This window comes from Pristiophorus japonicus, chromosome 21 (genome assembly GCF_044704955.1).
Source record: "Pristiophorus japonicus isolate sPriJap1 chromosome 21, sPriJap1.hap1, whole genome shotgun sequence".
Lineage (NCBI taxonomy): Eukaryota > Metazoa > Chordata > Chondrichthyes > Pristiophoridae > Pristiophorus > Pristiophorus japonicus.
In genome coordinates this window covers 81,378,034-81,449,834 of record NC_091997.1, presented here as the reverse complement: position 1 = coordinate 81,449,834, position 71,801 = coordinate 81,378,034, and the positions used below count along the sequence as shown (strand labels likewise).

The 71,801-nt window shown below is 45.8% G+C and overlaps 3 protein-coding genes across 5 annotated transcripts in view; all 3 read right to left on the bottom strand.

The window, feature by feature from the left end:
- kti12 (KTI12 chromatin associated homolog) overlaps positions 1–1,360 on the bottom strand; it is a 30,999-nt gene extending 29,639 nt beyond the window's left edge. Inside the window, exon 1 of one of the 2 annotated variants that reach the window (XM_070865112.1) lies at positions 1,073–1,360. In XM_070865112.1, the coding sequence (XP_070721213.1) occupies positions 1,073–1,223 (151 nt within the window). In that variant the 5' untranslated portion in view covers positions 1,224–1,360. The remainder of the gene's footprint in view (positions 1–1,072) is intronic. The other variant, XM_070865111.1, reaches the window with a different exon arrangement.
- Positions 1,361–15,630: 14,270 nt separating this feature from the next.
- nmba (neuromedin Ba) lies at positions 15,631–18,824 on the bottom strand. Its single transcript, XM_070864195.1, has 3 exons — positions 18,543–18,824; positions 17,098–17,285; positions 15,631–15,867 (listed from the first exon to the last, which is right to left on the bottom strand). Exons 1-3 carry the CDS (start codon positions 18,706–18,708, stop codon positions 15,811–15,813), a joined length of 411 nt encoding a protein of 136 aa, XP_070720296.1. The 5' UTR covers positions 18,709–18,824; the 3' UTR covers positions 15,631–15,810.
- A 19,712-nt stretch (positions 18,825–38,536) lies between these two features.
- On the bottom strand, positions 38,537–56,753 carry sec11a (SEC11 homolog A, signal peptidase complex subunit). Of its 2 annotated transcripts, XM_070865109.1 has the most exons (6): positions 56,561–56,753; positions 52,541–52,650; positions 50,762–50,911; positions 48,911–49,030; positions 38,951–39,008; positions 38,537–38,872 (listed from the first exon to the last, which is right to left on the bottom strand). In XM_070865109.1, the coding sequence occupies exons 1-6, from the start codon at positions 56,609–56,611 to the stop codon at positions 38,822–38,824; spliced, it is 540 nt and encodes a 179-aa protein (XP_070721210.1). In that variant the 5' UTR covers positions 56,612–56,753; the 3' UTR covers positions 38,537–38,821. The 2 variants fall into 2 exon arrangements, with proteins under 2 accessions (XP_070721210.1, XP_070721211.1); XM_070865110.1 differs by lacking the exon at positions 50,762–50,911.
- Positions 56,754–71,801: the final 15,048 nt, after the last annotated feature.

The window sequence follows — 71,801 nt, the reverse complement described above, 5'->3', positions numbered from 1 at the left end:
CATCACCCTTGTCATTTAAAACAATAAATCTGGTCATTTATCTCATTACTGTTTGTGGAACCTTACTGTGGGACCCCAGTCCCCTAGTCCACTGCGCCCTTTAACCTCCACACTCGTCCCCCTTCATCTCCTCACTCACCTACCCCCAACCCACCCCCGTCCCACTCCCCGCACACCAACACATCCCCTTACTCAAATACCCCAGCCCATTCCCATTCCCCCTGCCTCACCATGTTATCCCAGCCCATCCCCTTACATCTCCCCACACCCTTACCCTCCCCCACAACCCACACCCTTACCTCTGCCCAATCCCACCCCTTACCCCTCCGCAATGCCCCAACCCACCCCCTTACCCCTCCCCAATGCCCCAACCCACCCCCTTACCCCTCCCCAATGCCCCAACCCACCCCCTTACCCCTCCCCAATGCCCCAACCCCTTACCCCAGCCCAATGCCATAACCCACCCTCTTACCCAACAGACCAACCCAGCTCCTTATCGCACCCAAACCCACTCCTTTAACGCCCTTACCTCCCCGAACCCCAACCCACCCCTTCTCACACCACAACCCACCCTTTACCCCTCCCTTTACCCCTCCCCCACCCACCCCTTGCCCCTGCTCACCCCCAACCCACCAACACCCCCACACCCAAACACATCCCCTTACCCCAGTATCCCAACCTATCCCGCACCCCTTCAGGGTCTTGAGCACATAAATGCAGGCCGACACTCCCAGTGCAGTGCTGAGGGAACGCTGCACTGTCGGAGATGAGACGTAAAACTGTCTGCTCTCTCAAGTGGATGTAAAAGATCCCACGGCACTATTTTGAAGAAGAGCAGGGGAGTTATCCTTGGTGCCCTGGCCAATATTCATCCCTCAAACAACATAACAGAAACAGATTATCTGGTGATTGTCACATTGCTGTTTGTGGGATCTTGATGTGCACACTTGGTCTGCCGCATTCCCCACATTACAACACTGACTACACTCCAAAAGTACTTCATTGGCTATGAAGCGCTTAGGGGACCTCGGGTGACGGTGAAAGGCGCTATATAAATGCAAGTCCCACTCACCCGCATACACCGAGTTGCGCTCCACCGCTAGGCCCGCGTCCCCGACCTCCAGCACCCTCCGGCCCGCCGTGCGCCGCACGTACTCGCCCAGCTCCGCCGCCCTGCGGCTCTTGCCGCTGCACGGGAGGCCGCACAGCACGACCAGCGGCATGGCGCGCACCCCGAGGCCCGAAACCGCGCGATGGGCGATCGGGGCCTGGACTCCCGCCTAATCCCAAACCGCCGCTCTCTCTGAAAGGGTGCAGCGCCGCCCTGACATTTGCTGTCGGCGCGTTAAAGGGGAGGTGCGGCCCGGCCCGCCCGCCGCAGCGCCCCCTCTCGGCCAGCTGCCGCCACACGCCGCAAATGCCAGGGACTAACGCTGCAAACCTTGGACACAGCAGATGCTGCAAAAACAGTCAGCCTCAGTGGGAAGAGCAGACATAGAAACATAGAAAATAAGTGCAGGAGTAGGCCATTCGGCCCTTCGAGCCGGCACCACCATTCAATAAGATCATGGCTGCTCATTCACCTCGGTACCCCTTTCCTGCTTTCTCTGCATACCCCTTGATTCCCTGTAGCCGTAAGGGCCACATCTAACTCCCTCTTGAATACATCCAATGAACTGGCATCAACAACTCTCTGCGGTAGGGAATTCCACAGGTTAACCACTCTCAGAGTCAAGAGGTTTCTCCTCATCTCAGTCCTAAATGGCTTACCCCTTATCCGTAGACTATGTCCCCTGGTTCTGGACTTCCCCAACATCGGGAACATTCTTCCTGCATCTAATTTATCAGGGCAGAATTTCCGATGTCCCCAGGCCCGTACGAAGTTTCTATGGACCCGGGAAGGCATCGGAAAAGCCGGTTTTCATGCGCGCAATGCGCACGCGCTGAAAAGCAACTTTCCTGATCTGTCAAGCTGGAGCTCGACCGATCCTCCGCAGATTGGAGCGAGGACATTTGTACGTGGAATTTTGGGCTATTTACCCATATCTTGCACGGCAAATGTCCTCAAAACTCTTGCGCCTGAAAAAGCAGGCGCGTAGCCTACTTTTACAAGCGTAAGAGTTTAAAAACATCGAAAAAACATGATTAAAATAACAATTTTAAAAATACATTTATGGTAAAACCCTGCTTACTCAGATAATGTTATTTTAAACCCTAATCCTAACTTTTTTTAAAAGTCGGGAATTTTTTTTCTTTAAAAATCATGTGTAACATTTTTAATTTCTATTAGTTTTTTGCGTGAGGTGTTTTTTTTATGATGTTTCATGTATTGTTGGTGAATTTTGGGGGTTTTCTCACTCGTAACTTCCAAAACTCCTATTACAATGAATGAGAAAATACTTACCTGTGATTGGGTGTCCAGGCACACGTGACTCCTGCGGACATCTTATCGTGCTCGCGCTGCGCATCGCAGGGAGAGGAGGCCTGTGGATTGGTATTTGTATTTTTTATTGATTTGCCAGTGGGAAGCCCTCCTCGGAATTTCTGGCCCGAAATCATTTCAAATATGCATGCGGATGCTGGAATCTGATATAAAAACAGAAAAGGCTGGAAAACCTCAGCATGTTTGGCAGCATCTGTGGAGAGAGAAACAGAGTTAACGGCTTCAGGTTCTGACGAAGGGTTGCCGACCAGAAATGTTAACTCTGTTTCTCTCCACAGACTCGCTGAGATTTTCCGCCTTTCCTATTTTTATTTCAGATTCCAGCCTCTGCATGCATATTTGAAATGATAAATCATCAGCTCTGCTTTATTATAAACCAATAATAGATAGTAACATAAGAATTAGGAGCAGGATTAGGCCGTACGGCCCCTCGAGCTTGCTCTGCCTTTCAGTAAGATCACGGCTGATCTTCCACCTGAAATCCACTTTCCTGCCCGATCCCCATATCCCTTGATTCCCTCGACGAAGGGTCATCAATGTTAACTCTGTTTCTCTCTCCACAGATGCTGCCTGACCCGCTGAGATTTCCAGCATTTGCTGTTTTTAGACAAGTTACCATTTTAGGTGAGAGGCCCTTCAGTTCATAATAACAACTTGTATTTAAATAGCGCCTTTAACGTAGTGAAACGTACCAAGGCACTTCGCAGGAGTGTAATGAGATAAAAAAATTTGGTCAAAGAGGTATGTTTTAAGGAGCATCAAGAAGGAAGGTAGAGAGGGGAGAGGTTTAGGCAGGGAGTTCCAGAGCTTAAGGCCCAGGCAACAGAAGGCACGGCCACCGATGGTTGAGCAATTATAATCAGGGATGATCAGGAGGGCAGAATTAGAGGAGCGCAGACATCTCAGGGGGGGGTTATGGAGCTGGAGGAGATTACAGAGATAGGGAGGGGTGAGGCCATGGAGGGATTTGAAAACACGGATGAGAGATTTGAAATTGAGGCGTTGCTTAACCAGAAGACAATGTAGGTCAGCGAGCACAGGGGGTGATGAGTGAGCGGGACTTGGTGCGAGTTAGGACACGGGCAGCCGAGTTTTGGATCACCTCTGGTTTAATTATTAGCATTTATACATTGCCTATCACATAACTAAACACCTCCAGGTGCTTTGGCGGAGGAAAAACGGACACTCAAGACCAGTGCAATGGGCTGAATGGCCTCCTTCTGCAATTCTATGAACGAGAGAAGTTAGGAAGGTGAAAGAAAGAAAGAACTTGCATTTATATAGCATCTTTCACGACCATCGGATATCCCAAAGCACTTTACAGCCGGTGAAGTACTTTTGAAGTGTAGTCACTGTTGTAATGTGGGAAACGCGGCAGCCAATTTGCGCACAGCAAGCTCCCACAAACAGCAATGTGATAATGACCAGATAATCTGTTTTTTTTGTTATGTTGGTTGAGGGATAACTATTGGCCAGGACACTGGGGATAACTCCCCTGCTCTTCTTCCAAATAGCACAATGGGATCTTTTACATCCACCTGAGAGAGCAGACAAGACCTCAGTTTAACGTCTCATCCAAAAGATGGCACCTCTGACAGTGCAGCACTCCCTCATTTCAGCCTAGATTTTTGTGCTCAAGTCCCTGGAGCAGGACCTGAACCCACAACCTTCTCATGCAGAGACAAGAGTGCTGCCCACTGAGCTACTGGCTGACACACAGCAAGCTTGCATTTATATAGCGCCTTTCACAACCATCGGATTTCCCAAAGTGCTTTACAGCCAATGAAGCCATACAAAGTGAACACTGACACTGTCAAAGAGTTAATATTTTGAAGAGGCTTTAATAGGAGGCGGGAGAGGTAGTGAGGTGAAAAAGTTTAGGGAGCAAATTTTAAAATGCAGGGATAAAAACAGAAAATGCTGGAAATACTCAGCAGGTCAGGCAGCATCTGTGGAGAGAGAAACAAAGAGTTAATATTTCACTCGATGACCTGTCGTCGGAACCTGAAACGTTATCTGTTTCTTGCTCCAAAGATGCTGCCTGAGCTGCTGTAAGTTTCCAGCATTTTCTGTTTTTAAGTCAGATTACCAGTGACCACAGTGTTTCTCTTTTGTTTTAACATGCATGGGTCTGGCAGCAGAAGCTTTTACCCAAAAATGGTGCAACACGATGCGAAGAGTTTAGCGAGAACTGACATGAGCAAATAAACTAGCAGAGGGTTGGAGCTGTGACGTAGGCTGGAGAAGATGGCAGAGGTTGGGTGAAACTAGTCCATGGGAGGATTTAACGATGAGAATATGGATTTTGAAGCTGATGTGTGTTATGTATTTAACCCCTTGCAACCTGTATCACACCACCACCAGAGGGCCTACCTGTTGGAGTCCCAAGGGATCCCAGAATCTCTTGGGAGCATGGTATATAAGTGGGCCACCCATGAGGTACCTGCACTCTGGAATCTTATTAAAGGAGCTAAGGTCACACTTGCTCCTTGCTCACAGTACTCAGTTTCATCCTTTATTATGAACGTATCAATGTGCTAGGGAACAAGGAGCCAATTGAGGTTCAACAAGGATAGAGGTGATGGATCAGGAAGACTTTGTGGGGCGTAGGATATGAGTTCTGGGTCAGTTGGAGTTTGCGTAGGGTGGGGCTGAGGAAACACGAGGAAAGAATTGGAGAAATCGGCCTCAAAGTGACAAAGCTGTGGATGAGTGAAAATGGAGGTGAGCAGGAGAGTAGGTAGGATTGTTCTGAAAATAGAAGTAACCCTGCCAGTGTACTCACTATGAGGTCTGAAACTTCGCTCAGGGTGCAACATAGCACAGAGGTGACCCGCCTGTAGCTTATCTAAGGAAGTAGCTGGGGAGGGAGATGGGACCAGTGCCTGAGGTGGGAAATTTCTGGTGGGAGGCAAACAGGATAGCTTTGGTCTTGCTGGTGTTGAGTTGGAGAAAGCCCTATTTGATGGCAGACAGGAATTTGGACAGCACAGCAACATGGAATCAAGGATGGAAGTTGAGATGATTATCATTGGCATATCATCTTTTTCTTCTCCTCCCTCTCCTCCTGTTCCTCCTCCTCTTCCGACTCATGTTCCTCCCCTCCTCCTCCTCCTTCTTCTTCTTCTGTCCCCCGGAGTCAAGGATGACTTGCCTCCACACACTAAAATGAGTTCTAAGGTGACTGATGAGACCAATGCGGGATCTACAGTCTCTGTCACAGGTGGGACAGACGGTGGTTGGAGGGACGGGTGGGTGGGGTGTTTGGGTTGTCGTGCGCTCCTTCCACTGTTCGTACTTGGCTTCCGCGTGCTCCTGGCAGAGAGACTCAAAGTGTTCGCCGCCTTCACGGATGCTCCTCCTCCACTTTGAGCCAGGGATGTCTTGGGCCGGGGATTCTCAAGAGTCGGTGGGGATGTTACATTTTTTTCAAGGAGGTTTCGAGGGTGTCCTGGACGTAGCTCATTATATTGGTATATATGCAGACACTGACCTCATGTTTGTGGATCGTGTCTCCAGGGGATTAGGAATAGGAGTGGCCCAAGGATGGAGCTGTGGGCATACTGGAGATGCATATTTGAGTACTGGGTTCACTCAGACTGGTAAGAATGGAACCCGGAGGACATGATACCACGGAGCTGGTGTTAGCACAAAGGAGAGGTAGTGGAGGAGAACGTAATGGTTAATGTCAGGGCAGGTTGCAGACAGGTCCAGGAGTGATGGCATACCATAGTTGCAATGACACAGAATATTGTTGGTGACTTTAAACCGGTCTGTCTCTGGGCTACGGTTGACATGAAGGGGTCGTCCATTTAAAACGGAGATGAGGAGAAATTTCTTCTCTCAGAGGGACGTGAATCTTTGGAAATCTCTACCCCAGGGAGCCGTGGAGGCTGGGTATTTGCATATATTTAAGGTGGAAATAGACAGATTTTTGAATGATAAGGGAGCTGGCGGGGAAGTGGAGTTGAGGCCAACATCAGATCAGCCATGATCTTATTGAATGGTGAAGCAGGCTCGAGGGGCCAAATGGCCGACTCCTGCTCAAATTGCTTATGTTCTTATGAGTGTACAGCAATGGGAGGAAGAAACTGTGTGGCGTTGACACAGATTTTCTAAATACTGCTCTATGCACAAGGAGAGCTGATGTTGTGTTAGTGTGGGGAAGAACTTTGTGACATTGGGCTGCAGTGACTGACGGAGACTATTATTGAGTCTATTTAAGTTGGTAAAGAATTCATATGCCTATATGCATGATTAATAGATTCCTGCAGTATAAAAAATGGGAAACGACTACTATTAAACTGATTTAATGATTTAAACCATGACTAAATACATAAAATATGGAACTGCTGAACAGATGTAGGTGACAGGCAGCCTGGCTTAGTGTTTCCTCTGAATCACAAGGATGTAGGTTCAAGTCCCACTCATGCATAGTATTAGTATTAGGCGGTCCCTCTTATTGAGCATGACTTGCTTCCACACCAAAGAGGGATGAGTTCACAGGTGTTTCAATGAGGGACCTGACATTCTAGGTCCTGAACTACACATTGAAGGATGGAAGATGCCTGTGCGTGGATTCCTCCAAAGGAGTTTCACTTCAAACATCCTAAGCGTTCAGTCACTCTCAATATGAGAAAAACTGGAGCAATGAAGAAAGGTGACGTATTTTCTGCTGAATTTCTGAAGATCTTCTTTCCCTCCCTGCTTCTATCCCATATTTTGGCTGTTGGCCTGGGGATCTACATTGGAAAAAGACTGACGACCTCATCATCCAGCACCTTCTGAGAGCCAGACTTGGATTTAAACATGACCTGTGAAATTGCATTTGAATTGGATGAAAAGAAACCCATCACAAGCACAAGACATCCCATCCCATTACATTTTCCCATTTGAAGGATATGCTTGGCCAGCCTTAGCACTAACTGGGCTCATCTCTGTTGCCCTCAACTTTGACTTGTGTAGCACGCAACAGCAGCCTAATCTGCTTTAGTTAATGGTTTGCTTAGGTGTGAAATAGATTCACCCCTCACCTCTGGAAAACACTCTCATTTGGGGAGCAGTCCCACTGCATCTTTTAGTGCTGCCATTTAGATTAGATTATAAAATTGCAAAATCTATGAGGTTAACACAAGGCACCAATGGAGATGGGCAAGGAAAGGATTGGCGCAAGGCAGCGTTGAAGCAGTAATGCTGTAGTGGGTGATTCAGTCTCCTGTTTTGAGATCTGCATTCTCTTAGGTAGCAGTTAAACACTTGAACTGATCAATTGACAGCAACACAAGCTGAAATATTGCATTGCTGTTTGGAACTATTCCAGATTTTGATTGTAGCGATTGGCATTACATTTCTCTTAATCTTTTTTTAAACATTATATTCTCTGACCTTAACCAAAAATCACAGCTTTCTTCCCATCCTCTGTCACATGCTTGGTGCTAGCTAGGAGGACAGCCGTGCAGCTTGGCTCTGACTACGCTTCTCGGGAGCAAAGTTCTTTGTCTTTGGTTTCTAATGCTTCACTGGAACAATTGCCGGAATTCTAAAGTTAGTGCCGAGTGGTTTTTTTTTACTAATTTTTACTTTTGACAATTGATTGCAGCTCTCTTGCTCCTCAAGTCAGCAGGCTTTCTGACCATCGTGTGTATTGCAGCTGAACTCCATCCTGCTCTCACCAGACATTTCCCAGCAGGGGTCATCAGGAAGGTCACGAACTGATTTCCTCCCTTCCCCGATCCCCTTGCTCATAACTGCTGAGGCCAGTTGCAGCATCCCAGCTAAGAGTTGGTAACTCGGCCCAGACTGATGATTGTCCCTGTAATGTATTTGCTTCATGGGTTCTTTGCTTAAGAATTCACAGCAACACATTGCTATCAAGAACTAGTTGGTTTATTTGCAAAAGGTTTAACAATCACACTACACATTACCAGTTCATCCACCAGGCTCACAACCACCTGCCTCATCGTGGATCCCCCGAACCCAACTGGCTGGGGTTTTATTGAGTCTTGTGACGATCACGTGACTGGCTAAGCTGCTCCCAACTCAACAGCTCCATCAACCTATGAACCCAATCGCAGGCGCATTTGTTACAGTACCTGAAAATGAAAAATCCTAATTCTGAGTATAGGAGCAGAGGGAGGTCATACTGTAGTTGTACAGGGCCTGCTGAGGCCTCACCTGGAGTATTGTTCAGTTTTGGTCTCCTAATTTGAGGAAGGACATTCTTGCTATTGAGGGAGTGCAATGAAGGTTCACCAGACTGGACTGACATATGAGGAGAGACTGGATCGGCTGGGCCTTTATTCACTGGAGTTTAGAAGGATGAGAGGGGATCTCATAGAAGCATATAAAATTCTGACAAGACTGGACAGGTTAGATACGATGTTGGGCAAGTCCAGAACCAGGGGACACAGTCTAAGGATAAGGGGTAAGCCATTTAGAACGAAGACGAGATGAGGAGAAACTTCTTCACTCAGAGAGTTGTTAACCTGTGGAATTCGCTACCGCAGAGAGTTGTTGATGTCAGTTTGTTGGATATATTCAAGAGGGAGTTAGATGTGGCCCTTACGGCTAAAGGGATCAAGGGGTTAGGAGAGAAAGCAGGAAAGGGGTACTGAGGTGAATGATCAGCCATGATCTTATTGAATGGCGGTGCAGGCTCGAAGGGCCGAATGGCCTACTCCTGCATCTATTTTCTATGTTTCTATGTTTCTATGATTCTTTTAACGTGTGGTGGCCGTTGCACACCAGCCACCACACGGGCTTGACATTTGTGCATATCATGTAGTTGACTGTGCAAGTTTGGAGACAATATGCGTTGTATAAGGTGCTGAACTGTTTTGGCTTGTTCAGGTGGATGTTGGCGATGCTGTGGTAGTATTCAAAGAGCAGGGAGATTCCAACTTTTGTTCCCTCAAACCAATGGCATTTAAAAAAATAGATGAACTGATCATTCATCTCACAGCTGATACACAGGGTCTTGCTGGGACTATCTGTCCCACCTGCGACAGAGACTGTGGTTCCCATATTGGACTGTTCAGCCACCTAAGAACTCATTTTAAGAGTGGAAGCAAGGCTTCCTCGATTCCGAGGGACTGCCTATGATGATGATCGTATGCTGGGTCTTGTGTGCAAAACAACTGCTTTGTTTTCCTAAATAATGACAATGATTACATTCCAAAGTAATTCATTATTTTTGAGAGGTGTAAAAGTGTGCTGCATTACAACACATCATCGTCATCATAGGCAGTCCCTCGAAATTGAGGAAGACTTGCTGCCACTTTAAAATTGAGTTCTCAGGGGACTGAATAGTCCAATACGGGAATTACAGTCTTTGTCACAGGTGGGACAGACAGTGGATGAATAAAAGGGTGGGTGGGACTGGTTTGCTGCACGCTCCTTCCACTGCCTGCACTTGGTTTCTGCATGCTCTCGGGGATGAGACTCGAGGTGCTCAATGCCCTCCCAGATGCATTTCCTCCACTTAGGGTGGTCTTTGGCTTGGGACTCCTAGGTCCCGCCCTCCTGTATGGCTCAGAGATGTGGATCATATACAGTAGACACCTTAAATCGCTGGAATAACATCACCAACGATGTCTCCGCAAGATCCTGCAAATCCCCTGGGAGGGTAGACGCACCAATGTCAGTGTTCTCGATCAGGCCAACATCCCCAGCATCGAAGCACCGACCACACTCGACCAGCTTCGTTGGCCGGGCCACATCATCCACATGGCCACACAAGACTCCCTAACCAACAACAACTATAGGGTGAAGGCCTTTAATATAGTAAAATATCCCAAGGTGCTTCACAGGAGTGATTATCAAACAAAATTTGAAACCAAGCCCTATAAGGATATATTACATCAAGTGACCAAAAACTTGGTCAAAGAGGTAGATTTTAAGGAGCGTCTTGAAGGAGGAAAGAGAGATACAGAGGAGGAGATGTGTACAAAGGGAATTCCAGAGTTTAGGGCCTAGGCAGCTGAAGGCACGGTTGCCAATGATAAGAGCGATGGAAATTGGGGATGTGCAAGAGGATTGGATGAGCACAGAGATCTCTGGGGGTTGTGGGCTGAAGGAGGTTACAGAGATAGGGAGGGGCGATGTCATGGAGAGATTTGAAATGAAGGATGAGAACTTTCTAATTGAGACGTTGCCGGACTGGGAGTTAATGTAGGTCAGCGAGCACAGGGGTGATGGGTGAACGGGACTTGGTGGGAGTTAGGATACAGGCAGCAATGTATAATGCCCAATGAACCAACCTCCTTTCATGTATTGCTCTCATTTGCTGGACCAATTATCGATTAATTACCTATGGAAAAAAAAAAGAACTTGCATTTATATAGCACCTCTAAGGCCTCAGGACATCCCAATATGCTTCACAGCCAATTAAATACTTTTGAAGTGTAATCATTCTCGGAATGGAGGAATCGTAGCAGCCAATTTGTACACAGCAAGCTCCCACAAAAAGCATTGTGATAACGACCAGATAATCTGTTTCAGTGATGTTGGTAGTGATACTGGCCAAGGCAGCAGGTTGAACACCCCTACACTTCTTTGAAATAGTGCCATGGAATCTTTTGGGACCACGGTTTAATGTTTCATCCAAAAGACGGCATCTCTGACAGTGCTGCACTCCAGCACTGAGTGTCGCTAGGTGTCAGCTAAGATTTTTGTTCTCAAGTCCCTGGAGTGGAAACTTGAACTCACAACATTCTGACGTAGAAACAAGAGTGTTACCCACAGAGCTATGGCTAAAGTACCTTTTACACACCCGGGTTACAAGCCCAGGTTAAAGAGTGTTTGAAGACCAGGACCTCAAATCTGGCACCAAGCTTATGGTCTACAGGGCAGTAGTGATACCCGCCCTCCTATATGACACAGAGACGTGGACTATATACAGCAGACACCTCAAAACACTGGAGAAGTTCCACCAATGCTGCCTCCACAAGATCCTGCAAATCCACTGGGAGGATAGACGCACCAATATCAGTGTTCTCGCTCAGGCCAACATCCCCAGCATCGAAGCACTGACCACATTCGACCAGCTCCGTTGGGCAGGCCACATCGTCCGCATGCCCGACACGAGACTCCCGAAGCAAGTGCTCTACTCAGAGCTCCTACACAGCAAGCGAGCCCCAGGTGGACAGAGGAAACTCTTCAAGGACACCCTCAAAGCCTCCTTGATAAAGTGCAACATCTCCAGCAGCACCTGGGAGTCCCTGGCCAAAGACCGCCCTAAGTGGAGGACGAGCATCCGGGAGAACGCTGAGCACACCAAGCGCAGACAGCGGAAGGAGTGTGCGGCAAACTAGTCCCACCCACCCTTTCCTTCAACTGCTCTCTGTCCCACCTGCGACAGAGACTGTAATTCCCGTATTGGACTGCACAGTCACCTGAGAACTCACTTTTAGAGTGGAAGCAAGTCTTCCTCAATTTCGAGGGACTGCCTATGATGAAAGGGATATACAGCTGTAAGAGTCCTAAGTGAAATGAGGTTTGGGCAGTCTTCTTCAGAAATATTAACGGAAAATATAAATGTTAAGGAACAAAAAGATTCTACTCCACAGAAGTTTTGTAACATAAATTATATTTTCAGACTAACACCGTAGCTGTGGCTCAGTGGGTAGCACTCTCACCTCTGAGTCAGAAGGTTGTGGGTTCAAGTTCCACTCCAGGGAATTGAGCACAAAAATCTAGGCTGACACTCCCAGTGCAGTGCTGAGGGAGTGCTGCGCTGTTGGAGGTGCCGTCTTTCAGATGAGACATTACACCGAGGCCCCGTCTGCTCTCTAAATTGGATGTAAAAGATCCCATGGCACTATTGGTAAGAAGAGCAGGGGAGTTATCGCTGGTGTCCTGGCCAATATTTATCCCTCAATCAACATAACAAAAACAGATTCTCTTGTCATTATCACATTGCTGTTTGTGGGAGCTTGCTGTGCGCAAATTGGCTGCTGAGTTTCTCACATTACAACAGTGACTACACTTCAAAAGTGCTGCATTGGTTTGAGACTACCAGTGGTCGTGAAAGGCGATATATAAATCCAAGTTTTTCTAATTGAGACAAAAGTTTTAAAAATCTGTAGATCGTTTCAATAGGATCAATACCAGTGTAAATTAACAAGCAAATGCACCTAGATGATAATAGATATATATGTCTGATTTACAATCAGTAATCCAACCAACGACATCATGAACCTCAAAGCTGCAGCTCACACTCTGGGATTGAATGACTCCCTGAAATTTACTGAGCAATTATTTGCATTTGTAGTGACTTTCTTTACCTGTATATCCTTGTCATACCGCCGCTGCTTTTCCATTGGTCTCAAGGTGCCACATGATGCAGGAGCTGAAGGAAGATCGATGAACAAATGCTATATCTCACTTGCCACACCAGACAGAAAGGTGCATTGATTTTGTGGAGTAGGATCTTATATTGGATTTGTGATATAAGTAATGCCAGGTTAATTCTGACAGCTAATTACAGGAATATTATCCAAGCTATGTATGCTATCGCCATATGTCCGCCTTTAGTTGATCATCTGTTTCTTTTATATTGTAATGTGTTCATTTTATTGGTACATATTTTGCTGAGGTGGATATATTCTGCTACTTTTACATTTGACAGTGCGAAGAAGAACTTGCCTTATATTGTGCCTTTCATAATCTCAGGACATCCCAAAGTACACGGCAGCTGTTGAAGTGCAGCCACTGCTGTTTTGTAGGCAATCACAGCAGCCAGCCTGCATACAGCAAGGTCCCACAAAACAGCAAATGAGATAAACGAGCAATTAATAAGTTTCTAGCGATCTTCGTTGAGGAGTGACCATTGGCCAGGAGAGCGGGGAGAACTCCCGACTCTCCTCTGAAGAAGGGGTCTTTTACCATCCTCCTCAAGTGGCAGATGAGGCCATGAGCTTACATCCCATATGAGAGACGGCACCTCCGGCAGTGCTGCACTCCATCACTACTGCACTGGAATATCAGCCTGCATCAGGGGATCAAGTCCGGGTGTGGGATTTAAACCCGTGACCTTCTGACTCAAAGGTGAGAGTGGAACCACTGAGCCATGACGATACTATGTTTTTATTGTAGATTGTAGTTGGAGTCAAGGATTATGGGGAGCGGGCAGGGAAGTGGAGTTGAGGCCAAGATCAGATCAGCCATGATCTTATTAAATGGCAGAGCAGGCTTGAGGGGCCAAATGGCTGACTCCTGCTCCTATTTCTTATGTTCTTATCACCTGCATAAGTTACATTGCGATGATTGCACCCATATTATTGTAGGATTTGTTCATCTGTACTACATGTACCGCACTCTCTTCCACACAGGTAACTGCCCAAGAATCACCCTTTGTCCAGTAACAATGTAAACCCTTGGATGGGGATAAAGGAACCTTAAGGTTGGAGGTGGGTCCGAATCCATACTTTCTCGCACCAAGAATTTCAGATCTGGGTTTTAACGTCTGTTAGGTGGAGACCATTGAGGTTACAAACGAACATAAACAAATATGACAAAAGAAAAATATTGCGGATGCTGGAATGTGAAATATTCTGGAAAACAGAGATAACTTTTCAGGTTCTGATGAAGGGTGGTTGACCTAAAATGTTAACTCTATTTCTCGCCACAGATGCCAACTGACCCGTTGAGAATTCAAGCTTTTTCTCTTTTTATTATAAACAAATAAGAGATAGTTACATAAGAATTAGGAGCAGGAGTAGGCCGTACGGCCCCTCGAGCCTGCTCTGTCATTCAGTAAGATCATGGCTGATCTTCCATGTGAACTCCACTTTCCCACCCGATCCCCATATCCCTGGATTCCCTTAGAATCCAAAATTCTATACATCTCATCCTTGAATATAATCAACCATTGAGCATCGCAGCCCTCTGGGTCAGAGAATTCCGAAAGTCCACAACCCTCTGAGTGAAGAAAATAAGAGTTACCGGAGCCATTCCCACACCTCATCCAGTGCTGGCCTCCAGAGCAATACTCGCAAAGGTAGAGCTAGCTGCCCTCTCAGCCAAATATAGTGCGAGGGTGTGGAGGGGTAGAGAACAGCAACATAGAATTACATGAAAATTTACAATGACAGAGACAGGCTATTCGGCCCAATATATCCACGCCGGTGTTTATGTTCCACATGAGCCCTTGCTCCCCTCTTCATCTAACCCCAATCAGCATTGCCTTCGATTTACACATTCTAACCACTCTCTGGGTGAAGAAGTTTCTCCTGAATTTCTTATTCGATTTATTAGTGTCAATCTTATATTTATAAGCCCCAGGGTTTGATCTCAACCCCACAAGTGGAAACATCTTCTCTATGTCTAACCTCGCAAAGCCCTTCATAATTTTAAAGACTTCTTTCAGGTTACCCCTCAGCCTTCTCTTTTACAGAATCAGAGAAATTTACAGCACGGAATGAGGCAATTTGGGCCCCATTGTGTCCGTGCCGGCCGACAAAGAGCTATCCAGCCTAATCCCACTTTCCAGCTCTTGGTCCGTTGCCCTGAAGTTTACGGCACTTCAAGCGCACATCCAATTACTTTTTAAATGTAGTGAGGGTTTCTGCCTCTACCACCTTTTCAGGCAGTGAGTTCCAGCCCCCACCACCCTCTGGGTGAAGACATTTCCCCTCTGAACCTCCTACCAATTGTTTTAAATCTATGTCCCCTGGTTGTTGACCCCTCTGCTAAGGGAAATAGGTCCTTCCTCTCCACTCTATCCAGGACCCTCATAATGTTATACACCTCAGAGAAAGAGGAGGTTCTACTTCCCCCACACAGGGATCCTCAGCTGTTGGAGGAAGGCAACATGCCACAAGTTGAGGCAGTGTGCAGGGGAGGACATAATTCAACTCAGTGAAACTCCAGCCAGCACAGAAAACCACAGGGCATAGGCTGCTTGCCTGCACCCCCGGCATCCATTCAGAGAGTGGCATTGGCTGAGACCTGAGCCCCAGTCAATAATAATCATGAACCCCAGGGAAACCTATAGCAAGAGAGAACACCATTTGTTAAACAGAAAGCCAACCCTGCACATGTTCCTGGGATTAAACTGGAAAATACTAGTTGCTTAAACAATATATTCTTTATTCGCCAGAAATAACTTTCTAGTTACATTAAAAGTGGTTTAACAATGCAAAAAAGTCAGAAAAATATAGAATAGTCCTTGCTCCCTCTTTAATATATCGATAAGACAATTGCTACAGTAACAGTACATAAAATATAGGTGACATAAATACACCATTGTTACAATAAAATGCCCACATTCACCATTCGTTCATTCTAATTACAGTCGACACGCTTTTAGGCTCTCTCGCTCTCACTTTTGATAATGTTGATTTTTTTGTAAGAGTTCACGTCGTTCGTCACTTCTCGGTATTTTTAACATATCTCTCAATAATCTTCATTATTAACCCCGTTCCCTGAAAATAAAGGAAAACATGTCTCATATAGTGCACAATTTTCCCTGCACTTCTCATGTACAATGTGTATACAGAGTGTATGTTATACACAATGGACAGTATGGTCAACAACAAAAACTACCATTGCATTTATATAGCACCTTTAGCATGGTAAAACATTTCAAGGTGCTTCACAGGAGCGTTATAAAGCAAAATTGGACACCGAGACGGATAAGGAGATATTAGGGCTGATGACCAAAAGCTTGGTCAAAGAGATAGATTTTAAGGAGCATTTTAAAGGAGGAAAGAGAGGCGGAGAAAGAGAGATAGAAAGGCGGAGAGGTTTAGACAGGGAGCTTGGGGCCCAGGCAACTGAAGGCACGGCCACCAATGGTTCAGCAATTATAATCAGGGATGTTCAAGAGGCCAGAATTAGAGGAGCGCAGATATCTGGGGGTCTGCGGGGGGTGGGGGGGGGGAGAGGGGGGCTGGAGGAGATTACAGAGATAGGGAGGGGTGAGGCCATGGAAGGATTTGTAAACAAGGATGAGAAGTTTAAAATCATGATGTTGCTTAACCGGGAGTACAAGGGTGATGGCGGCTCCTTGTATACAGTGTAGCTGTCATGAACAATGGAATTATAATATATCCAATCTGTGTCTGGCCCTCCCATTGAAAATAGATCATGGTTGACAATTAAGATGTGCTTTCTCCTTGCATTTATTAAAACTCTGCGATTGTCCCAAGCATCTTAAATAGACCAGCGCCACACACTATGTGCGATTAGTTTACTGAACATCTTAAATTCATCTTTGCAGCCTTGGTCTTGTGGTGACTTAAAGACAAGATCTGGGCTCTCACGTGTCTCATATTCAATTACGAGAATTATCGAGAATCTAAGCCTTTTAAATGAAATGTATCCAGAGAGAGCAGGTGTATTAGACCTCAAGGTAGAACTGAAAACTCTTTTACACCTAGGGTCCTGGGATGAGGAGACATCAGACTCATGGTCAAGGTGGGGTGGGCTGGGTCAGTCGCTGGGTGTCACTGAAGTGGACAAGGTGGAGATGGGGATCAGAGTCTAAGGATGCCTTGAAGATATTTGTGGTGTCCAGTACCAGAGTATGGCCACCTGGTCAGTCAATAAGACTCTGCTACAGAAAGAGCAAAATAAATGTACCTTGGGCGCGTCATTCCCTGAACCGGAGCCCCCCCTCCCATTCTGAAAAACCTTTGCACTCGCTGGTTTACCTCAGTGACAGAGTTGTATCTCACTCGCCTTCCCTCTGCTTCATGGGCCAGGGCAACTTCCAGCATCTTCCGGGTTAACAGGTTCTGAATATCCTTGGGACCTTCAGGGGAGTTCAGAGGAAGTCTTGCCGGGGTCGCATCATACCCATCTGGATAATCAAACAGGCTCTTCTTCCCCATGAAATGCCCTAGGAGCAACAGTACAAACATCGACAATCGTGGTGCAACACCACATTACTACAGTGACCACACTCCAAAATCATCATCATAGGCAGTCCCTTGCACTCCAAAAACTACTTCATTGGCGGTAAAGCGCTTTGAGCCGTCCGGTGGTTGTGAGAGGCACTATATAAATGCAAGTCTTTCTTTCTAATTGGACACGAGCTTCTCCCATAAAACACAAGGCACATTTGCCGTCTTGTCAAACTGCCAACCAGTACCTTATCGGGCTAGGCATTCAAACCCCACTCTAGATTTTGGAGGACAGGACAGTGGTGGTTTCCCCATTGACCATCCGCTTATAGCGAACAGCAACATTGCACTCAGGGTCTGCTTATACCGAGAGAATGATGCCGCAGGAGATAAGAACATAAGAAATAGGAGCAGGAGTAGGCCAGATGGCCCCTCGAGCCTGCTCCGCCATTTAATATGAACATGGCTGATCCGATCATGGACTCAGCTCCACTTCCCCACCCGCTCCCCATAATCCCATATTCCCTTATCGGTTAAGAAATTGTCTATATCTGTCTTAAATTTATTCAATGACCCAGCTTCCACAGCTCTCTGAGGCAGCGAATTCCACAGATTTACAACCCCCTGAGAGAAGAAATTCCTCCTCATCTCGGTTTTAAATGGGCGGCCCCTTATTCTAAGATTATGCCCTTTATTTCTAGTCTCCCCTATCAGTGGAAACATTCTCTCTGCATCCACCTTGTCGAGCCCCCTCATGGGATGGACTTCCATGGGACCAACAACAGGAATGGGGAAATGAGAGAGAGGAGGGTGCAACAACTGAGACAGGGATGAGAGGACAAGGTAAACCATTCTGTTTCTCTCTCCACAGAGACTGCCTGAACTGCTGAATATTTCTCTGTTTTTATTTCAGGTAAGTCATCCCATTGGTTGTGGGAAGAGAGTCACCGGCTGAATTAAAATGAACAAACTTTAACAAAATGTTAATTGAAATAAACATTTACTAAATTGTTTGGGCAATCCTAAACCCCAAGCTACGGATTGTTGCTAATCCCAACCTTGAATTTCATGCATTTCCCCCCACAAGGTGTCAATGTTTGATAGCCTGAGTGTCAATCCTAGACACAAGCAGTCCTGAATACCACCTCACCATCAACCCCGCCCAGATACAGCCTCGCACCCCAGAACCGTTCCCCTCTGAAGGGTTTCTGAGATCCGAACACAAGACCACTCTGGAGTTGCTGGTGTCTCACCTGTTGCCCACAGCTTGCCTCTCGGGTTGACTTTGATCTTGGAAACTCTGTTCCTCAGTTCGGTGAGGTCCAGGCTGACCGAGGCGGCGACCGACAGGTAGGAAAAGACGACCAGGTAGGCTAAGAGGCTGAGGTGGCCCACCCTGTGGGCGGAATGTGCTGCCATACTGAGCGCTCTGCGCTGGGTCTCTTTCTCTCTCTCTCTGATCTTCTATCTGGGTGTCGGTGACCGAGGTCGCTGCCAAAGCCTCTCCCCTGTTACACCAGCTCTGTCTCGCCGCTCGTTCCGCCGTTGCTTTATATACTCCGCCAGCTGACGGCACTCGTGGGCGGTGCTGGTTCTGTCCCCGGCTCAGCCACGTTACGTGGAGAATTCAATCAGACAGTGTGGTCCCGAGGCTGAACAGCCCGGAGTAGGAAAGCACTGGAGAGAGAGATTGAGAGAGAGGAGGAAAGTGAATGTGCTAGAGAGAGAGAATAACATGCAAAGTGAGAGTGAAGGAGTTGGGTGATTGCGGGCATATTTGTGGTTGGGGGCATATTTCTCTCTGGATAGAGAAGGATGGTCCTGAACCTCAATAAGAGCAGCAGTATATTGCATTGGACTAGAGCATATCTTTAAACCCCATCCCCAGACTCTTCCACACCGTGTAACTTCGCCGTTTGGCTAAATTTAGCTCCAAGTTCCAAGTTTGCACCTTTACTCAGCAAAATTCGCCCATCATTTGGGGGGCTGTGCGTTTCCTGCTGTTTTAGGGGCCGGGAATAGACCAGGAGAGTCGGGATCTTCAACCCCACCATTCAAAGCAGCTCACCCCCCACCTCCCCAGGGTCCTCCCCATATTCCAGGGGGCAGCCAAAGAAATATTCCATAATCTTCTTTGGCGTGAGATAATTTTCTTCCAGGATAATATTTATACATAGAGTGACATTGTATCGGAAAATGCTGTCTAGAGATTGAATGACATAGAATTTCAGCACTGAAACAGGCCATTCGGCCCAACTGGTGCATGCTGGCGTTTATGTCCCACACGAGCTTCCTCTCACCCCTCTTCATCTCACCCTATCTGCAAATCCGACTATTCCTTTATCCCTCATGCCTATGAATGAAATGCTTGGTGTTATTTTAAAAGGACCCACAGTATTTAATTTCTATTTTGTCTTTAGTTTTTAGTTCATTAAATTCCCCCGAAATCTTTCCTCTAAAGTCTGTCAGCGGTAATTACTCCCACCGTTATATATCGCCTTGTTTTCCACCCTCGGTATGAAATCTCTTGTGAGACAACCCGTGTCCCATTCAACCCAAGCCAGAGATAAGAGAGCGAGAGAATATTCACATCAACCAGACTCTAACTCCAACAGATGAAACGTGTTGATTCCAGTGAAAGTCAAATCTTTCACTTCCATTCCTTCCTATTATAGGCAACTAACTGTGAGAATTTGAGGTAAATCAATTTACTATCTAAATATAAATAATATTGTTAAATGTAAGTTAAAAGTCTACGGCGCCGTCAATTTGTATCTCTTTTAATGGGTGATCTGTAACAGTTTCGTCTTTTCGAAATTTACTGCATTCATTTTGTAATCCCATTTCACTCTCTCCCTGTTTTGGTCATTCTTATCATTCTCAAATTAGCTCTTCGAGTTGTTAAGAAAGACAGAATTGCATTTCTATAACGCCTTCCAGATCTCAGGAGGCCCCTTCCGATTTACAGCCAATGAAGTACTTTTGAAATCACTGCTGTAATTTAAAAATAAAATCATTCACGGGATGTGGGTGTCGCTGGCAAGGCCGGCATTTATTGCCCATCTCCAACTTCCCTGGAGTAGGTGGTGAGCCGCCTTCTTGAACCATTGCAGTCCGTGTGGTGAAGGTGCTCCCACAGTGTTGTTAGGGAGGGAGTTCCAGGATTATGACCCAGCGACGATGAAGGATGGCGATATATTTCCAAATCAGGATGGTGTGTGTGACTTGGAGGGGAATGTGGAGGTGATGGTGTTTCCATGCGCCTGCTGCCCTTGTCCTTCTAGGTGGTAGAGGTCGTGGGTTTGGGAGGTGCTGCCGAAGAAGACTTGGCGAGTTGCTGCAGTGAATCTTGTAGATGGTGCACACTGCAGCCACGGTGCGCCGGTGGTGGAGGGAGTGAATGTTTAAGGTGGTGGATGGGGTGCCAATCAAGCGGGCTGCTTTGTCCTGGATGGTGTCGAGCTTCTTGAGTGCTGTTGGAGCTGCACTCATCCAGGCAAGTGGAGGGTATTCCATCACACGCCTGACTTGTGCCTTGTAGATGGCGGAAATGCTTTGGGGAGTCAGGAGATGAGACACACACCGCAGGATACCCAGCCTCTGACCTGCTCTTGCAGCCGCAGTATTTATGTGGCTGGTCCAGTTAAGTTTCTGGTAAATGCTGACCCCCAGGATGCTGATGTCAGGGGATTCACTGATGGTAATTCCATTGAATGTCAAGAGGCGGTGGTTAGACTCTCGCTTGTTAAGAGGTGGTCATTGCCTGGCACTTGTGTGGCGTGAATATTACTTGCCACTTATCACCCCAAGCCTGAATACCGTCCACATCTTGTTGCATTCGGACATGGACTGCTTCATTATGTGAGGAATTGCGAATGGAAACCTTTAAGTCCATCTGAGAGGGCAGAGTGGCTCTTTATTAACTTCTCATCCGAAAGACGGCACCTCCGACAGTGCAGCACTCCCTCAGCACTGCACTGGAGTGTCAGCCTAGATTTATGTGCTCAAGTCCCTGAAGTGGGACTCGAACCCATTACCTTCTGACCCAGATGCGAGTGTGCTGCCCACTGAGTCAAGGCTGATACATTAGCCTTTTTAAAATGTAAGACTTTATGTGTGGAGGCTATCATTCAAGGTCGAATCCTGGCTCCTACGCGCAGCACAGACTGGTGTGGAGTTGCGAATTGAATACAATTATACTTTATATCGGGAACTTTGAGCCGTGGAAGCAAATTAGGGGTTTGGGCGGAGATGTGACCCAGACAGCGCGCCTGTTTTATTTTAAACTGCTAAATATTCGTGACCCATATTCAGAATATGTTTGCACCGTGCAGAAAACAAAGGCATAATTAAAGCACGGATAAACACAGGGTTACATTGTCTGCACAGCTCAATGTGTTGGACCGAGTCAATCCGGGCGGCTTATCAAGAACCTGGCTTTAGGGAACTCGCAGGAATGATGCATTATCCCCCCCCAACCCCCGCATCCGCCTGCATTGAGACCAAGTTCGAGTTGCGGGGGTCAGTAGAGGGAGAGCGGGCGTTGTCCAATTTCTCAGAGACTATCCCAGATGTTTGCTTTTGTCCAGTTGCTGGTTTTGGGGTCTCGCGGTTGGAACCTAGCTTGAGAAATGAAGATTTTGGCAGTAATTGTGGCAACCGTCTATTGAGACTTTGAAGAATGTCCTCTCTAGCCTTCTCCCCATTCCACGTTTCCATCTTATTCTTTCCAGGAGTTATTTGCCCCCTTTGCTTCCGGGTCCTGTTACATACATAACAAGTCACTGCACTTGGCTGCAATTCATTGTCAGAGAGACCCCTCCAAGAGGCAAGTCTTTCATCTGCTTCTCTGGGCTTTTAGGGATGGGATCTCTCTTGCACTTGGGGTGGAGTTCACTTCTTGTGAAAGGCCAGAATAGCTCCTCTACACACCTTGACCCGAGAAGCTGATTGCAGCCTTAAAAAAATATATATAGACATTGTGTTATCATTCTAACCTTGGCTGTTAATCAGATACTGGAGATTAATTCTTGCTGCCATCTCCGATTAAAAGGGCAGATTTGTAAAAAAAAAGTATTCGATGTTAGAAAGTGGGCAGATATATTGGACATTTAATAAGTACCAAAGGTGACTGAGAGATTAACACTTGGATACCCACCAAATATACGGTTGTAAGTCATTTTAACGATTGCAGTTTTTTTTGTAGAACTGTTCTCTGGATAATATAACTGGACTAAACGTGGCTTTACGGAACCAAGGCTTAATCGGAGATGCACAGTGTTAGGAGTTGTGTAAGAACAGCTTACACGGCGCAGTTTTAGATATCAGTTACAGCAAGGCGTGAGCCTCTCTTGTATTAACCCTGAGACTGCCAACAGGTCCAGAGATAGTCCCTGTTCCCTGAGCCAGCCGTTTTCCCAGTGTTCAACTCTCGTGCTTTGACCCTGAAACAATCCCGAACTTATCAGGTATCGGGAGTTATAACATCAACTTTCTACAACTGAAAAAAAGCCATAATCAATCATTACAAAACAAACATGTTCACCCTGCCTCTTTACCTCGTCCTTTGTTCCTTTATAATGTTACTTTTATATTTCTTTTCAAAAATTTCGTTCCAGGACATGGGCATCGCTGGCAAGGCCAGCATTTATTGCCCATCCCTAATTGCCCTTGAAAAGGTGCTGGTGAGCTGCCTTCTTGATCTTACCGAATCACAGCTTCTGAAATGGCTTCAGTTTCTTGTCCGTGTGGTGAAGGTAGTCCCACTTCTGTCTTACATATTTCCACATAATATCTATGTATTTCTTTTTAAAAGGGTTAAACACTGCACCCAGCACTATCGTGCCTCCAGCATCTGCCTATGTCAACTGTGGAGATAGGGATGACTTTTTAATAACATTGAAGCCCGTGGGATTAACGGACAGTGACACTACCGAAACAAAAATGGGCTAAAGGATAGAAAGCAGAGTGTAGTGGTGAAGGTTATTTTTCAGAGTGAGGGAGGTATACAGCGGTGTTCCCTAGGGGTTGGGATTAGGACCACTACTCTTTGTGATGTATATTAATGACCTGGACTTATACAGTATAATTTCAAAATTTGCATATGAAAGAAAGACTTGCATTTATAACGCGCCTTTCACGACCATCTGACGTCTCAAAGATTTTTACAGCCAATAAAGTACTTTTGGAGTGTGGTCACTGTTGTAATGTAGGAAACGCAGCAGCCAACTTGCGCACAGCAAGCTCCCACAAACAGCAAGGTGATAATGACCAGATAATCTGTTTTGTTATATTGATTGAGGGATAAATATTGGCCAGGACCCCAGAGATAACTCCCCTGCTCTTCTTCAAAATAGTGCCATAGGATCTTTTACGTCCACCAGAGAGCAGACGGGCCTCAGTTTAACGTCTCATCTGAAAGATGGCACCTCTGACAGTGCAGCACTCCCTCCGCACTGCACTGCAGTGTCAGCCTAGATTTATGTGCTGAAGTCCCTGGAGTGGGACTGGAACCCACAATCTTCTGACTCAGAGGCCAGACCCATTGAATCACAGCTGACACACTCGGAAATGTAGTAAACAATGGGAGGATATTAACAGACTTCAGGAGGACATATACAGACTGGTGAAACAGGCAGACGAAATTTAGAAATAATATCCAATATATACTGGCTAAGTGAGTGGCCTCTGATATCCATCCCTTTGCTGCTTAAGATAGAGTCTGCACAGGATTCTTTACCCATTCCTGTAAATTGCAAAGGATAATAACCCCGCCCCTCCCATCCCCCGGGGAACTGTGCTTCTGAACTACTTTGTTTCTGAGAAACAATCCTTCCACGATTTCAATTCAGTACTTGCATTTTACAAGAAGAAATCGTAATAGGTTATTCAAATACTTAGCAAGTGCAACTAATGCCCGTGCATTTGTGATCATCACTATTTGGCTACACATAAGTATAAGCCCTAAATTAATTTCCAGCCTCTGATATATTTTTTTACATGACTCATCTTTCTCCTACTTAAAATAAATCTTTAACTTTCTCCGATTCCCCTCTTGTGAAGGCGACGTTTCAAGGTGGGGAATAATTCCACGTGGAACCATCTACTCCTTCACCCATTCTTCAGAGCAGTGTCAGCCTCACAGGATCGTTTGTGTTTTCAGCAAATCACGACAGATGAGGAGGGCCATTCAGCCCATTTTAGTTGATGTGCACAGGCCGGCAGAAATTCCAGAACGATTGTTACCAAACAGAAGATGAGTTTATTTACACTCTCGAGCTGGTGAGGTCCACTCAGGCCGCCATTGAGATTGGCTGACTCAACACAGACCAGGCACTAAGCCTCTGACTTTCCAGAGTTCTATGGTTCAGTACCACACTTCACGCCGCACTTACCCACTTAGAGAAAGTATGAAAAACTTTCATTTATATAGCGACTTTCACAACCACTGGAAGTCTCAAAGCACTTTACAGCCAATTAAGTATTTTTGGAGTGTATAGTATAAGGCAGTCCCTCTTGTCGAGGATGACCTGCTTCCACACCAAAAAAATGATGAGTTCACAGGTGTTTCCATGAGGGACCTGACATTCCAGATCCTGAACTACATCTTCAAGGGTGGAAGATGCCTGTGCATGAATTCTTTTAATATGGGTTGGCCATTGCACACCAGCTACCACATGGGCTTGACAGAGCAAGGTCTTGATCCAGTGGCAAGGTTAAATAACCAAGATGACTGGAGACCAAGCTCTGCTGCATGGGCCTGGTACACACACATACTCCTACTGTTCTTGGAATTTATAGGTAGCAGTGTGCGCCTCACGGCCTCGCTGCTGGCCTGTGCTGCACCGTCCTTGGGCCCTGACCCCGCTGTTGTTACACGCTGCACCGCTCCTGTGTCTCTATCTTGTCCCTGGGCCCCGACCCCGCCGCACTTCTCCTCTCCTCAGCCCCGACCTCGTCGTTCCTCCGCTGCTCACCGCCTCACCTCCTGCAGTGTTGTAATGCGGGAAACGCAGCATCCACTTTGCACACAGCAAACAGCAATGTGATAATGACCCGATAATGTGTTTTTCTTATGTTGGTTGAGGGATAAATATTGGCCAGGACACCGGGGATAACTCCCTTGCTCTTCTTCAAAATAGTGCCATGGGATCTTTTACATCCACCTACGAGAGCAGACAGGGCCTTGGTTTAACATCTCATCCAAAAGTCGGCACCTCCAACACTGCAGCACTCCCTCAGAGTGTCAACTTAGATTTATGTGCTTAAGTCCCCAGAGTGGGACTCGAACCCCCAACCTTCTGACTCAGAGGCAAGAGTGCTACCCACTGAGCCATAGCCATACATAGGGATGTCACTGTAGCCACACTATTCTACAGGAGTTTGCATGTCACCAAGGCTTCTTCGACAGCACCTCCAAAACTCATGACCTCCAGCAGCCAGGACCAGGGCAGTAGGTGCCTAGGAATACCACCACCTCCAAGTTGCCCAAGACACTCACTATCCTGACTTAGACATATAATTGCCATTCCTTCATTGTCACTGGGTCAAAATTCTGAAACTCCCTCCCCAACAGAACACCTTCACCACATAGACTGCAGCGGTGCAAGGGGGCGGGCTACTACCACCACCTTCTCACTAGCAACAAGAGATAAGTTACAAATGCCAGCTTTGATAACAATACCTATATCCCAAGAATTAATTAAAACTGAGTTTGAGACAGCTTTTTATTCTAAACATATAGAAAGGGCGGTGAGACCACTTTGTGAAATAAATGAGGCAATAACTGTTGGATATTTTTGTTTCATCTTCAGAACAGTTCCATTTTTGAGTTTCAGCAACAGATGTACGTAACCCAGTATAATGCAGCTATGTGAAAAAGAGCCAAGGCTAGATTTTTAAAATAAAGAAAGACACTGGAGACATAACTACTGAGGTACAATGAATCATAAATCTATCAGCAATGTCATCGCTTACTACTTCCATCAAACATCTAAAAAATATACTGAACTCAAGTGACAGTGTGGAGAGACTCTGCATATAACCACCTCAGTCCCATGTGGTGATGGTAACTGTTCCAAACTTCTACTCTACAAGGCAAAATATGTACTAACAAGTGCTTGATGTTTTGAACTGAAGATTCTTAATTGCAATGAGTCCACAGCCCATATCTATTTCCTCATTGTCCAGACCACTAGCATCACTTGCAAACTGCAGCATAGCCTTTTGGCAGAGACAAAGAGTAGCCCTTAGGGCAGAATGATCTTATGGAGATATACAACAGCCCTTCAACAGAGAGGGAGAATATTCCCCACGTACCAGTAAACTTGGTTACCAAGCATGTCCATTAACTGTTCATCTGCCAACACATCTGCGGCTACATGCACTGACAATGGAGAGAACTATGGACACATTTGGACAAATGCTTACCACACAACTCAGCCAGATTTTAGGCTTCCATCCTTGATCAGCTCCATTTGTTTCTCATATGGACCCCAGGGTGAGGGGCTGGGGAGATGAGTGCGTCTAGCGTAGAAGGCACCCAGAGTAGCTTCAAGGATAAACAGGTCAAAGATTCAATGTAAATGCCCACATTACATTTATACTTGAAAAATGTCTGAGTATATAGCATCTAGAAAATGCCATTTTTAATATTGTTTTACTGACCAATATTTAGCAAACTGATCACAGAAACATGAGGGGAGGAGCGGGGGCAGATGATTAAAATTCTATTGCGTGGAGAGAAGAGATGCTCTACAATCTGGACCACAGAGCCATGCAAGATCTTTGTAGTTTGATGTCTGTTACACAACACTGAAATCCCAAGAGGCAGCTATCTTAATGTGTCTCATTAGATGATTGAACACTGTGGAGGAAGCAGATCTCGAGATGCGGTAGTCGCAGAAGTCATTTGGGTGAGTGGGTGGATATTATCTTGATGTTTTTCAGCAAAATCCCCTAAGGCAAAAAAATTGACCAAATATATGCAAGAACAAAGCCAACTCAAGCAGTTACCGTCCCTATTTAGCATCATTCACAAACAGCAAATATATTGTTAACCATCCGAAGCAGCACAAATGTATACTATGTAATGCAACCCACAAACTACCCCAAGATATTTTGTTTTGTTTACATAAGCAAGATTGGCATGTTCCAATTGTTTCCTGAAATAAAATTGAGATTGTATGAATTAGATACAAAATGCAAGCATAATAGTGCAGCTTTGATTATTTGCAAATCACTATTTTATTCCCTATTTAGTGCCTTAATTGTTACTATCTTATGAGCCAATTCTGCTATTTCTTAGTCTCTGCAGGTCATGCTTCTTGTGTTTTTAGTAGTGTCATGGGGCGAGAGGCACATCCCATATCAAATGGAGAGATTGCGAAGTAAGCCTGATAGACGAGTGATTAATACCTGTTCCTACAGCTTCTGCAACTGTTCCAGGTGTACTGCTCAACACTGCCACGGGCACATTTACAGAAAGGTATCCAAAGGCTAACTGTACTGCAATTAGCTGAGGCCTCAGGTAGGTGAGACCAGTCCACATATTGTAGTAACCACACAGACAATTGTAAGACAGTCTACGATTTTTGTATTAACCTAGAGTATTCGAGTGTTGCAAGAGCACAATGTAAATATACCAAATTAATCTTTTATGCCCAACTGCCCCATATTCTGCACATTGCCTTGATGATCACTGTGCAAATGACCTTGCCCAAGTCTCAAGTGAATTCAGCAATCTTGGGTGAAAACAAGATATAATCGAATGATATTTTCCCACATTCTACCCTATGTAACTAGAGGTGATCCAAAACTCGGCTGCCTGTGTGCTACCTCGCACCAAGTCTCGCTCACCCATCACCCCTGTGTTCGCTGACCTACATTCAAAATTCTCATCCTCGTTTTCAAATCCCTCCATAGCCTTGCTTCTCCCTACCTCTGTAACCTCCTCCAGCCCCACAACCCCCCACCCAGAGATATCTGTGCTCCTCTAATTCTGCCCTCTCGAGCATCCCCGATTATAAATCGCTCTACCATTGGTGGTCGTACCTTCTGTTATCTAGGTCCCAAGCTCTCAAACTCTCTGCCTAAACATCTCTGCCTCTCTTTCCTCCTTCAAGACGTTCCTTAAAATATACCTCTTTGACCAAGCTTTTGGTCACCTGCGCAAATTTCTACTTATGTGGCTCGGTGTCAAATTTTTAATCTCTTAATACTGTGAAACACCTCGGAATGTTTCACTACATTAAAGGCGATATATAAATACAAGTTGTCATTTCGAGATTGCTTCTCTGGAAACTATCCCAGCAACATGACCAACTACATTAAGCAGAGATTTAAACCAAGCCCACAACTAACAGGAAAACAGAAGAGAAGGCCAGAATTTAGCAGATAATCCAATAAGCCAGACTGAGACTTCCAGCAAATAGATAACGTGGAACCACTACAGCAGTGGCGATAAATGCAATAGGCTAATGCCTTCCAATTAGGTCATGATGCCATAAAGAGTTTGGATTTATATTTGTTAAAAGTTGCAAAATAAAAAAGGATAAAAACTGAGGTACTGCAAGGGATAAGGAAGGTGTAGGAGCAAGTACACCTAACCCTGTTGAGTGGCCCAACAATAGAAGCCATATCTCGATCAAGACATTGATACCACGTTTGTAAATAACGAGATAGCTTGGGCACACTGAACAGCACGACAACTTTTAAATACAGTGATTGCCAGTGTAATTCAACCACGTGACCCCTTGTTAAAAGGGCACAACCGCTAGCACCTGTAAATTGACAAAAATAAATTTAAAAGAACCGTAACAAATCAAATTAAAATTCTGTTCCCTGTTGTAATGATGCACTCCAGTTCCTCCGGTGCCCACCAGTCGCTGAAGGCCTCAAGCTCCATCTCCAGGGACACCTGGACACGAACGTAGCCACGGAAGAACATAAGAAATAGGAGCAGGAGTAGGACACACGGCCCCCCGAGCCTGCTCCCGCCATTCAATAAAATCACGGCTGATCATCAACCTCAACTCCTTTCCTGCCTGATCTCCATATCCCTTGATTCACCTACGCTCCAAAAATCTATCTATCTCAGCTTGAATATATTCAGAGACTCGTACCCACAGCCCTCAGGGGCAGAAAATTCCAAAGATTTGAAGAAATTCCTTCTCAATTATCTTAAATGGCCTACTCTCAATTTCAAAATTGTCAGCCTTGTTTTCAAATCCCTCCATAGCCTTGCCCCTCCCTACCTCTAATCTCCTCCAGGCACCACCCCACAGCCCCGCCCTGCCCCTCCATGAGCATCCCTGATTACAATCGCTCTACCATTGGTGGCCGTACCTTCTGTTACCTAGGTCCCAAGCTCTGAACTCCCTGCCTAAACCACTCTGCCTCTCTTTCCTCCTTCAAGACGTTCCTTAAAACATACCTCTTTGACCAAGCTTTTGGTCACCTGCGCTAATTTATACTTATGCGGCTCGGTGTCAAATTTGGATATTTCACTACATTAAAAGGCGATATATAAATACAAGTCCTGAGACTGTGCCCCCTAGTTCTAGACACTCCATCCAGGGGAAACAACCTCTCAGCATCTACCCTGTCAATCCCCTTCAGAATCTTGTATGTTTCAATGAGACCACCTCTCATTCTTCTAAACTCCAGAGAGTATAGGCCTATTCTACACAATCTCTCAAGCAAATGGGCTAAGGTTTGGCAGATGGAATACAAAGTCGGAAAATGTGAGGTCATCCACCTTGGGAAAAAAAAAACAGTAAAAGGGATTATTTGAATGGGGAGAAATTACAACATGCTGCGGTGCAGAGGGACCTGGGGGTCCTTGTGCATGAAACTCTTTTAGAGTCTACCTATAAAACATAAAACATTAAACCGTGCCACCCGACCAGGATGACACACCAGACATTTACAAGGCCCTTTTTTTTCTTTTTTTGGTTTTTTTTTGTGTTTTTCTTTTTGGGCACTAAAATCACCTTTTTTCCCCAGTGCCCCCTATAAAAGGGAAGGGGACAGTAAAAACACTGGCAATTAAAACAAATTAAACTTTAAAACGTAAAATCAAATTAAAATTTGGTTGCCGGGCGTGATGATGCACTCCAGTCCCTCCGGTGCCCACCTCTCGCGGAAGGCCGCGAGCGTACCGGTGGACACCGCGTGCTCCATCTCCAAGGACACCCTGGACCGGATGTAAGAGCGGAAGAGAGGCAGGCAGTCAGGTTGAACGACCCCCTCGACCGCCCGCTGCCTGGACCGGCTGATGGCAACCTTGGCCGTGCCCAGGAGCAGTCCTACGAGGAGGCCCTCGGACCTACCCGCTCCCCTCCGCACAGGGTGCCCAAAGATCAGGAGAGTGGGACTGAAGTGTAGCCAGAATTTCAGGAGCAGCCCCTTCAAATAATGGAACAGGGGCTGCAACCTCGTGCACTCAATAAAAACATGGAACACGGACTCCTCCAGACCACAGAAATTGCAGGCGGCCTGGGAGTCCATGAACCGGCTTAAAAATTTGTTGCACGGCACTGCTCCGTGCACCACCCTCCAGGCCAAGTCCCAAAAAGTTAGTTTGCAGGTGCAGTAGGTAATCAGGAAAGCAAATGGAATGTTGAGTACAAAAGCAGGGAGGTCCTGCTGCAACTGTACAGGGTATTGGTGAGGCCGCACCTGGAGTACTGTGTGCAGTTTTGGTCACCTTACTTAAGGAAAGATATACTAGCTTTGGAGGGGATTCACTAGACTGATACCGGATATGAGGGGGTTACCTTATGATGATAGATTGAGTAGACTGGGTCTTTACTCGTTGGAGTTCAGAAGGATGAGGGGTGATCTTATAGAAACATTTAAAATAATAAAAGGGATAGACAAGATAGAGGCAGAGAGGTTGTTTCCACTGGTCGGGAGAGAACTAGGGGGCACAGCCTCAAAATACGGGGGAGCCAATTTAAAACCGAGTTGAGAAGGAATTTCTTCTCCCAGAGGGTTGTGAATCTGGAATTCTCTGCCCAAGGAAGCAGTTGAGGCTAGCTCATTGAATGTATTCAAATCACAGACAGATTTTAACCAAGGGAATTAAGGGTTATGGGGAGCAGGCGGGTAAGTGGAGCTGAGTCCACGACCAGATCAGCCATGATCTTGTTGAATGGCAGAGCAGGCTCGAGGGGCTAGATGGCCTACTCCTGTTCTTATGTTATAAGACAGCACCTCTCATCCCAGGAATCAATCTAGTGAACCTCTGTTGGCAGGCAGTCGGGCTTAATGATCGCCCGCTGCCTAGACTTGTTAATGGCCGCCTTGGCCAATGAAACAGCACTACATCACAAAATGTGAAGATCATAAACTCAACTAGCGGCTGTTTAGAATAGACACACTAACTGGCTAATCGAGTCAATCGTTATAGTTAAATATAGGCCAACAACTTACCATCTTTGGAGGACTACGAAATCCAAATGAGTAGTGTTCAGGTACAATGGGTAGGATAAGCTGATAAATATCCAGTCTACAGCACTTTGCACGTGAAGCCTTGAGAAAAAGGTGATCTCATGAGGTGGCTATCATGGAGTTAGGACCAATAGAAAATATTTAGAAAGCAGGTGATAAGGGAATAAGGCTATGACCACCAGAATGCCTAGTGAACTTCTATGAGGTTTGGTTCTATGTTCCATTTATAATTGATTAGTAAATTGTCCAGGGCATTGTCCAAAGGGAATGACAGATTTCAGAAATTCACTGCACAGGGGAACAGCCTACATTTGCCATTTAATTTTGCTATCAACTAGGTAGTGACCATTGAATTAAATGGGGAATGTTAACAGCAATTTACAATGCATAACCAAAAATCTCAACGGAATGTAAGGTTTGTAGACAGAAAGTGAACACCCTACAAATGATTTTTTAATGTATAAAGTGAATATGGAGAAAACTTCTAGTAAAGTTAGCAACTTTATAATGACACTAAACTTAATGGCCAGGTCATTACTGGGAGGAAGATTAACGTAATTCAATGGGATCTGGACATATTAAGTGGATAACAAAAAAAAACACCTGATGGAATTTAACTTGGGAGAAAGCTAGATAATATGACACACTGTACAGGAAGTAAAGATGTTAATTGGCAAAAACAAAGATTTTTTTTACATAGAATTTACAGTGCAGAAATAGGCCATTCAACCCAATGGTCTATGCCGGTGTTTATGCTGCACACGAGCCTCCTCCTACCCTACTTCATCTAACCCTGTCTACATATCTTTCAATTCATTTTTCCTTCATATACTTATCTAGCTTCCCCATAAATGCAACTGTTAAGAAAGACTTGCATTTATATAGTGCCTTTCACGACCACCGGACGTATCAAGCGCTTCACAGCCAATATGCACACAGCAAGCTCCCACAAACAGCAGTGTGATAATAACCAGGTAATCTGTTTTTGTTATATTGATTGAGGGTTAAATATTGGCCAGGACACCAAGGATAACTCCCCTGCTCTTCTTCGAAATAGTGCCATGGAATCTTTTACGTCAACCTGATAGGGCCTAGATTCAATGACTCATCCGAAATACGGCACCTCCGACAGTGCAGCACTCCCTCAGCACTGCACTGGAGTGTCAGCCTAGATTTATGCACTCAAGTCCCTGGAATGGGACTTGAACCTACACCTTCTGACTCAGAGGCAAGTGTGCTACACACAGCCACAGCTGACAACATTAACTCAATGATATCCAATCGAGACAAGCTTGCAGTCAAAAAGGGCAATTTGTCAACACCCAAAATTAAGAGCATTTTGAGGCTTCACACTGGATTTTTTTTTTAAATCCAAAAGAACACTTTTTAGCTCCATTTGCAAACAGATGCCTTTCAACTCCAACTGACTACTGTTCATGCCCAAGAACAGCTCGAGAAGGCCACCCTGGAACTAAAAGTTCTTCAATCATAACAGGATTGACATTTTAAGCAGCCACATTAATCTTCTGCTTCAGCTTTGTGAAACCTGGTGGTTTCAAAAAAGGTTCACATTACATGCTCAGTGGCTTATTTAAATTTAAACGATAGTAAACATGTAGAGAAGCCTCCTCTACAACAAGACTGCAGTATTTAAAGATCACCTAAAAAAAGGGGAGCAGCAAAGGCAAGTAGACTGGTTTTAGATTCATTGAATGCAATATTGTTCACATTTTCCATTTTGTAAGTTTTATTTCTGTGCTGGTAATATTAAATTTCTATTCAAGGATATGACTTCATATCACACTTACAATTGTTCAGTTCATTGATCATTATTCAAGAGTAGGTTAATTATCCTCTGCTTAAACCACTTAGCACTTGTCAGGGAGGAGTACAATCTGTGCTTGGGAGGATTAAATTGTACGGTACTCCATCTAAAACCATCACTGCATTCTGAAAATTTCCAGTTTATCAATTCTCGAGAGGAATTATTTATTGGCAACTGAAGTCAAGACCAGGCTTTGATAAATCGATTAAAATGTGAAGTGGTTTAAGTTTAGTAAGAATAAATCTATATTCTTATTGTGCATTTTAACAGTACAATGCAATTGTCTATTTGCAATGGTGTATTGCAGGACAGGTTCTGTGTTGTACCTTTGACAGATACAAATTCTGATTGCCAAGTTAGATAGGAGCTTTGAATTCATTCCTCTGAAATCTTGAAGATTTAAATACCTAAACCTGTTAAAAACCATTCACTTCATAAGTGGTGCATGCTCATTGTGATAGTGGTCATATTCTTGAGCCTGGGTGATTGTGGATATTTCAGCCCCACTAAATACGGTTTTCTTGTTCAATTTGGACCACATGCCAACTCCCAACCATGTACTTTACATTGTTTTACAGCGAGCTATAGAAACAGGTCATAAAATATTCTATATATGGGTGCTATGGAGGTATGGGTGCTACAATTTAATCTCTTTATTGGGAAGACCGAAACCATTGATTTCGGTCCCCGCCACAAACTCTGTTCCCTAGCCACTGACTCCACCCCTCTCCCCAACTTCTGTCTGAGGCTGAACCAGACTGTTCGCAACCTTGTTCATATTTGACCCCGAAATGAACTTCCGGCCACATATCCACAACATAACTAAGACCGCCTATTTCCACCTCCGTAACATTGCCCATCTCCACCTTGCCTCAGCTCATCCGCTGCTGAAGCCCTCATCCGTGCCTTTGTTACCTCTAGACTTGACTATTCCAATGCATTCTTGGCTGGCCTCCCACATTCTACCCTCGAAAACTAGAGGTGATCCAAAACTCGGCTGCCAGTGTCCTAACTCGCACCAAGTTCTGCTCATCCATCACCCCTGTGCTCGCTGACCTACATTGGTTCCCGATTAAGCAATGCCTCGATTTCAAAATTCTCATCCTTGTTTTCAAACCCCATGGCCTCGCCTCTCCCTATCGCTGTAATCTCCTCTAGCCCCACAACCCCTTCCGAGATGTCTGCACTCCTCTAATTCTGCCCCCTTGAGCATCTCTGATCGCAATCGCTCAACTATTGGTGGCTGTGCCTTCTGTTGCCTGGGCCCGAAGCTCTGGAACTCCCTGCCTAAATCTCTCTGCCCTTGTACCTTCCTTCAAGACGCTTCTTAAAACCTACCTATTTGACCAAGCTGTTGGTCACCTGCCCTAATTTCTCATGCGGTTCGGTGTCAAATTTTGAGTAACAATATTCCTGTGAAGCATCTTGGAACATTACACTATGTTAAAGGCGCAATATAAATACAAGTTGCCGACATGTAAACCGATTTATTTTTGCATTAAAATGGTAATCTATCAGGATTACGTGACACATTTACAACTCTCTCCCTTTTGCTGGTGGAACCTAGCTCAGAACAATGGGGGAAAAAAACCATGTGATACTGCAGGAACTTTAATCAGGTTGCCATTCTCAAGCAAGTCAACACCATTAATTCAGTAGTCTGACTCAAGACAGACCGAAAGGCTGGCTGGTGGATTTTAGTAGTTTAAAAAAACGAACCTAGCTTCAAACACCACACACACATTTTAAAAGCAGTATATACATCAACTTACTGATGAGAACCAGCGCTGTTTCAAGGATTTTTCACTTAAAATGGAATGGCTGGAGAAAGCCCAGATACAGGCATCGTGCAGAATTTGCTCAGTGAAAGCTTAACCACCCTACCAAAAACAAGCATGCTGTGCACACAGGAATGGGACTAGGCCATTCAGCCCCTCGAGCCTGTTCTGCCATTCAGTTAGATCATGGCCCCTCGCGATTCCTCAGTGAATCCCACACAAGGACAGAAATGGAAAGGGAAGCGAAAACAGGACAAAGAGCAGGAAATAGGAATTCTACACAAAGTTCCAGACCAACAAGCATTTTGGAACCAAAATTGATGGAATCAAGACCAAAAATTAGTTGGTGCAATGTCGTGGATGTTGAATTATTAAAATAATTGACCGTTTTGAAATTGGAAATCCCTGAATGAAAGGACATGGCTCATCATGCATAGAACCTTAGAATGATTACAGCTTGTCGATTCTATGCCGGCTCTCTGCAACAGCACTTCAGCTGATCCCGCCCTTTTCCCCCATAGCCCCACAAATATTTTTCCTTCAGATACTTATCCAATTCCCTATTGAAAGTCACGATTGAGTATGCCTCCACCACTCTTTCAGGCAGTGAATTCCAGATCCTAACCACTCGCTGTGTAAGGATTTCCCTCATGTCACCTTTGGTTCTTTTGCCAATCACCTTACATGTGTCTCCTCTGGCTCTCAACCCTTCCACCAATGGGAACAGTTTCTCTCCATCTACACGGTCAAGATTTTGAACACCTCTATCAAATTTCCTCTCAATTTTCTCTGCTCTAAGCAGAACCCCAGTTTCTCCAGTCTATTCACGTAACTGAAGTCCTTCATCCCTGGAACCATTCTCGTAAATCTTTTCTGCACCCTCTCTAAGGCGTTCACATCTTTCCGAAAGAGTGGTGCCAGAATTGGACACAATACTCCAGTTATTGAGGCCGGACCAGTGTTTTATACAAGTTCATCATACCATCTTTGCTTTTGTATTCTATGCCTCTATTTATGAAGCCCAGGATGCATTTTTAAACCGCTTTCTCAACCTGTCGTGCCACCTTCAACGATTTGTGCACATAGAACCCCATGCAAGACAACAAGGGCGGCAAACGGTGACAAGATAAAACAGGAAGTAAGTTGACAATGTGAAAAAAAAGTTTAAGTGCAGCTGCTGGGAATGAATGAATGGGAGACTATGCAATGGGAGTCTGGATTTGAACGTAGGGAGGAAAGTAAGTTAATAGGTTATCACAATAGGACACTTGGTAGCTGTTAGTTTTCCACGTTACATTCAGCAGTCAGTACAATCTTTAGAAATTGCACACCAACCAGTTTTAAGATGCACACCAGAGGAGGGGGGGGGGGGGGCGGGGGAGAGAAAGAGGAATAGGGTCAGTTTATCAACACTAAGTGGGAGACAGCATGCCGATGCTAGTGACATCTAAAAGTATATCACTCAAAGGCAAGAACAAATACACAAGATAGGCTGCAAATTATAGAAATGGATTTATTGATGTTCCCCCATCGAGATGAAGGGGAAGGGGTTTCTTGTGGGGTACAGGGCCAGAGTACTCCACGCTATAACCACATACAAGGCAGATTGGACCCATCCCTTCATGAAAACAAGGGGCTCTGCTCCCTGAACAGTGTGCTGGACACACCGGATGCACCAAAGACAGAGATCCAGTGTTCTGGTGATTTCAATTGTGAAAGAAGAAAAATAGTGAAAGTTTCTAATTCCCAGGAATGGGGTAAATCTATTAAAAAAAATAAAGCCTTAGGAATTATCAATTTAAAATTCCAATCATTTAAAAGTATTGCAGGCCACTTAGAGGTAAAGATGGGCAACTGCACATTAAATCTTGCTTTAAAACTACAACAAAACGGCGAGGGAGTACTGTCCCAAATGAAGAAAGGACGAGCAAGCACTTCACACAGTGCCAATCGTATTTTTTAAAAACTGAACAAAATATCTAGAACAGAACAGGCCCAAGTGAGTTTAGAATGTTTAACCAGAGAAAGTACTGAGGGATTGCTCATTACTGGTCACTAAGACAGAATTAGGATTTTCAAATTAGGGGGTCCCTATTAACTACTTGGTTACTACCTACCAACCTCAACTTCAACTTCGACCTATAAAGGCTCATCAGGTCCAGCTGCCAGCATTTCAGTACAAATAAATGCATTATGTACATAGTCCTTCCTCAAAATATATTATGAAAGTTGTGGATAGAGGTAGACCACTGTAGTAAGGTTTTTGCCAACTTCTAAGTACAGTACATTGTACTGATGTCCTGTACGTCTCAGGGTTTGGAAATGGTTTACAGTATGACACACTGTCAAAGATTGGTTACTACATACAAAGGATCACTCATGCATTCTCCCTCCACCCCATTTAGTAAGGCGAATGAAATGATTGGGACAGCACAGGTGAACTGGAGAGAGAGGATTCCTAACTGTCCAATATGTCTGTGTAATACAGTCCCTACTGTCTACACAACTGCTCAAAATTTTGAGTTTCAAATACTTCTCAATTGCACGGCGGTCTGCACCAAAGACTGAGAATCTGGACTAGCATCGCATCTCCCCCAAAGCTGCTCCATTTAGGATTCCTTGTTCTGCTCTATGTTTGGCTTTGGCACACAATTCACTGGACTGGCCCCTCGCCCATCCACCGTCTTTACTTTGTCTTTGGGTTTCATCGCTGGCCAGCCATTTATTGAACTTTAAATGCTTTGATTAGAATTTGAGGTTTCCAAATAGTTTGAGCGTGGTGTGGGGGCCATGGTGGTACTGGGGTTTACTGGTAAAGCGTATGAGGGAGCTCAATATTGTACCAGCAAACCCACCAAGCACAGACAAGACCTGCCCTCTGGTCAGCACCCAAGTCATAGTCTCCAAATCATAAATTTGGTATGTTGTTGAGGGGCAGGGGAATGGAAGAGGACAAAAAGAAATTAAAAAAAAAAATCACAAGACGTGAATCCAAATCGTACTGTTCCACTTCTGCAAGTGGAAAGCTGCCACACCGCTGGGCAGGAAGAAACATTTTCATTTGTACTGAAACAGCAGCAAGCCAAACAAGTGCTGAGCTAAGAGTTGCAACATGCAAACTGGCGTTGTGCCACCTGGTTTAAACCCCCCCCCCCACACCTTCACCTTTCTCTCTCCCCCCCCCCCCCCAACCCATGACCAACTCCAGATTGCACTAAAAGTTTAAATTCAGAAACCAAAAAAGGCAGTGGGAAAAGCTTTTGTTTGCAAGATGGTGTCTTTCTCGTCTGTCACTTAAGAACATTCCTACAGTACTGTCCTCCGTTTAAAAACACTGAATCACCACCTGGCAGGAAGTAGAAATCCATGGGAATAGCTGCAGAATCGCAAGACTGCTGGTCATGTTCTTCAGTGAAAAGATCTGGCCTGGGGTGAGAAACTCCGTTACTATCCTCGGGCAAAGTCCATCCATTCTTCACTCTCGATGGACCAGCACAAACAGTCCCAGCAGGACGAGCACTGCGTACTGTGGAACAGATGAATGCATTAGTGAAAGCAAAACACTTGGAGATCAGCACTGGGAACAGGATTCAATTAAAGTTACCTTAAATTTTGGGTAGTCGTTCATGAGGATGGTCACGATGCCAATATAGGGAACGAACCTGGAGAAACAAGACGTTTGAAATCGGTTAGGCTAAAAACAAGTTGCAAGATCAAATAACATTGTCAGCTTACCCAATTATAACAGTTTTAACTATTAACGGTCGATAAATGCAGCCCTGCCAGCATCACCCCCATCCCAACAACAAATGTCCAACCTTGACGATATGATCCGGACCACAAGATCCCACCATGCACCCTTAGTTTCCACTCAGTTGGCTGAAGGAGGTGACAGGCGGTGGGTGGAGGGAAGAGAAGGGGAAATGATTTATAGGTTCCTCGTTCGGGGAAGGGAGAGCAAAGTGTACATACATAGGACCGGGCTTGACTGCAATGAACAGCCAGGCGACATGGTCTAGACCCTCACATGAAGGCTGGCCAACTTGGGGAAGTTAAGCTCTGCTCATGCCACGGAAGTGCACCCGGGCAACATTCACCATCTTCCCAGAAAGAGTATAGTGGTGTCAGTTCACAATATTCTCCCCTCCACTCCTACATCGACTCTGTGCCCCAAAATGTTCCCCCTGGTTCCAAGGATGCTGGTAACTTATTCGAGCGCCCATTCATTATGCACAAGGTAAGCTGGTGATGGTCAGCATGCTGTTGGATTCTGCTCTACAGTGGTATCGGAGCAGATTCCAATACTGCCCTCACCTTTGCCCAGCAGAAACCACTGGACAGCAATCAGGAACAGAAACTGCGGCCAGCTCCCCTGGGCGGAGATCGGCTAACTCTGCGAAGAGTGGGATCAATGTGAGAGAATAGTGGACAATGCAGTAACAGTCCTTGAAGTGGGATTTGGAGTATTTAGTAATTTAGGTCTCAATCTAGTTGGGATCAGTAATCACCTCTAGTCAGATCACAGTACCCAACAACCTGCATTTATATAGTGCCTTTGATGTAATAAAATATCCCAAGATGCTTCACTCCATTTTTCAAAAAATACAATTCCTTTAAATACAATTAAAAAATATCCAAATGGCTTTTGGATTGAATGTAGTGTGCCTGAACAAGACTCATTGATTAAAACAACCTTGATTTATATAGCGCCTTTACTGTAGTAAAACGTCCCAAGGCACTTCACAGCAGTGTTATAAGACAAAACAAATACATTTGACACCGAGCCACGTAAGCAGAAACTACAGATGACCAAAAGCTCAGTCAAAGAGGTAGGTTTTAAGGAGCGTCTTAAGGAGGAAAGAGAGGTCAAGAGGCGGAGAGGTTTAGGGAGGGAGTTCCAGAGCTTGGGGCCCAGGCAACAGAAGGCATGGCCACCGATGGTTGAGTGATTATAATCAGAGATGCTCAAGAGGGCAGAATTTGAGTAGCGCAGACATCGCGGGGGTTATGGAGCTGGAGGAGATTAGAGATAGGGAGGGGCGAGGCCATGGAAGGATTTGTAAACAAGGATGAGAATTTTGAAATCGAGGCATTGCTTAACCGGGAGCCAATATAGGTCAGCGAGCACAGGGGTGATGGGTGAGTGGGACTTGGAGCGAGTTAGGACAATAATAATACGAAAACTCCAAAACACACAACTTCAAGCAACAAAGCAATGATCCAGGTGTATAAATGGTACAAGGTTCATTTTAATGAGACTGTTACTCATCACCACACTGCAATTACACGTGGCATAAGAGACGTACAAAAATGGGTTGGAAAATTGAATTTAGGACCAAACACATTTAGTTGCACAGGATCCCAAGGATTAAAACATGCAGCAAAACTACGTATCCTCTATAACCTTGCCTGCCTTGGGGACCTTCACGAGAAGTACTCTAAACTGTAGGCGCAAACTGTGAGGTGATCACCTCAGTAGCGAGACACTTGGCTAAATTTTAACTCCCACGAATCTGCAAACTGCTGGTTTCGAAAATGATAATGATTGAAGGGGATTTCTCAACATGTTTCATAGTTATTCTGCAAGCCTCTTTCATATTGTTAGTAATGGATAGTTGGCAGGCTTAAAATGTTATTTTATGATAATTTTCTGCATTCTCTGGAGTCCAATGAGCATCCGGTATTAACATACACATCAAAGGCAATTTGAAAATCTCAAATGGCCATCATCTTTTATTTGCATTAAGCTTTCCTACTTCAGTTTAATGAAACAGCACATTGCAATTCATACTGAACAGGATGATCGCTACATTCATTTAGATACAATATGAAATACTTTATCACTCATTAAATAAAGCTATAACAGCCCCCACATTTTTTTTTAAAGTATTAAACTAGGACTTTTGAGCAACAGGTGTGCACTACTATTGTAGATGATCTCGATTAGGATATACAGCCTGTTAAACCAACCTTGAGGTTTTTCCAAAACGGAAGTCGCTTGCTGCTACAGATATAATCAGATCATAGAATCAGAAAAATTACAACACTGGAGGCCATTTGGCTCATCGTGCCCATGCCGGTCGAAAGAGCTACCCGGCCTAATCCCACCTTCCAGCACTAGGTCCGTAGCCCTGTAGGTCACGGCACTTCAAGTGCACATCCAAGTACTTTTTAAAATGTGATGAGGGTTTCTGCCTCTACCACCCTTTCAGGCCGTGAGTTCCAGACCCCCACCGCCCTCTGGGTGAAGAAACGTTTCCTCATCTCCCCTCTAATCCTTCCACCAACTACTTTAAATCTATCAGATCAGAATGGTTTCTAAAATGGGGCTCGACACACCAGGCAGCTCTTCTTCTCGGGTACAGAATCCAACATGGATTATGCAACATTGACATTATTGGAGGAATTCGGTAAGCATGCTGCCATCCAGCGCTCTGGGATCAATAGTGCGCGCAGAGTTTCACTCTCTGGCCGCAGATCTTTGCCAATGGCCGGCGAGGGTTGGCACATGCCAGCAGTGCAAAAACTACACCATCGGTCCGTATGGGCAGCAGCCACTCAGCCAAGGCCAGAAATAAAGTGAGTCAGCAGCACCCGCCGCATTTCCCTTGTTGGTGGGTAACACTCCATTCAACTGGTGGTTATAAACCACCTCATTTACACAGGATATACGGCACAGAAACAGAGCATTCCGCCAAACCTTGCCCGTGCCGGTGTTTATGCTCCATTCGAGCCTCCTCCCCTCTTTCCTCATCTAACTCTATCAGCATATAAAATTCTGACGGGATTGGTTTGATGCAGGAAGAATGTTCCTGATGTTGGGGAAGTCCAGAACCAGGGGTCACAGTCCAAGGATAAGGGGAAAGCCATTTAGGACTGAGATGAGGAGAAACTTCTTCACTTAAGAGTTGTGAAACTGTGGAATTCTCTACCACAGAAAGTTGTTGAGGACAGTTCGTTAGATATATTCAAAAGGGAGTTAGATGTGGCCCTTACAGCTAAAGGGATCAAGAGGTCTGGAGAGAAAGCAGGAATGGGGTACTGAAGTTGCATGAACAGCCATGATCATATTGAATGGTGATGCAGGCTCAAAGGGCCGAATGGCCTACCCTGTACCTACTTTCTAGGTATGTTTCATAACCCTCTATTCCCTTCTCCCTCATGTTTGTCCAGCCTCCACTTAAATGCATCTATATTATTTGCTTCAACCACACCCTGTATTAGCGAGTTCCACATTGTCACCACTCTCTGGCTAAAGAATTCTGTTCTGAATTCCTTATTGGATTTCTTGGTGACTATCTTACATAAGAACATAAGAATTAGGAACAGGAGTAGGCCATCTAGCCCCTCGAGCCTGCTCCGCCATTCAACAAGATCATGGCTGATCTGGCCGTGGACTCAGCTCCACTTACCCGCCCGCTCCCCATAACCCTTAATTCCCTTATTGGTTAAAAATCTATCTATCTATGATTTGAATACATTCAATGAGCTAGCCTCAACTGCTTCCTTGGACAGAGAATTCCACAGATTCACAACCCTCTGGGAGAAGAAATTCCTTCTCAACCCGGTTTTAAATTGGCTCCCCGGTATTTTGAGGCTGTGCCCCCTAGTTCTAGTCTCCCCGACCAGTGGAAACAACCTCTCTGCCTCTATCTTGTCTATCCCTTTCATTATTTTAAATGTTTCTATAAGATCATCCCTCATCCTTCTGAACTCCAACGAGTAAAGACCCAGTCTACTCAATCTATCATCATAAGGTAACCCCCTCATCTCCAGAATCAGTCTAGTGAATCGTCTCTGTACCCCCTCCAAAGCTAGTATATCTTATATTGATGGCCTCTAGTTATGCTCTTCCCCACAAGTGGAAACATTCTTCCTGTAACCACTCTATCAAAACCATTCATAATTGTAAAGACTTCGATTAGGTCACTCCCTCAGCCTTCTTTTTTCAAGTGCAAAGGGACCCAGCCTGTTCATCCTTTCCTGATTTGTGTATCCTCGCATTTCTGGTATCAACATTGTAATTCTTCTCTGCACCCTCTCCAGTGCCTCTATATCCTTTTCCTAATACGGTGACCAGAACTGTATGCAGTACTCCAAGTGTGGTCTAATCAAGGTTCAATACAGGTACATACAATGAAGCCAGGGCTGCTGTCAGTAACGGTGTCAAGATAAACATGGCATTAAACCAGGTTTCAGGATCATGTTATGCAAGTTACACAACAGTTAATAGAAACAGACATTTACAGCGCAGAAGGAGGCCATTCCGGCCCATCGTGTCCATGCCAGCCGACAAAGAGCCACACGGCCCCCGGTCAGCAGCCCCAAAGGTCACACATAAACCCATGAACGACGACAGAAAGGCAAAGAGCACCCAGTCCAACCAATCCGCCTCACCACAACTGTGACACCCCTTATACTAAAACATTCTACACTCCACCCTAATCAGAGCCATGTGATCTCCTGGGAGAGGCAAAAAAGATAAAAACCCAGGCCAATTTAAGGAGAAAAAATATGGGAAAATTCCTCTCCGACCCATTCAGGCGATCGAAACTAGTCCAGGAGATCACCTTGGCTGTATTCTATTCCCTGCAGTACTTACCATTATAACTGCTCTGTACAACAAACGGTCATCCAGTCTAATCCCAATTACCAGCTCTAGGTCCGTAACCCTGCAGGTTACTACACTTAAGTGCCCGTCCAACCATCTCTTTAAAGTGGTGAGGGTTTCTGCATCCACCACTCTTCCAGGCAGCAAGATCCCCACAACCCTCTATGTAAAGAAGCCCCCTCTCAAATCCCCTCTAAACCTTCCACCAACCACCTTAAAACTATGCCCCCTCATTAAAGACCCCTCCACCAATGGAAATAGACCCTTACTATCCACTATGACCAGACCCCTCAATATTTTCTTCTTAGTTCCCCACCCAATTTTAAAAAGAGACTGCTGGAGACAAATCAGACGACATGAGATATCTTATCCAGCAAGTTCATCTGCAGCCAGCTGGCATTAAGCAGCATGGTAACAGGCACCCAGCCTAGTTCTGGATGCCAATCACAGGGCTCCAATTCAATTAAAAGCCCAGGATTTGAGTCACACTGATCTGGCTGGGTACCAACAAGCGCCGTGTCAACCAAAGATGCACATCTTTTTCTTGGAGAAAATCAGAACAGTTACCCTACACTTTGATAGAGGTGTTCAAAATCATGAGGGGCCTGGACAGAGTAGACAAACTCTTTCCATTGGCGGCAGGGTCAAGAACCAGAGGACACAGATTTAAGGTGATTGTCAGAAGAACCAAAGGCAACAACATGAGGAGAAACTCTTTTTATGCAGAGAGTGGTTAGGATTTGGAATGCACTGCCTGAAAGGGTGGTGGAAGCAGATTAAATCATAGCTTTCAAAAGGGAATTGATTAATAAGTACCTGAAGGAGGGTTACAGGTAAAGGGCGGGGAAGTGGGACTAGCTGAAGTGCTCTAGCAGAGAGCCGGCACGGGCTTGATGGGCCGAATGGCCTCCTTCGGTGCTGTGACCATTCTATGATTCTCATCATCATCATCATAGGCAGTTCCTCGGAATCGAGGAAGACTTGCTTCCACTCTTAGCATGAGTTCTTAGGTGGCTGTACAGTCCAATACGAGAACCACAGTTTCTATCACAGGTGGGACAGACAGTGGTTGAGGGAAAGGGTGGGCAGGGAGCCTGGTTTGCCGCATGCTCCTTCCACTGCCTGCGCTTGATTTCTGCATGCTCTTGGCGATGATACACGTGTATGGATCCATCACACTTTCAAAATTGAAAATGACTGGCTGTGTTTAAAACCACCACACTACAGAATATCGAATTGACTGGTGCCAGAAACAAATTAGTCTAAACTCTAATTGATCAAGGAAACGTCGAACACTTAGCCTCCAACTAACCCAGGAAGATGCTGCAATTCCTAGTCTACTGATAATTCAAAGCCAAATTGCACCAATAAATTCAAATTATCCAAGAATTCAAATTAAGCGGTGTAAATAACAGCCAAGTAAAATTTAGAGAAAAAATTTGAATTCAATAATCTGAATTAAGCAACTTTGAATCATAAGTGAACAAGTATACTTGTGGCCTTATTGACACCAAGTTATACAGCTGTGCATTACACATTATAATGTTCCCATCTTAATAAAAGCTTTGTGTTCTTCAAACTACCGTACAGACCACAACATCTTTTCTATTCAACACAGTGTGACAATGAAACCAGTTCTGATTAAAGTCGTAGGAACATATTAAAATGTAAGAATTCAGCTTTAAATTGATTACTGCAGACTTAGCTTTTCTTTTGGAAGAGAAGTCAGTGTCACATTTCCGGATTTTGACCATGTAAGGATCTTGGTAAGCCTTCCATTAAAAACAATTACCGTCAAATTAAATCCAATAGCCAGAGGATTGGGAGAATGGGGAGGCAAGGAGGGGAATTACAGCTAGACTGACGAGTGTGAGGAATGTCGCTCCTCACATCACTTCCTCGATTTCAAAATTCTCATCCTTGTTTACAAATCCCTCCATGGCCTCGCCCCGCCCTATCTCTAATCTCCTCCAGCCTCACAACAACCGCTGCCCCCCTCACCCCCCCACTCCTCTCCTTGAGATGTCTGTTCTCCTCTAATTCTGCCCTCGAGCATCTCTGATTATAATCGCTCAACCATTGGTGGCCGTGCCTTCAGCTGCCTGGGCCCCAAGCTCTGGAACTCCCTCCCTAAACCTCCCCGTCTCTTTTCTCCTTTAAGACGCTCCTTAAAACCTACCTCTTTGACCAAGCTTTTGGTCATCTTCCATAATTTCTTATGTGGCTCGGTGTCAAATTTATTGTTTTGTGTTATAAAACTCCTGTGAAGCACCTTGGGATGTTTTACGTTAAAGGTGCTATAAAAATACAAGTTGTTGTTGTTGTATAAGTCAATTGGCTCAAATCGAACTTTGTCAAGATGGCTGTCTTCGTCTTGAGAATAGCAGGAAATGGTTTCTAGTGACCCATATCCAATAAAGGGCAGTAGCTGCAACAAATGACAACCCTACTAGCCAACCTCTGCAGAGTCAGAGGTCAGCTGACTTCCTGTCCCAAGAGGAAGGGACGGCATGAGTGTGTGACCAGTGCCACTGCCCCAGAGAGAATATCCAATACAGATCTAAAATTTGTAACAATACAAGGACAGTTTGAGGTGCCTTAGTTACCTGCTATGAAAGCTCGCTGGTCCTACCTATAGACATGATCAGAATGTGCAGGTATTATTATTGGTTTTTGACACTCACTCAAACTAGTCATTGTTTGGGAACCTGTTTACAGAAACAAAGCTAACTGTGCACCCACCAGTGGAGAGGGTCATGTGAACAGGTGAAGGTGTATCTTTTGATTGCTGATCGACAGTTTCACATGCAGATAAAGATATTCTTCAGCCACCAGTTCTTTTTAATCATGTGTAATGGTACACGTGAAGCCTCTGTAAGGGGAGCTCAACCTCGCTTAGAATTTGAATGACAAATAACGCCCAGAGTTATTGCAGTTAGTGAAGCATCACATCTTTAACTGTTTTGCATGAGGGATTCGGGTTTTAGATTGCAATGAGGGTTGTTCCAACTCGTTAATGTTTCACTTCTTTGATAAACCAGAATCGTAGCTTACAGTCTAAGTAATAGACTGACGGTGATTATTCTCCTGCTATTTGAAGACTGGGACACAAAGGGGTTGGCATCATGTAGTCAGCAAGGATGTTCTGTTCAGCCGCAGACAACATTACTTTATTCATTTAAAAAAAATTGTTCCTGGGATGTGGGCGTCACTGGCAAGGCCAGCATTTATTGCCCATCCCTAATTGCCCTTGAGAAGATGGTGGTGAGCCGTCTTCTTAAACCGCTGCAGCCTGAGTGGTGAAGGTGCTCCCACAGTGCTGTTAGGGAGGGAGTTGCAGGATTTTGACCCAGCGACGATGAAGGAACGGCCGATATATTTCCAAGTCAGGATGGTGTGGGACTTGGAGGGGAACTTGAAGGTGATGGTGTTTCAGGCGTCTGCTGCCCTTGTCCTTCTACGCGATAGGGGTTGCGGATTTGGAGTTCTGACCAAGTGTCATTGAGCTGGAACATTAACTCAGTTTCTCTCTCCACAGATGCTGCCCAACCTGCTGAGTGTTTCCAGCATTTGCTGTTTCTACTTCACTAGCTATTGGCCATACTTTGGTTTGTAGGGAGTGATTGCTTGCTTATGAGAATAGTCTTTGATATGGACAAGAACTACCTGGCAGAGCCTGTAAATCATCCATGTTTCTAAGGACATTAGTTTCTGATTATCTTTTCTCCTACTTGCCAAAATTATTTCCTATCAAATGGGTGTGACAAATAGGGAGATTTCTGTACTTCATACAACTTAAAATAACGAGAGATTACACGGAAACTGTTCTCCCTCACTAAGATTCAAGAAGGGCAGGCAAAGCTGACGGATCTGGGGGATTATTTCAAGACAATTTGTTTCGGTGCAAAATTGGATTGTACACCATCAGACGATTAGCACAGTTATAATTGCTCATTAGTATTCTGTACATTAGCCCTTACGCACTGCAACTTTTATCATGAGTGCTTGAATTCAGAGGTCATGGGATGGAACTGTGCTGCATTCTGGGATTCTCAAAAGTCTCCACCTCTGACTGAAGTATTTGAATTTTGAGCGTGAATCAGAATTTGAACCGGTCAATTGCTACATCTTGTCTTCAAGATCTATAAAAAGTCAAGGCTGATGGCTCTCACCAGGAGATCTGTTGTTCGTTAGACTGCAAAAAACACCATTCTGAAATGGAATATAGTGGAATGATGATTTTTTTAAACAAATTACCATGTGCCATTTCAATACCTTGCTGTGTTTTCAGATATGCTGCGGTGCTTCCTGAATGCAAGTCTTCACCTTCAGTTTTCTTATATTGATTTGTGATCTTAACCTTTTTTCCCCATCCTTGTCTTGCTTTGGTTGTGCTACCATCACAAAGTTGCTCTGCTTTGTCTTATAAAGGGGTTTGCCTGCCTGCCTTCCTACACAATTTCTTCATCTCAAAACTTTCGCCAGCCTTTTCTTCTACAGATTATACTTTGCTCATGCGTTACAGCTTCAACGTGAAATTAGCAATCTTTTCGTAAGAACTAGGAGCAGGAGTGGGCCATCTAGCCCCTCGAGCCTGCTCCACCATTCAATAAGATCATGGCTGATCTGATCTTGGCCTCAACTACACTTCCCTGCCCTCTCCCCATAACCCTTGACTCCCTTATCCTTCAAAAATCTATCTATCTCCACCTTAAAATGATTCAATGACCCAGCCTCCACAGTTCTCTGAGCTGAGAATTCCAAAGATAAATTTCTCACGTCCTCCCCATAGACAACATTATAAAAATTTCCAAGATAAGCATAAAGGGTAACTTCGTTAACCTCAGAATAAAAAGAAAACGTGGGATAGCCATTATTCCTTACATTGGGGAAAAGTCTCCCTGCTGGAGCAGAGCAATCAAGATACAGATCACGCACGAGTCTGTCACTCACCCACGTGCTCGTCCCACGACGTCCTTCTTCTCCAGCCAGTGCTGTCCCTGTCTGTACAGGCCTCTGTCATCAACCGCATTGTTGTCACCTTTCGTCAGGAACTTGATGTCTCCGTTTTCCCTGCAACGGGAGGAACACTGATTTTTGGCACGTGGCTTTCACAATTGGCAAAAACTCGGCAGCGTGATTGGTGAACCAGAAATGTGAAGTTGGCCAGCTAGTGTAAACAACTGGCATTTCTGTAACGCCTTTAACACAGTATAAATGTCCCTCGGCGCTTCAGGTTTCCGAGCCACACAAGCTATTACGACAGGTTCGGCTTTCAGGAGTGCCTTGAAAGGAGGGGAGATAAGTAGAGATGCGGAGAGGTTTAGGGAGGGAATTCCAGAGCTTAGGGCATAGACAGCTAAAGGCACAGCCGCCGATGGTGAGCCAAAGGAAATCGGTGACGCGCAAGAGACCAGAATTGGAGGAGTGCAGAGATCTCAGAGGGTTGTAGAGCTGGAAGAGGTTAGAGATAGGGAGGTTTTTTTCCCCTCCTACAAGACGCTCCTTAAAACCTACCTCTTTGACCAAGCTTTTGGTCACATGCGCGAATTTCTATTTATGCGGCTCGGTGTCAAATTTTTCATCACATAATACTCCTGTGAAGCGCCTTGGGACATTTCACTACGTTAAAGGCACTATATAAATACAAGTTGTTGGTATTGCTGTTGTTGATACAAATGAAGTTGGTCTGTTTCCAGCACAATGGCCATACCCACTACACGCATACACATTAACCCACCGTAGGTAGGCGAGACTCCTGTGCGCACCTCTAGCATTAAAAACCTTTATATGTACACACCCAACCACATTCCTACCTCTACCCCAAGGCAATGAAAAGCTCTTACATGTATAAATACACCTCTCTCCTCATTGGGCAGCCAGCACCAGCAAAAGCCCACTCCACTCTTCCCAACAGCCAAAGAACATAAGAATTAGGAGCAGGAGTGGCCCTTCGAACCTGCTTCCCCATTCAATGAGATCATGGCTGATCTTCTACCTCAACTCCCACTTTCCTGCACAATCCCCATAATCCCTGGATTCCCTTAATATCCAAAATCTTATCGATCTCTGTCTTGAATATTCTGAATGACGGAGCCTCCACAGCCCTCTGGGGTAGAGAATTCCCACCCTGAGTGAAGATGTTTCTCCTCATCTCAGTCCTAAATGGCCGACCCTTTATTCTGAGACTGTGACCCCTGGTTCTAGACTCCTCACAGCCAGAGGAAACATCCTCCCTGCATCTACCCTGTCAAGCCCTGTAAGAATTTTGTATGTTGCAAAGGCATCAAACAATACAATATACAAAACTCATTCTCCCAAAAACCTGTACACACAAGCCCCCAGCACAGAAATCCAAGGGTACATGAATTAGCTGCAGTAATATTGATTGTTCTTCAGTTTTAAGAATTGTTTCATTCCACTTTCATTCCCTCTGTGCCACAGTCCACTTCCTGAAAGCAAGCTCTTGATCAACTGCAAGGCATCGATCGGTAGTTCAGACTGGAGCAGCACAGGTCAGTACCTCCGACCTTATCCCGCTTAGGATGTGGTGGGAGGATAGGAAGAAAAGAGAAAAGAGGGTAAAGGATTTCTAGTTGGATATTGTGCCTATGAACCATCAACCTACAGGGAAATCCCACTGGTGGGGGGAGGGGCGGCGGGGGAGGAGGAGTGAAGTTACACCCACAATTCTACCACTCTGCTGTGCAGTGCAAGAAGCTCTCAAAAGGGGTTAACTCAAGCAGGTTAACACCTTAAATAATGACTATAAACGACCCAAATTCCTGGCTTAAGAGCACCTACTTCTCATGAATTTTCAGCACTCTGTGTACGATTGGAATTTCTCGTCCTTCAATTCTGAAGACCACAATTTCGCCAACTCGGATGGGATCTTCTACACGATTGGTCAAGAACAGAAGGTCCCCTCTATGGAATGCAGGCTCCATACTCCCACTGAAATAAAAAAAAAGGAAATCTATCAGAGCATTAGCTTTCTCTCTTTCCAACAGAGAAAGGAAAGGGACATTTCACAGACTATCGGGATTAAAAAAAAAACAATCGAGGTTTCACAGCTCGTTTTCACCACCGATTTCCCGTGACTCCTAAAACAGGGGCACGATTCCATCAGTGCTCGCAGCCTTCTGGTGCCTTGATCGAGTGGTGGGCTGTTCATTCATTGGTCCATCATCGCCAACTTTACAATGACAGCTGCTCTTGTCCAGTAGAGATCACTGGATTATGATGAGCAAAGACATTGGTTTACAATCAACGTCAGATTGTTTTAAACTGATGGTTTGGGTCAGCTGTAGCTCAGTGGGCAGCACACTCGCCTCAGAGTCAGAAGGTTGTGCATTCAAGTCCCACTCCAGGGACTTGAGCACACAAATCCAGGCTGACACTCCAGTGTAGTGCTGAGGGAGTGCTACACTGTGGTGCCGTCTTTTGGATGAGACATTAAACCGAGGCTCCCGTCCGCTCTCTCAATGGAGGTAAAAGATTCCATGGCACTATTTCGAAAAGGAGCAGGGGAGTTATCCCCGCTGCCCTGGCCAATATTTATCCCTCAATCAACTTAAAGAAAACAAATTATCTGGTCGTTATCACATTGATGTTTGTGGGAGCTTGCTGTGTGCAAATTGGCTGCCGTGTTTCCTACATTACAACAGTGACTACAATCCAAAAAGTACTTCATTGGCTGTAAAGCGCTTTGAGACGTCCGGTGGTTGTGAAAGGCGCTATATAAATAAAAGTCTTTCTTTCTTTTCACATTCCACAATTAGTTAATTCGGATCAGTGATTTAGTCCAATTGGACTGTTTGTTTGGGACAGGATATCACATTTCACAATGCTGTCCATTTACCGTAAAACCAGAAATGATACTTTATCCATTTAAACTGTTTATGCGCTGAGCCAAATATATTTAATAACCGAGGAAAAGTATAACATCCCTTTAACGGATCTGAAACTGGGTATTGGAAGAGTCAACAACAACAACTTGCATTTATAGCGCCTTTAACGTAGTGAAATGTCCCAAGGCACTTCGCAGGAGTATTACAAGATAAATAATGACATTGAGCCGCGCAAGTAGAAATTAGCGCTGGTGACCAAAAGCTTGGTCAAAGAGGTGTATTTTAAGGAGCGTCTTGGAGGAGGAAAGAGGTGTATTTTAAGGAGCGTCTTGGAGGAGGAAAGAGGTGTAGAGAGACAGAGGTTTAGGCAGGGTATTCCAGAGCTTGGGGCCTAGGCAACAGAAGACACGGCCTCCAATGGTTGAATGATTATAATCAGGGATGCTCAGGAGGGCAGAATTTGAGGAGCGCAGACATCTTGAGGGGTTGAGAGGATGGAAGAGATTACAGAAATAGAGAGGGGCGAGGCCATGGAGGGATTTGAAAATAAGGATGTGAATTTTGAAATCGGGGCATTGCTTAACAGGAAGCCAATGTAGGTCAGCGAGCACAGGGGTAATGGGTGAGCGGGACTCTGTGCGAGTTAGAGCATGGGCTGCCGAGTTTTGGATCACCTCTAGAATACAAGTCACAAAGTTAGTATCTGCATAAGAGAACAATCTATATCACTTACCTGAGTACAACTACAATTGGACTTTCGCTCCCTGTCAGCACCATTAATCCTTTCCAGATCATCAGTGCAGAAGACACGATCATACCAAAATTCAACACCTGATAGTACAGCTGGAACACAAATTATTTGACACATGCCACGATTTCTGTAAAAACTGTTTACAGCTCATCATAAACTAGAGCACAACAAATTTTAAAAAGGTGATATGCAAATTTGCAGAATCGGAAAAACTCAAATCGGGCAATTAGATTCAGATGACAACCTGAAATATAAACCAGAGATCTTCATTTCTAAAAATTAGACATCTAACTGGATGTTGAAATTTAAACAGCCTCCATAAGGCTTTACCAAACATACACTAACTGCAGCCACAACAACTTACAGTTATATAGCACCTTTAACGTAGTGAAATGTCTCACGTGGTTTCACAGGAGTATCATGAGAAATAAAATTTGACACCGAGCCACACAAGTAGAAATTAGCGCAGGTGACCAAAAGCTTGTTCAAATAGGTAGGTTTTAAGGAGCGTCTTGAAGGAGGAAAGAGGCGCAGAGAGGTTTAGGCAGGGAGTTCTAGAGCTTGGGGCCTAGGCAACAGAAGGCACGGCCACCAATGGTTGAGCGATTATAATCAGGGATGCTTAAGACGGCAGAATTAGAGGAGCGCAGACATCTCGGGGGGAGGGGCGTTGTGGGGCTGAAGGAGATTACAGAGATAGGGACGGGTGAGGCCATGGAGGGATTTGAAAACGAGGATGAGAATTTTGAAATCTAGGCGTTGGTTAACCGGGAGCCAATATAGGCCAGCGAGCACAGGGGTGATGGGTGAGGGGGCTTGGTGCGACATGGGCTGCCGAGTTTTGGATCACCTCTAGTTTACGTAGGTAGAATGTGGAAGGCCAGCCAGGAGTGTATCAAGTCTAGATCCCGATCTCCAACACCCGTCTCGAGCTTGCAACTAGCAGGTACAGGACAGCAGCTCAACAATGACTCATCCTTTAGATTCAAGCGGTTTGCCAGTTCTCCTCTTGAATTTTGCACCTTCTCAAATTAGCTATCGATAATTCGATGAAATGGTAACTCATGGTCATAAACCCACGTGGCACTGCCATGCTGGTGTCCAAATGTGCGACTACCTACTGCGGTAAGCAGCCTCCCAACTCGCCTGCAATTTCAAACGATCATCTTTACATTCTATCGCCCGCACAATTCTGAATCATGTGACTGATGTACTAGTGTTTCAAAAAGCACACGAGTTGTAAAGTGCTGGTTTCAGTTGCTATCAGCTGTCATGTTCAACAAGACATGCCCATCAAAATGACAATCTTACAATAGAGATGAACAGGTATCCAGGATTCCCTACATTAATTGGCCAGTTTCCGATCATGGGGAAACTGGAGCAGCTCTTTGTTAGGTTGCAAGCAAGACATAATTCCAGATCACAGGGAGACACTGGCTCCCAGGGCAAGGGATGTAGAGAAGATTAATATACAGAAGAAACTCCCACCAAGACAGCAAGCAGAGGGGAAGTTCGAAAAAACCCAGTCACAAAAGGAGTTTTGCTGTGAGCGGCAAACGGCTCCAGTTGTTCGTTAAACTGGCAGTTACTTGCCCATAGACTTTCTATGGGCCTTTGCATGGCAAGCTGCCAACAGCAGAATATCCAAACAGCATGGCACCCCCAACAGGGGTTCCGAGACCTGTGTGAACAGGGAAAGCAACCGTGTGCCTCCTTAACCAATCAAGCCGAAGAATCGCTAATGAGCAGCGCGGAGTCTGAACCAGGAAGTGCAAGTTAGAATCAGAATTCACTGTCAGATCAGGTGCAGTAGCAAAATAAAGAGAGGCAAAGATTGCATTGAGAGAGATAGAGAGGGGGAAAAAAGTACATAAAAAGAAAATCTCCAATAATTAAAAGCTGAAGGAATTAGACACCACACCTGTAAAAGCTCAGTTTCTATGCCAGAGAGGTTGTTTGGCAGTAATTAAGTTGTAAAAACCAAAATGGTTCACGAATGACCTTCGGGAAAGGCAACCTGCCTTCCCTACCCTACCTGGCCAAGTGCGACTCAAGTTGGGATGGGCAGGAAGTGTGGCTTCATCAGCTTCAGTCACACCAAAGATCAAATTAATAAAAAGCGACCGTCACTTCAGTGTTAAAAGGCATACATCAAATACTGTCTACATATTTTGGTTAAAAAGTCAGCCATTTCCTGCTATGTTTGTCCTGACCTTGCCTCTCTCCAAGGACAACAGCTGCTAACCTACAGAAACTTCCCTCAATAATCAGCCAGGCTCTCAAGGTGTGCTTACTTGGTCCAATTTGGAATACTCACTGACTACACTCCAAAAACACTTAATTGGCTGTAAAGCACTTGGAGATGTCCGGTGGACGTGAAAGGCGCTATATAAATGCATGTCTTTCTTTTAGTGACCTTTAAAGGGACATGCTAAAACACAATTCCACATTTTCAGCAAATCATCATTCTCCAGACTACCAATAAGTAGCACCAGAGATCAGCTCGTGCTGGAACAAAGTTTTACATGTCCAGTAGCCAATAAACTAGGGGTGGGGGCAGAAATTTAAAAAACAGCTTGCTTTATTTCTGATCAGATTTGTACACGGGCAGGGTACCACAATCAGCGATGCTGCACATCAAACTCCATCCGGCCCTTTTTGAGTTTAAACACACCAAAATACTATTGGAGATCCATAGGTATATTATGGTGGGTAAAGAGCATTGTGACAGCAACAAACCAGGAGACAACATCAGCAAAAAAAGTTCATTCAGATGTAATATACGCTGCATTGGACACCTGGCCAAAAGAAAGTTTGGAATTGATGACAATGGGAGGGAAATACCTACAGTTGCTACACTGAACTATAAATTTCACCTCTGGGGCAAGAATTTCCAACTGAACTTTCGTAATATTTTACAACAAAGGCAATTCGCATCTTGAGAAACCGGATCCTATTTTAGTCTAGCAGAGTAATGATTGGGGGAAAGAGTGTTCTCAAATGCAATAATCAAACACCCACCCATCTATTTGTACAGCCATTAAGTGTCATTTTGTGAGCACCAGCCCCTGCTAAATGGCTTCCAGCAATCCATATGGGATCCTTTTAAAAGCTTCACTGCTGTGTCATGCAATCCCTCAGGCTCTCATTTATAGTTCCAAATGGAGCACTTTCAGACCAGTTTTTTGTACAAACAATTACACCTCAGAGAAGAGAGCATGTTGTGCAGGGGAGGGGGCAGTGAATCACTAAAAGCTTCTGGTCAATCAGGAGGCACAGGGCTGAGGCTGGGTACCAGCTGCACCACATTGGGGGAGGGGACGCACCATGTGTGATGGGGAGGGAGAGAACATAAGAAACAAGAGGAGTAGACCATTTGGTCCCTCGAGCCTGCTCCGCCATTCAATATCATGGCTGGTCTGATCTTGCCCTCAGTTCCACTTCCCTGCCCGCTCCCCATAACCCTTGACTCCCTTATCGTTCACAAATCTATCTCCGCCTTATCATACTGAATGGGGGTGCAGACTCGAAGGGCTGAATGGCCTACCACTGCTCCTATTTTCTATGTTTCTATAAATATATGCAAAGACCCAGCCTTCACAGCTCTCTGGGGTAGAGAATTCCAAAGATTCACAACCCTCAGAAGAAATTCCTCTTCATCTCCGTCTTAAGGTGATCCCCTATCCTAGTTCTAGATTGCCCCACGAGGGGCAACATCCTCTCTGTATCTACCCTGTCTAGGCCTCTTAGAATCTTCAATGTTTCAATAAGATCACCTCTCATTCTTCTAAACTCCAGAGTACAGGCCCAACTAGCTCAACCTTTCCTCACAGGTTGACAAGAAGAGTGGGGGAAGAGAAAGGGAGGCGAGGGAGAGGGGGGGGGGGGCGCGAAAGGGAGAGAGGGAGGGAAAGGGAGAGGGTCAGGAGGAGGGAGAGGCCATGTGTGAGTGTGTGAGTGGGGCCTGTTTCGGGCGATGCCCGCGCCCATCCCCGGGCCTACCTGTCGCTTATTCATGCGCCGCACGTCGTTTAAAAAATCGAGCGACATCATCTTTGGTCGCGCCTCAGCCTGCGGGCCGGGGCAGCGGAGCGACAGACAGACAGTAAGTGAGTGAGGCGATGGAACCGCGCGGACATCCGCCTCCCGCCGCTCGAGCCACCGGAAGCCCCGCGCGCCGCCGCCAGGGAGGGGGGCGGGGCCAGCCGCGCAGCGCTCTGCGGCTCTTAAAGGGACACTCCACCCCCTCGCTCGCTCCCGACCAATGAGGCTCTGACAGGTCTCCCAGCCCAGCCGCTGGCCAAGTGTCCCTCAGGCACTCGTTTTGCTTTGCAAAATTTAACTGGTGTTTCCCCCCCACCACCACCTTCAACGAAATGCACAATTGCAACAGGCACCTTTATCAGGAAATATAAAAAGCTCATTTAAAAATAAAGGCAAGTTTACATAGGATATACAGCACAGAAAGAAAAGGAAGACTTGCATTTATCATCATCATAGGCGGTCCCTCCTATTGAGGATACTTGCTTCCACGCCAAAAAGGGATGAGTTCACAGGTGTTTCAATGAAGGACCCAATATTCCAGGTCCCGAATTACATGCTGAAGGGCGGAAGATGCCTGTGCGTGGAATCTGTGCCGGACTGAAGGAGACGATGGCTGATGAAAAGAAAACAGTTAGCACCAAAAAGGGCGCCAAATAAGTAATCAAGAAAGCGCTACCGAAGGGCGGCAAGCAGCGCAGAAAGTCGAGGAAGGAGAGTTACTCCATCTTACAAAGTGATGAAGCAGGTTCACCCCAACACCGGCATCTCCTCAAGGCCATGGGCATCATGAACTCGTTTGTGAACAACATTTTCGAGCGCAGCATGGATGAGGCTTCCCATCTGGCCCATTACAACAAACGCCGCACCATCAGCTCCCGGGAGGTCCAGACCGCCGTGCGCCTGCTGCTGGCATTTATATAGCGCCTTTCACGGCTGCCGGATGTCTCAAAGCGCTTTACAGCCAATGAAGGTGTGCAGTCACTGTCGTAATGTGGGGAACATGGGAAACACAGCACAGAAACAGGCCATTCGACCCAACCAGTCCATGCCAGCATTTATGCTCCACTCGAGCCTCTTCCCGTCTTTCCTCATTTAATCTATTTGCATAACACTCTATTCCCTTCTCCCCGCTATGCTTGTCTAGCCTCCCCTTAAATGCATCGATACTATTCGCTTCAGCCACTCCCTGCGGCAGCGTGTTCCACATTCTCACCACTCTCCGGGCAAATAACTTTCCTCTGAATTCCCTATTTGATTTTTTTGGTGGCTATCTTATATTGGTGGCCTAGAAATAGAAACAGAAAATGCTGGAAATACTCAGCAGGTCAGGCAGCATCTGTGGAGAGAGAAACAGAGTTATCAGAGACTCATCATCATAGGCAGTCCCTCGGAATCGAGGAAGACTTGCATCCCCTCCAAAAGTGAGTTCTTAGGTGGCTGAACAGTCCAATACAAGAACCACAGTCCCTGTCTGTAATGACTCAAGATCTGGTTACTGTAAACTCACTCAGGTGCAACCTGATCCATCTTTATTCCAGCCCAAGAGTGCCAGCGTGACAAAGACCCCCCAGCTTATATACATAACAACATCCCCCTTTTAAAATGTTAACAACAGTCTTTTTACAAATTAAGACGGTCTGAGGATTTCCTCTCACGAGTTGATCGTCTCAGTTCAACTTTGGCTCTGGGCGAGCGTTCTGAGTCCGTTGAGACTGAGGGCTGAGTAGTCGATCTGATGGGAGTGGTCATGACCACATCAGAGACTGAAGGTTCAGAGTCAGTAATGTCAGCAGAGTCCTCTGATGAGTGAACAATGGTTGGTTGGTTACTGACTGTATCTTCCTCACTCGGTTCCAGTTCATCCGTGTGCTGCAGTTTAACCTGGTCAAGGTGTTTCCTGCATGTTTGCCCATTCTTGAGCATGACAAGAAACACTCTGTTACCCGCCTTGGCTGTAATAGTGCCGGCAACCCACTTTGGACCTTGACCATAGTTCAGTACATAAACCGGATTGTTGACCGAGATGTCATGTCACACGGCAACACGATCATGACACCATTGCTGACTTTGACATCTGTTTTCAACACGATCATTCAAATCAGGATGAACAAGAGAAAGCCTAGTCTTGAGATTTCTCTTCATCAGTAGTTCAGCAGAAGCATATGAGGTCTTGACCTGTAACTGAGCAATATACATGACAACCGTCTCTGCAGTGAGCTCCGAGTTACATGTTTCATACTTTGCTTGATCCCATTTGAATGGCACACTCTGCTTGACCATTAGAAGCAGGCTTGAATGGAGCTGATCTCACATGTCTGATGTCATTGAGTTTCATGAACTCCTGGAACTCAAGACTTGTGAAGCAAGATCCGTTGTCGCTCACAACGTTGTCGTTCACATATTATCTGAATGGCGGCAGATTAGGAAAAGGGGAGGTGCAACGAGACCTGGGTGTCATGGTTCATCAGTCACTGAAAATGGGCACGCAGGTACAGCAGGCGGTAAAGAAGGCAAATGGTATGTTGGCCTTCATAGCTAGGGGATTTGAATATAGAAGCAGGGAGGTCTTACTGCAGTTGTACAGGGCGTTAGTGAGGCCTCACCTGGAATATTGTATTCAGTTTTGGTCTCCTAATCTGAGGAAGGACATTCTTGCTATTGAGGGAGTGCAGCGAAGGTTCACCAGACTGATTTCCGGTATGGCTGGACTGACATATGAGGAGAGACTGGATCAACTGGGCCTTTATTCACTGGCGTTTGGAAGGATGAGAGGGGATCTCATAGAAACATATAAGATTCTGACGGGACTGGACAGGTTAGATGCGGGAAGAATGTTCCCGATGTTGGGGAAGTCCAGAACTAAGGGGACATAGTCTTAGGATAAGGATTAGGATTAGGACTGAGATGAGGAGAAACTTCTTCACTCAGAGGTGGAATTCCCTGCCGCAGAGAGTTGTTGATGCTAGTTCACTGGATATATTCAAGAGGGAGTTAGATATGGCTCTTACAGTTAAGGGGATCAAGGGGTATGGAGAAAAAGCAGGAAAGGGGTGCCGAAAGAATGATCAGCCATGATCTTATTGAATGGCAGTGCAGGCTCTAAGGGCTGAATGGCCTACTCCTGCACCTATTTTTCTATGTTTCTACAACAATGTCAGGCAAACCATGAGTAGCAAATATGATACGAATACTCTCAATGGTAGCTGTAGACGTGCTATATGACATAATAACATACTCTATCCACTTAGAATATGCATCTACTACGACAAAAAACATCTTTCCTAGGAACGGGCCCACAAAGTCAGTGTGGATTCTCGACCATGATTTAGATGGCCACGACCAAAGACTCAGCGGCGATTCCGCTGATACTTTAGTTAGCTGCATGCAAGTATTGCACTGATGTACGCATGATTCCAGATCAGAGTCAATTCCAGGCCACCATACATGAGACCTAGCAATGGACTTCATCATGATAATACCAGAATGAGTGCTATGAAGTTCACGTACAAATTTTTCCCTACCTTTCTTAGGCATGGTTACATGATTACCCCACAGTAAACAGTCTGACTGAATGGACAGCTCATCCTTGCAACGGTTGTAAGGTTTGGTCTCCTCACGCATCTCTATAGGTATGGCAGACCAATCACCACTGAGTACACATCGTTTCACAACCGATAAGATAGGGTCATGGCTGGTCCAGATCCTAACTTGTTGAGCAGTGACAGGGGTTCCTTCACTCTCAAAAGCATCCATTACTAACAGTAGATCTGCAGGTTGAGACGTCTCCATCTCAGTTGTGAGTAAGGGCAGACGACTCAATGCATCGACACAATTCTCAGTACCTGGTCTATGACGGATGACGTAATTATAGGCAGAAAATGTCAGCACCCACCTTTGAATGCGGGATGATGCATTGGTACTTAGCTGCATGTAAGTATTGCACTGATGCACGCATGTTGAAAACCTTTGTTTTCCGCAAAGAATGAAATGAGTGGCTTGTGATCCGTTTCTAGTTCAAAACGAAGACCAAACAGGTACTGGTGCATTTTTTTTACCCCATACCCACAAGCCAAAGCTTCTTTCTCTACCATGCTGTAAGCTCTTTCCACTTTAGACAGACTTCTCGAAGCATACGCAACAGGTTGTAAGCTTGCCCGATTCATTTGCTTGTTGGAGTACGCAGCCAACCCCATATGATGAAGCATCACAGGCCAATACAAGACGCTTACATGGTTCATAATGAACAAGCAGCTTGTTTGAACATAGCAGATTCTTGGCTTTCTCAAATGCTCTATCTTGAGACGCGCCCCATCCCCAGTTGTCGCCTTTTCTTAGTAACACATGCAGTAGCTCTAGTAAAGTGCTCAATCTGGGTAAGAAATTACCAAAGTAGTTGAGTAGCCCAAGGAACGAACGCAGCTCTGTCACATTCTGAGGCCTGGGTGCATTTTTAATGACCTCAGTTTTCGAATCAGTGGGCCTTCAGCAGCAATCTTCCTCCAGAGGAATTTGACTTCCGGTGCCATGGAAACTGTAAGGGGGGGTGGTGTTTGGGGTGTTGTGGTCTCTATGAGGGGGTCAGGTTCCCTTCTGACCAACTTGAGTGGTTTCGAATCGCTCCCCCTCCCTTGGGTTCTGTACTCTGGATTTTTTGAGGGGTGTGACAAAAGTGCAGAGGACACTGGTTTGATGCAAAGAACTTTGGTTTTATTACAATCAAAGTAATACAGGCTTATTACTCTAGTAAGAAAATACACGGCCAAACTTACAATCTGTCTAATAAAGAACAAGACAAGGAAAGGTACAAGGTCAAACTTAAAATCACTAATAAAGTACCATACACTACACATTCAAAGGGGGTTGCAGTAAAACTATACCTCCCACCTCCCAATACCTAATTCTAGCTAGGTTAGACACCAGGGCAGGCAGGGACTTATGCTTACCAATCCTTTTGATAGTTAATGGTAGATGGTGATGTTCTTCGTTCCTTCAGGACTTCAAGATTTCGAGGCTGGAGAAGTTAGTTTTACAACTGTCGCGTTGGTTTCTCTCCTTGTCTTGATGAGGTAGTAGCGACCACCTCTCTCCCCACTCTCTCTCTCTCCTCTCTCTCTAACCTCATCTAACCTCTGTTGGAAACAGTGGCCAGTTATACAATTTCAGTGTTCTAATCTTGCCACCAAATCTCTTCAGAATCCTTTGTATAATTTTGGCGGGCTTGGTTCTTCTTTGTAATATTTTATCGGGCTCGTTAAAGTTGATATGTCTTGGGTGGGTTGATCGTCGAAAAACTGTTTCCTGATGGAAAAATTAGTTTGGTAATTGCAATGTCTTTTTGTACTTAGTCTTTCGCATACAGGCTGGATTGGGCCTCTTTGTGATGTATATGCTGAAAATGGTTTGTCCGGACCCATGTTGATGGGGAGCTATCTCTGGGTGATACTGTGATGGTAATGTCTCTTGTGGAGGAAGATTTCCAAATACTCATTCTTCCAGACAATTTACCTCAGTCCTCACACCCAGACAGTTCCAATAATCAAGTGGTCTTCCTTTGTTCCCTAGGTCCGCCCACAGGCTTGAATTTGTCTTGTAAAAGTTCATAATTCTATTAAAGTTCGTAGTTTCTTCCATAAGCACTTTAGAGTTCCAAACTTTGCGATAGGTAGTCCCAAATTAAATTTCCTTTCGAATGAGCCCAAACACGGGGGGGGGGGGGGGGGGGGGTGTTCTGGTGAATTTTGCTCTCTGCAGTCCCCCCTATTGACACTCTACACTCCTTGAGTGTAAAACAAGGTAAGCAAAATTCCTGCTCCTGAGAGTCAACCTTCCCTGCATTTATACTAGCTAAACATTACCCTGCATGCAGGTGCAGCAGGCGGTTAAGAAAGCAAATGGCATGTTGGCCTTCATAGCAAGGGGATTTGAGTACAGGGGCAGGGAGGTGTTGCTACAGTTGTACAGGGCATTGGTGAGGCCACACCTGGAGTATTGTGTACAGTTTTGGTCTCCTAACCTGAGGAAGGACATTCTTGCTATTGAGGGAGTGCAGCGAAGGTTCACCAGACTGATTCCCGGGATGGCGGGACTGACCTATCAAGAAAGACTGGATCAACTGGGCTTGTATTCACTGGAGTTCAGAAGAATGAGAGGGGACCTCATAGAAACATATAAAATTCTGACGGGGTTAGACAGGTTAGATGCAGGAAGAATGTTCCCAATGTTGGGGAAGTCCAGAACCAGGGGTCACAGTCTAAGGATAAGGGGTAAGCCATTTAGGACCGAGATGCGGAGGAACTTCTTCACCCAGAGAGTAGTGAACCTGTGGAATTCTCTACCACAGAAAGTTGTTGAGGCCAATTCACTAAATATATTCAAAAAGGAGTTAGATGAGGTCCTTACTGCTAGGGGGATCAAGGGGTATGGCGAGAAAGCAGGAATGGGGTACTGAAGTTGAATGTTCAGCCATGAACTCATTGAATGGCGGTGCAGGCTAGAAGGGCCGAATGGCCTACTCCTGCACCTATTTTCTATGTTTCTATGTTTCTATCCCCGTTGAAATGCAATGCAATATACAGGCGAATACAGTCATTACAACTCGGTTATAGCATAGAGGAGATATCATGTCCCTCTTTTACTCGGTTTTCACAGTAAAATGACGGTATACAGTCATACACAACTTTAAGTAAAGTAAAATAAAAACACATAGTAACACATTCTCAAATAGCATAAAGGTCCATAGTCAAACACGTTTTAAGTTCAGTAAAATAAAGGTACATAGTCAAAACATTTAAGTAACACTCTTACAACACTCACGATGTTGTGGTTTGTAGCAGGTAAAATCAAACACAAATTAAACATGGTAGTATGGTGTCACCCCCTCCCTGCGCAATTCCCAAGTTCGACCAAGGAGCGTACAGCACCCTTTGGTGCCTGACCTGACAGCCTCTGCGTTTCACTCGGCAAGTGAGACACCATAAGTAAAGTATAATCGCGAGTTGACAGATAACTAAAGTGTGGGAAGCGATTCGGATCCGGACTGAGTTTCTATATTTCTGAAAAGGTCCCACCAAGGTGGAATGGTGATCTCAATAATCTTTTTCCTTATCTCAGTGGTTTTCTGTTCTAGAGTATAGAAATGTTTTTGTGAGATAATTACAGCTTTTAGCTGAGCGGTAAGATGTTCAGGTAGAGGGGGAATTGCATAGCCAAAATGTACAACATAATCCTGCAGGTTTTTAATGTTTTCCTTCACAGTGAGGTGGACAGTGGAGGGTTCAGGAATGGGGACAATCCGTTCCTGGGCCACTTGAACTGATGCCTCAGGTTTGAAGCAAAACCTGCTAGCACTTACCGGACACCAGAAGTGTCCATGTTGGTAGTGAGGCGCACTGGTGGGACACAATTGGGTCTTTAAACTGTTTATCTGTGTTTGCAGCTCTATGTCATCTAGGCTATTTATTACAGAGGATGCTGTATTGTAGGTAGTGAAAACGTCGTTTATGATTCCCCTTCTAGGTCTCCCTGAGCCCATGGTGTCCCTAGCGTTTAGGGTGTATAGGTCTGCTTTGTCTACATTTTCAAAGTCTAACTCATAAAATTTCTTAAACATGTTTCTAAGTAGGGCCTGGTATAGCAGCTCTGTTTCCTTCGGACACCATGCAGGCAGGTGTACCTCCAGAAGGTTTAATATTACTGAAGCTACTGCATAATGCACCCCCTGATATAACACCTTTTCGGTCGGTACCAATACGAACCGTTCCCAGGGGCCTTAGTGGTGGTAGGGCACCTTTCTATTACTGTGCGTATTGGCGGAGTTGTGGGCAGGGGTTTCTTAATGTGTACTCTTATTTCGGTGGCGTTAATTGGGAGTGGGGAGTGTGGGACCGTGCACTCATGTAGGCTAGAGTCCTATCCCATCCCTTCCCCGTCATCTTGCCATTGCCTGGCGAAGGCGATCGATATGCCTGCGGGACAAATACTCTCTGATCCCCACATGCAAACATAAATTCCTTGTTCGGATTCCCACCATTTGTCCCAACACACTTTTACTCCTCCCCGTGTCCCCGTGATGGTACGGTACTTTCCCAGTCCGATTTCTGGTACCATGCGTCCTTGCTGAGTTTTCTGAGCCACCACCATCTTCCCAGGGGAATGTTCCCTTTGCAAGTCAAACACACACGTTTTCCCTCTGTAACACTCGGGCAGCGATGATCCACATCCGGGGACATGGAACTGAGGCCTCCCCATAGGTAAAACCTTCCTGGCTGGAGTAGCGGGCAGAATTAGATCCCAGCCACCCTGGCCATCTTCCCTCGTGGGCGTAAAACGGCGAGTTCTTCCACGTCTCTGGGGCCACCCCCGGCGGTTACAATCGGTGCTCTCCCTCCTGAACACCCGTAGATGAGGAATTCTTCCACGTCTCCTCGGTCGCCACTGCTCATCCTTATCGGGGCGAGCAGGAACAGGATCCTTCTCATGCTGCTCTCCTTCCTGTAGGGGCACATAAAACAGATTGTCTAGCCCTGAGAAAGCTCTCTGGCTTGACAAAGGTGACCAAGTTCTAAATTGGGCTCATAGTCTTTAATTGACTGGCTGTCTTATTCAGTTCCTTGTGGGCTGATGTCTCTTAACTTTATCTCACAGTCGTTCTGCTTGTTATCTCACCGGTGCTTCCTAAATAGCCATAACCGGTAGATTCTTCTTACTCCCAGGTATTACCGGCCTGTGCTTCTTTTAACAGCTGCACAGGTAGATTCTTTCCCTTACCCCAGTTAACTAATACACATATACTTATCATTACACAGATAAATCTTACACTATTCTAAACTTATTCACTAAACATCCTTAAATTCACATCGCTATATATGTACATCTGCCACCCATCTCCGGGTGGCCAGGTTAATTCCTGCCTTCTCTTTTTCTTCTTCTCCCGCTGGGTGTCCAGCGAGGTAGGTGATAGGGTTAGATGGTGCAGACCGATCTAAGTACCCTGACCGGACGTGGGTTCAAGTCCCACACTATCGGGGGAACGTCCCCTCCAGTGCTGCAGCACACCGCTCCTTTGGGGGTGGCTGCCTGGTCGAGGGCTATGGGCTGGGGACTCTCACTTTGGCTGTTCCACTGCTATCTCTTCTGGGGATCCCTTGTTGCCGAGGCTACCGGCTAGGTGTCCCTGCTCGCGGGCTGGTCTCTGACCTTAGGTGCCCTTTTGCGGCTGGTCCCTCTCCCGGGGCTGAACCATTTAAATTGGAGCGCTGGTGACCACGGTGTCTTTGGCCGTGGTGTGCGGGGAGTCCTTAAGACTCCGGCTGCTGGGAGTGCGTCCGAGTCCCAAATGATTGGGGGGGTGGGCGCGGCTCCTCCAGTAACAGTCCACCGCCCCTCTAGGTGCAGTCTGTGGGTCTGCCATGTCGCCTGTGGGATTTCCAGAGTCGGGGGCTGTTGGCTGGGGGTCCCTGTCTTTAGTGCGGTTTACAGTTTTTGGCTGTCCCTTACGTTTAGCTGCTGCCCCTGGGTTGAAAAGTTTGCACTGATTTATGTGGAACCACTTTGTTCGGCGGGGCAGTTTTATGGCATAGACTATGGGGCTTGCCTTGTCGACAATGTGGGACGGTCCCATGTACAGTGCATCAAAGACCCCTACTCTAGTATAGTTCCTTACCATGACCTGGTCCCCTATCTCCCACTCGTGGTATTTGCGGGGTTCTAGCAGCAGTCGGTTGCTCTGATGCTGTTTTCCCATGTTGTTAGCAGCCTGCCAGTGAATCTGTTTAAGGTGTTCAAACGGATTCCTGACAAAGCTGTCCCGGTTCGCTTCCCTAAGCTGACCTTCCGTGAATCCCGGGGCTAACACATGGGTGGGGGTCCGCATGGCTCTGCCGGTCATGAGCTGGTACGGGGAGTACCCCGTACTCTTTGACTGGCTGGCCCGGATCCCCATGAGGACCAGTGGTAGGACCTCTAACCACCCTTTGGGTGAGTCCCCTGTCTCTTTGCGCAGCCTTTCTTTGATGGTCCGGTTTAAATGCTCCACAGGCTCAGATGACTGCGGGTTGTGGGTGACATGCCATTTCCCTTTGATGCCGAGTGTAAAGTCCTTACTCTACAGTATGAAACCACACGAGGCACATTCTGGGGATAAGGTCACCGTAACTCTTTATTCACAGGACTCCAAAAGCCATGACCCTGCGTGGGACCTCCCTTTTTATACCTGTGTGATCAGGTAAGGAGTGTCTCCCACAAGTTCACCCCTTGTGGTCAAGGTGTGCATCTAGGTTGAGTGTATACAGTAATACAGTGGTGTTACATTGTGGTTACATACATGACGCTGAGTACCTTAAGGGCCTCCTGCATCACCTGCCCGGTGAAATGACTCTCTTGGTTGGACTCCATGTATTGTGGTAGTACCAATCGAGAGAACACTTTTCTGACCAGGATCCTAGCTGTTCCCAGGGCAGTGGCTGTTCGGCATCGGAAGGCTTCACCCATTTGGTGAATACATCCACTAATACTAGGCAGTACTTGTAACCTCCTTGGGCATGGGTAGGAGCCCGATGTAATCGATTTGGATCGACTGCCAGGGTCCCTCTACCCTCCTGATATGTCCCATAGACACCTTTCTTTTCTGGGGGTCGGGATTATTGGCTGCGCACACCAGACAGCAAGCACAGAACTCACGGACATCTTCCCTGAGTCCTGGCCACTCGTTGTCAAGTGGTCTCAGGTCTGGGGTGTCCTGCTCCTGGACCCTCGTGGGCCAGCTGGAGGAATTCTCTCCGGTGTTGTTGTGGTACTACCCATTGCTCCCCCGTGAACAGAATGCCTTCTTTAATGGCAATTGCTGCGGTGGAATACGGGCCGTCTATCCTTTCCCATTTTGCTAGCGTGTTCAGGACAGTTTTGAGGACGGGGTCTTGGGTCTGGACCATTTTTAGGTCTGGCGCCAAAGCTATCCCTGCCTTCCCTGTCATCCCCATCCTGCCCCTGACTGTTGCTACGGGTCCTGAGTTGTACTGATCCCAGAGCTTGCCCGTGCGGGCCCCTTGCTTGGCTAACATATCAGCCTGCTGGTTTCCCTTGCTACGGGGTTCTGTGGTGGAATGTGTCTTCACCTTATGTATGTAGATATTCCCTTCCTTCCCTACTGCTTTCATGATCTTTTCCAGTAGGGGCTTAATTGCCAGGGGTCTCCCGTCTGCGGATGTGTATCCGCGGCGGGACCAGATAGCCAGGTACTCTGTACACGAATTGCATGTGAACATACTGTCCAAGCAAATCGTGTATGTGGTAGGGAATTCTTCCGGGTGTATGACTACGTACACCACTGCAGACAGTTCAATGTGCTGGGCGCTCATAGTACTGGGGAGTTTAATCGCCAGGGCAATGCCTGCCTCGGGGTCATAAGCTCCGCAGCATGTGAGTCGTTCACCTGCAGATACCGTGTTTGAACCGTCTCTCGGCCTGTCGGCTGTAACCCAGCCCGAAAGCCTATGTTAATTTCCCATACACCTTCTACGGAACACCGGTAGGCTGTCCCTGGATAAATCATGTTGGCTGCGAGTCTTGGCTCGCAGAGACCCTTTACCCGTAGGTCCATTTGAGAGAGGAGCAGGGTTTAGCGAGCAATGCGGGCACTGCTCACTGTCCCGTCCTTGATTCTCCCGTCCAGGAGCATTTGGGTGGGCATATGATGGGTAAGGAGTGTGATAGGGGACCCCCCTGTGAAGATCAGTGATCTTTTCCCAGCCCAGTAAGTGGCTAGGAGGTGCCACTCACAGTTGGAGTATCCCTTCTCTACGTCCGTGAGTATCCTGGAGGAGTAGACCACTGGTCTCAGCCGGCCGTGCCGCTCTTGGAGCAGTACTGCGCTCAGGCTGTCCCCACTGGCTGCTACCTCCAGGAAAAACTCTCTACCCCATCTATGGCCCCTAGAGCTGGCGCGGTCTGCAGGTCTTTCTTGAGTTGGATCAATGCTGCCTCGCAACCTTTGTCCCATTCCCACTCCGTTCCCTTGTGTAGGAGTCGGAGCAGAGGGGCTGCTGTGGCTGCATAATCCTCAATGAAGTCTCTGTAGTACCCGGTTAGCCCTAGAAAAGATCTTACTCCTGTTACTGTGTTGGGGGCGGATAACTTCTGCACTGCTTCCCTTCTAGCTTTGTCAATGGCTCTCTCCCCAGCGCGCACAGCCAGGCCCAGGAATTTTACTTTCTTCAGGCCGATCTGTGCCTTCTTGGAGTTTACTTTAAATCCTTCTTCTTTCAGCAGCTCCAGCAGCTCAGCCAGCAGTGGGCCATGCTCCTCCCCCTCATCGGTGAAGGAGCAGGTCATCTACATACTGTAATAATTGCTGGAGTCTGCTGAAACTCTTTAAACAGTTGGCCATACACTGATGGAAAATACTGGGGCTGTTGTGGAAGCCCTGAGGGAGACAGTTGCAAGTGTATTGCTGCCCTTTAAAGGTAAAAGCAAACTTGTACTGATCTTCCCTTCTTAAAGGTATGGACCAGAACCCGTTGGAAATATCCAGCACCGTGAAGGTGGTCGCGGAGGCTGGGATACTTCCAATGAGGTCGGCGACAGCAGCAACAGTGGGTGCACAGGTGGGGATGTTACTGTTGAGTACTCGATAGTCCACCGTGGCTCTCCAGGAGTTGTCCGGTTTCTTAACAGGCTATAATGGAGAGTTCACATGGGTAGCTATTGGTCTCAATATCCCCTGTTTAACCAGCGAACCCAAGGCTGTTTCCATGTCTGCCTCCGCCTCTCAAGGGAAGTTGTACTGTTTCTGTGGTCGGGTCATGGGGTCCCCCTCTATGCTAACCTCGACCCCGTTTATTCTCCCACAGTCGTGTTTGTGAGTGGCAAAAGCTACAAGGTTTTTCCTCACATACTCTTGATATTCTACAGGGCTATTACTGACCAGTGATTCAAGGTCGTAACTCTCCTTTGGTTTCATGGTGCACACCGTCCCTTTTCCCTGTTTTCCTGGGATAACCATCACCTCACTCTCCTGTCCCGTACAGACTGACCCCCAAAAACAGTGGTTTCTTAAATCCACCAGGATCCCGTGGCATACTATGCCTTTTGCCTTGAACAGAGCAAGGTTTAAACTTTTAATTTGTTGTTGGCAGGGACTGTGGTCTCCCGATTCAAACCCATTAGTGCTAGCTACTTTATACGCTGCTTGCACATCTTTGAATCTTTCCTGGAGCTCTTTTACTTGTAGGGTGAGGCGAGTGCTTTCCTCCCTCAGTGACTTTTCATTACTTTTGGCCTCGGTAACCTGACATTGAAAATAGTCCTGACTGTTTTTAAACCTTTCCATTATTTGGGTCCTTTCCTGTTTTAGCTTACGGAGTTCTCCTGATAATCTTTCTTCTGACATAACCCTTTCCTGATAGTTTTCTGCGCATTCCCATAACTCTGCCTGTAATGTTTCATTCCTTTTGTCTAGCAGTTGGACCTGTCGCTGTAGACAGACCAACCAAATTGCTTTCTCTACTGCTTTGTGATCTTTACTTGCTGTCCACTGGGCTCCAGCGTCAGCCGGACGCTCGGCGCACAATAGACTAAGCACCCATTCTTTAGTTACATTCACTTTCTTATACACATAGGAGGAAATCCTCTCTTCCATTTTGGTTCTTTGCCCCAAACCAGCACACTCTCTGCATCACACCCCGTGTACCAGAGTCCTGCCACGGTCGCCATTTTGTAAGGGGGGGTGTGTTGTGGTCTCTATGGGGGGGGGGGGGGTCAGGTTCCCTTCTGACCAACTTGAGCGGTTTCAAATCACTCCCACTCCCTTAGGTTTTGTGGGGTGTGACAAAAGTGGAAAGGACACTGGTTTGATGCAGAGAACTTTGTTTTTATTACAGTCAAGGTAATACAGGTTTACTACTCAAGAAAATATAAGGTCAAACTTATAATCACTCTAATAAAGTACCATGCACTACACATTCAAAGGGGGTTGCAGTAAAATTATACCTCCCACCTCCCAATACCTAATTCTAGCTAGGTTAGACTCCAGGGCAGGCAGGGACTTATGCTTACCAATCCTTTTGATAGTTAATGGTAGATGGTGATGTTCTTCCTTCCTTCAGGACTTCAAGGCTGGAGAAGTTAGTTTACAACTGTCGTGTTGGTTTCTCTCCTTGTCTTGATGAGGTAGTAGCAACCATTTCTCTCCCCCACTCTAATCTCTGTTGAAAACAGGGGCCAGTTATACGATTTCAGTGTTCTAATCTTGCCGCCCAATCTGTTCACAATCCTTTGTATAATTTTGGCGGGCTTGGTTCTTCTCTGTAATATTTTGTCGGGCTCGTTAAAGTTGATATGTCTTGGGTGGGCTGATGTTCGAAAACTGTTTCCTGATGGAAATATTAGTTTGGTAATTGCAATGTCCTTTTGTGCTTAGTCTTTCGCATACAGGCTGAATCAGGCCTCTTTGTGATGTATATGCTGAAATGGTTTGTCCAGACCCATGTTGATGGGGAGCTACCTCTGGGTGATTTTGTGATGGTAATGTCTCTTGTGGAGAAAGATTTTCAAATATTCATTCTTCCAGACAGTTTAACTCAGTCCTCACACCCAGACAGTTCCAATAATCAAGTGGGCTTCTTTTGTTCCCTCGGTCTGCCCACAGGCTTGAATGTGACTTTTAAAAGTTCATAATTGTATTAAAGTTCATAGTTTCTTCCATAAGTACTTTAGAGTTCCAAACTTTTCGGTAGATAGTCCCAAATTAAATTTCCTTTCGAATGAGCCCAAACACATGGTTGGGGGGGGGGGGGAGGCGGCGGAGGATTTCTTGTGAATTTTATTCTCTGCACCACTGACACCTGGGAGTCCCTGGCCAGAGACCGCACTAAGTGGAGGAAGAGCATCCGGGAGGGCACTGAGCACCTCGAGTCTCGTCGCCGAGAGCATGCAGAAACCAAGCACAGGCAGCGGAAGGAGCGTGCGGCAAACCAGTCCCACCCACCCTTTCCCTCAACCACTGTCTGTTCCACCTGTGACAGGTTCTCGTGTTGGATTGTTCAGTCACCTGAGAACTCGCTTTTAGAGTGGAAGCAAGTCTTCCTCGATTTCGAGGGACTGCCTGTGATGATGATGAGATGCATTTAATGAGAAGCTAAATAAACACGAGAGAGTAAGGAATAGATGGATATGCTGAGAGAGTGAGATGATGATGGGTGGGAGG

What these genes read in the sequence shown, in the direction of transcription:
- nmba (XM_070864195.1), bottom strand. Translation starts at nt 18,708, where the DNA reads ATGGCAGCACATTCCGCCCACAGGGTGGGCCACCTCAGCCTCTTAGCC. An exon ending in AGGCAAGCTGTGGGCAACAG is followed by an intron (nt 17,286 to 18,542) that starts GTGAGACACCAG and finishes TGTTGCTCCTAG; the next exon opens with GGCATTTCATGGGGAAGAAG. An exon ending in GATACAACTCTGTCACTGAG is followed by an intron (nt 15,868 to 17,097) that starts GTAAACCAGCGA and finishes CTTTATTTTCAG; the next exon opens with GGAACGGGGTTAATAATGAA.
- sec11a (XM_070865109.1), bottom strand. Translation starts at nt 56,611, where the DNA reads ATGATGTCGCTCGATTTTTTAAACGACGTGCGGCGCATGAATAAGCGA. An exon ending in CCAATTGTAGTTGTACTCAG is followed by an intron (nt 50,912 to 52,540) that starts GTAAGTGATATA and finishes TTTTTATTTCAG; the next exon opens with TGGGAGTATGGAGCCTGCAT. An exon ending in GTGCTGAAAATTCATGAGAA is followed by an intron (nt 49,031 to 50,761) that starts GTAGGTGCTCTT and finishes CTCCCGTTGCAG; the next exon opens with GGAAAACGGAGACATCAAGT.